This window comes from Quercus robur, chromosome 2, assembly GCF_932294415.1.
Source record: "Quercus robur chromosome 2, dhQueRobu3.1, whole genome shotgun sequence".
Lineage (NCBI taxonomy): Eukaryota > Viridiplantae > Streptophyta > Magnoliopsida > Fagales > Fagaceae > Quercus > Quercus robur.
In genome coordinates this window covers 49,922,510-49,991,916 of record NC_065535.1, presented here as the reverse complement: position 1 = coordinate 49,991,916, position 69,407 = coordinate 49,922,510, and the positions used below count along the sequence as shown (strand labels likewise).

The following is a 69,407-nucleotide window of genomic DNA, read 5'->3' as shown; positions in this document are numbered from 1 at the left end:
AATCAAGCTTCACATGCTTATTCACAAGCTATGCTTATGTATGGATCAACTGTGATTGGTTCATCAAAATATATGTTTATTCACATGCTTATTCACAAGCTATGCTTAACATGTTTCTAGCGCGCGTGGGCGACACTACATGCGTATTTTTTTAGGACACAGCACTTAAAAAAAATTGAAACTTTTTTTTTTTTGCCATCATATTAATTAATCTTTTAAAATTATTAATTCTCTACATCAGTATTTTAAATCTTAAATTTGTAAAGAATACTAAATTATTGTCTGATAACTGAAAGTCTGAAATTAACTAAAATTCATTTATTACAAGTTCTAGTTAGATTTAATATATTTCGTATGAATTGCCTTATTTTGCTTTTCATTTGTTCTTCTGTTTTTATGCATGTTACAATTTTTTAATTAAATGAATATTACAATTTTTTAAGCATTAGATTATATATATATATATTACAATTTTTTCTTATGGGTTGCCCGAGTTATAGTAACTCGCATAACAGTGAAATAAAAGCATTAGACATTTTATAGGATTAAAAGATTTTGAAAGATCTAGCTTTTATTGTCAAAGTGTAGTAATGATTCTAATGAATACTAAAGTGTTACTTCTAGTTGAAACCAACTAATTAAATGTCACCATCACAAATTCTGTTGGTTCAAAGAAACCCAAAACCAAACGAATTAAGTTTGATTAAAATAAATTTGATATTCTTTAAGCAAATTTGATTACTAATTCTTATCTGTAGGCTACTTTGTATTTTAAGTGTTTGTTTTTAACATGTTTCAATTGATTCCGATTCCTTTGATTTTTTAAAATAAAAGTAGGCAATGAGCTTATATATATATATATATATAAATTTTCATTAAACTAGATTTGATATTCTTTTAAAAATTTAATTACTAATTCTTATTGATGGATTTTTGTAGGCTACTTTGTATTTTAAATGTGTAATGTTTTCAATATGTTTAATTTATTTTAAAATTTTAACATGCTTGTTCAATCAAAGTTGCAAGTGATTAAATCTTAAGTGAAGAATACCGAAACTCATCTAATCTAAGAAATGATATCTACCCAAGGTGTACTATACTACTAGGAAAGAAGGATCCGAGTGGAGGAAAAAGTAAAAGGCTGACCCAATCTCCCCACATGCAACCATGGCTCACTTGGTGGCTCACAACCCACAATCATTTGGTCTAAAAAATTATTTTAATTAACTCTTTGTAGATACGAACTGTTATATCAAACTTAATATTTTTGCAAAAAAAAGAAAATATATCAAACTTAATATTTATTTCTTTATGAATAAAATTTAGTTACAAAATTAGTTGTAGTTTAACGCTACAACATTACTCAATAAAATAAATATTACTACATATTTTAAAAATGTAACTATTTAATTACATGTTTTTTACGCTTTTAATATACATGTCAAATTTTGTGTTAATCAAATACTATTTATTATAAGATCTATATATTTATATTTTATGCGTAATTTTAAATTACAAAAACTTACAATTTAAACAATTTATTGATAACATAGCTATTGATTTTTAATTTTCTAGAAATTTTACAAGTATGGAGGATATAAGAAGAAAATGTAATCCAATGATGGATTTGTCAAAATTCACCCAATAAAAAGAGATTAAGGGTTGTAACCATAAGCTATAAACAACTTTGTAACTAAACTTTATTTTTTCTTTATTCTACTTAACACATTTCTCTCTCTCTAATTTATTCCTTCTTTTCCCTTTTTTTGGGCCAAATTTTTCTGGCATCACAACTTTAAAATTTGGCATATTGAATAAACAATACCAATAGATGTATTGAATTACTGTTCATATGTTATTTATGAATGTTAAAATGTTGAGCCTAGTGCATGAAATTTTTACAAGTGTTTAGTTATATTTTTAGCGAAATTCTAGTTTGACTAGACTAATGAGAATGCTCTAACCCAACACAAAAATAAATTGAACCCTAATCCTTTGACTAGCACCACCTGTCGTTTGCCAAACTTTAAATCCACCAAAATCAAAGACCCACCCCAAGACACTGTCGTATCTAGGGAAAAAAAATGATAAGATTTCAAAAAGTTGTACATTAGCTTATGGTAAAACCAAGTTGGCATTTTAAGCTACAACAAACAAACACCTTATTAAAACAATTGTTGCAAAGATTTAGACCTATTTAATGCATTATATTGTAATTTAGTTTTTATTATAAAATAACAAAAGCCTTAGTCACCAAATTTTACTTGTAATTTATTTCTTTGTAATAATGTTATGATTTTAATTCCTTATTTGTAACTTACAATTATCTTAATTCTATATAAAGGAATCCTTGGAATGCTTGATATGGTAGATAGAATATAAAAGAAATAGAAGGAAAAAGACAAAGGCAAGGTGGGTTTTATGTACATTATTTGTGAGTAAAGAATGGTGTTCCTTATGCTTTGATATAACTACCCATGAAGCCTATACAACATATGTGGTTGTCTTATTGTATCTTAACGCTGACTAGAGGTGTGCAGCCAATCTGTCAACCCGCCAAAACCGACCCGATCCAATTCAACCCGCCGGATTGGGTCAGTTTTTAGGGCTTGGTGGATTGGGTTATAATTTTTTTTTTTTTAGAGCGGATCGGGTTGGGTTTGGGTCATAAAATTCATTTGAATGTATATATACATTGATATTATTAACCGTCCATTCCATTATATGTTATTATTCATTTGAATATATATATATATATATATACATTCAGATGATGTGGAAAAAATTAATATTATTTGTTGTAAACATATTTTATTATTATTATGAAGAATAGAATTATTTTATTATTATTTAAAAAACATAACTAACAGAATCCAAAGTCATCACTGTATCTATATATAACTCTAATTAAACTTGTCTTATTGTATGACAATTTAATTTTCTTAATTTGCCGCAACTCTGTAATTATAAATGTGATAAAATTTCTCAATGTTTCTTGCAAACCAAACAAGTCGCCCCCAAATATAGGAATGCTTAAAGCGATTGATAAGGATGGCGAATTGAAGTGAAATGTTTGGGTCTTTTGTTGGGATCAGATCGACAAGCACTTTGGTTTAAACAGCTCACGCGCTTGCAAATTTGATACTCAAATTAATTAAAAGTCCTAACTTCAAAGGACTTGAAACTATAATAATGTAAATTAATGGTGGTGTAGGACCCAGCTCCAATCAGTGATGTTGGACACACATAGTCACAGTGAAGGGACGATAGAAAGTAGAAGATTAGGTAAAAGGGAAATAGATTTTGAAAGAAAAACGAGGCACATGGAGATGTGTTAACCCCTTCATGCATGGAAACACATGTGAGTGCGGAATGAGCCCCCACAACCACAACCACAACCACAATCTCTCTCTTTCTTCATCAACAAGTACTGCTGTTTGTTGAGAATGAGCTCGATCCTTTTGTAATTATGTTTCCCACCTAATATAAAAATAATAACTCCCCTGATAAGAGTCCTTCTTCATGCTTTTTTATGGAGATGATTGAGGTAATGCAGATGTTAACATTTAAAGATTTCCCGAATCTTTGAACATGACCCCACACTAGTTTGTGCTTTCTGAGGAAAATCTAAGACAAGGACCTATATCAAAATACACCTAGTAAATTAGTATATAGTATATACATATTATCAAGCAGTACTACTATATAATTAATATTATCCAATTTCGATTATAATACAACAACAGAACAGTAAACCGACCACTTGCATTGTCTTTTCTTCACTTCTGTATATGGTTGATCAATTCTATGAGACACAATTAGAGTTACAATAGAGAACTCCCTACTAGTCCAAATGCTTCTAACCTACTTCCTTGAATGGGTGAGGTTGGCTGGAATCTAAAATATAAACATCTCTCTCTGTGGTTTACCTAAGCATTATATAGTCTGTGGCCTACCTTCGCAATATCATAGCGGCAACATCTTTGATATTGTATCCCCACGAAATTTGATTGGGACATAGCTACTGATTTGGTTTTTTTTTTTCTTCCCCCAAATTGACGGCAAGAACTGAACTCAATGTCTTTCTTCTATCTAGGTCTTCGTGTTGTAGTTGTACGTTATGCTAAAGTGTCTTTGGAAGCACTCATAATTTTGAAAACTATTTTGGACATGAGAAAGGTTTCACACACAAATAATAGGAATGAATAAGAAAAAATATATAATAACGCACAAAACAAAAAACAAAAAACAAAAAGAACAGCAACGATTTATGTGGTTCTACCTTAGCTTTACATCCGTGGGTGACAATCATTACAGAATTTCATTAACGAATATGAAGATTATAAAAGTAATAAAGAGGCACTCTCTCCTACCCTAAATATACACTACACTCAAAGGATTTACTCTCTCACAAATAAGAAAAATTAGAGAGAAATTTGTTGGATATATTTCAACAATTTACTTTTGTGATTAACAAAAATGAACAATATACAGATCTAAATATAAGCAATAACACAAATAGATGTAATAAGCAAAAGCAATAAATAGATACAGTATATATAAGAAAAAATTTGCAAATAATTAAAAACTTACAGACCAAATGCGTAAAGGATGAATGATTTAGATCAAATCTTGTGTTTAACACAATCTCCTTAAAGCAGATTTCGCCCCTTATATAGTCTGTGGTGCTTTGAGACTCACAGACGTCTGCCTCCCAGGATAAAATGATTTATATCACGGAGAAGAAGCACACAAGGTCCATGTTTTGCAAACTACTTTATGTCTCTTTCTCTCTCTTTGACTCAAATGAATGCACTAAAATTTCCTTTCTTGAAGAGTTTTTCTAAAAAAATTGTTTTCATGAATGAGGGACTATGAAATATACGTTTACACACACTGTTTTAGAAAAAAAAAAAAAAAAGTGATTTTATGTTGTGTGATAGGCTATATCTTTGATATTGTATCCCCACGAAATTTGATTGGGACATAGCTACTGATTTGTTTTTTTTTCTCTTCCCCCAAATTGACGGCAAGAACTGAACTCAATATCTTTCTTCTATCTAGGTCTTCATGTCGTAGTTGTACGTTATGCTAAAGTGTCTTTGGAAGCACTCATAATTTTGAAAACTATTATGGACATGAGAAAGGTTTCACACACAAATAATAGGAATGAATAATAAAAAATATATAATAACACACGCAAACAAAAAAACAAAAAACAAAAAACAAAAAGAACAGCAATAATTTATGTGGTTCTACCTTAGCTTTACCTCCATGGGTGACAATCATTACAGAATTTCATTAACGAATATGAAGATTATTAAAGTAATAAAGAGGCACTCTCTCCTACCCTAAATATACACTACACTCAAAGAATTTACTCTCTCACAGATAAGAAAAATTAGAGAGAAATTTGTTGGATATATTTCAACAAATTACTTTGTGATTAACAAAAATGAACAACATACAGATCTAAATAAAAGCAATAACATAAATAGATATAATAAGCAAAAGCAATAAATAGATACAGTATATATAAGAAGAAATCTGCAAATAATTAAAAACTTACAAATCAAATGCGTGAAAGATGAATGATTCAGATTAAGTCTTGTGTTTGACACAATCTCCTTAAAGCAAATTTCTCTTCTCACATAATCTGTGTTGCTTTGAGACTCACAGACGTTTGTCTCCCAGGATAAAATGATTTACAGCATGGTCTATGTTCTGCGAACTACTCTATGCCTCTTTCTCTCTCTTTGACTCAAATGAATGCACTAAATATTTCCTCTCTTGAAGAGTCTTTCTAAAAAAATTGTTTTTATGAATGAGGGACTATGAAATATACGTTATTGAACATACACACACTGTTTTAGAAAATAACTATTGTATACATACTTACTGACTCAAAAAATAAAATAATAAAATATTATTATTAATTGGATAAGTGAGCCCAGTTCACTCATGCCTAAAGCCCAACTCAATATCCAACCCAAAACTCATATTGTCTATCATTTCCTATGTGGGACTCAAGAATTCTTACCACTCCAAATCATGTTCAAGTAGATCCATTAAGAGTCAATTTCTTATTTACTTCATAATATTTATCTAACAAAATTTCACTTTCTTCGATCGTGGCACTACGTACTCTCACACAAGAAGAAATAACCAACGCCAGATCACATAATTGGAGAACTAGTCCAAGACCAAGCATATCATATACTATATATAATAGCAGAAGCTGAAAGAAAGTTGATTCCTACAATTAAGAAGGTGCTGACTAATAGGATAACTACCTATCTAAAATTCAGACACGTTTAAGTTAAAAAACGATACATTACATTGTTTGATAACGCTACAACACCGTTTAAAAGCGATAAACTATAATGTTTCACTCGTATAATTAATTGGAGAGCTCCAATTTGAAGCTAAACAAAAATCGGCTAAGAAATGTTACCTACTTGAATAAAAGAAGATCATCATTAAGTGGGTTAATTATAAATCCATGTGGCGCTACCTTATGTGTAATCATTCAAGCCAAAATTATGTTTCGTTGGTTGCTTTTGTGTCTATACTCTATAGTGTTTGTAAATGGGACCTGATTTGCATGTTTGGGTTACTTTGAATTCAGATTAAACTTTGCACTGTTCTTTTATTTTATTTTGGTATTCTATATATTTGCTATTGTTGCATTCCATATGTTTGATGAAATCCCTTTAAGAATTAATATGTGATCTTTGGATTCGATTTTTCCCACCCTTGTATATATTGTGATAAATCTAAATGATTTATTCATTTTGATACCATGATTATGAATATATTTTTCAAGGACGAAGTCTACAAGATTTCAGCATGCATGATGGATCCACTCGAAGGAAATCAAATTATTCTGTCAGATCGATAAGCAAATATCACTTTGTTGTGTACTACGAAGAATGTTTAAAGTGGTTTGAGTATACATAACTCAAGCACAAAAATAAGGCAAAATTAAATACCACATGTTATTTGACTTACTAATGCAGTTTTGAAAAATTTTAATTGCTGCAACTTTAATCTATATATAAAATAATAGGTGAAGCAGAGAGAGTGTGAAATTGATTTCAAATTAGAACTCTAATTTTGTGCCATGTGTCTAGAATCTAAAATTGAAGTTGAATTTTGCATCATGTGGCTAAATGTATGTGGGCTCATTCTCATTAAAACCACTTCTATGTATCGGGTCAAGTGAGTTATTGTGCTAATTAAGTTTTTTCTTGATTTTGTAGTCAAACGTGAAAACCAAAGACATTAATATCGGTGATAAGAACTTGGTTTGGGTACATTGCATAATTTCCAAAAAGATAGCAAAGCCAGAGTTTGCATCTTTGTTACAGATTGCTTACAAAGTTTGCATCTTTACATTTGCACTGAGTTTCGGATTAAAGTGCTTTCTTCTTGGTTCTGACACTAAGTTTTGTTTACTATTCACTTACAAAGTTTGCATCTTTACATTTGTTATAAATTTCTAAATGTGATTAGATGCACATTATGCCTAAAATTCACTATCCTTATATTTGGCTTTTTGTTCAGGTTGGACACCTATAACAATGAAGAAAGCACTGTTGTGGACCGATGGATGATACTTTTTGCAGGCTGCAAAGGAACTTAGTGATCAATGGAATCTCATGCGAATTGGAGAGGACCCGGCTGTAGATGTCTAGATGGCAGATGTGAGTCACTATGTTTTTAAAATGTTCAACGAAGGTAAAGATTATGAACAATGTAAATTTTTCGGAGAGAGATTTATTATTCTATATTTACGCAAGTTTGGTCGCCTTCTTGGAGTGGATCACTCCACCCTGTCTTTCTATTGGAATTTTTTATTCAGATTGTTATAATTTAATTCGAAATTTTATTTGAATTTTCCTAATGTTCTTACTATCATATATTATCATTCCAATTGTTCAATTAGAATCTGAAAGTGGAGTCCAATTTTACTATACACGTGTACAATCTAATTATTTTTAATTTTGCTGTCATGTGTAGAAGCCAATGAGATGAAATTAATAACACATTAAACACTCATGCTTTGGGAATCGGTAGTACCAATCTAAATCCATTGGACCTACTTCGTGATAATACAACTATGAAGGATGTATAAAAACACGCACAAACCCATCTCTCTATAAAAAGAGATTGGAGAGAATTTCTTTTATCAGCCATGGAACTTCAGAGGTTTTTTCTTCACACAAATGCCCATCATGTTACAAAATGACCCATCGTAAAACTACAAAATGAGTACAACTCTGAGGGTTTTTTTTTTTTTTTAATTTTAAATTTTTTAAGTTGCGAAAATTTCAATCACCAATAAAGATTGAAGATTCAAAAGCGTGAATGGATCTTTTGGATAAACATTGTCACCAAGGTTCATATTTCTGTGTGAAATATATATACTGCTAAGTTTTGTTAATGAAATTTTTTGGTTAATAATATGAATTTAAACTTAATTGAGCTTTTTAAACATGAATAAACTCATGATTAATAATATATTCATTCTCGTGCGGTAGCACGGGGTTACATACTAGTTGATATAATGGTTCAGTTTTGGGCACCATGCATCAAATGAGTTAATTGTCCATTTTAGACGCGTTGATTATTGAACATTTTTGTTGGGCTCAAATATTTATGTTAATTATTTTATCTGGTGGCATAATTCATCTTGATTCTATTAGAGTTTTTGCAGATATATACCATGATGCTAGGAAAATTATGACCTGATTCAGTTCAATAACAACTAACAAGCTTTTTATTACAAGAATAAGACAATGATGGGTATAATTTGGGGTACATGCTAGGCAAAGATAGATAAATTTTAGTGCAGCCACCCAAAATCGCCATGATTGCTGGAACTGCTATCGGTTTTTTTTTTTTTTTTTTTTTTAAAGGCAATTATATATGATTTATGCTTGGTATTTTCGTAGGATTGGTTCTGATTTAGGTATTTTGAGTATTTTAGTTCATTTGGTTTGTGGTATCTGACCATGGTGTTTGTAAAATAGGGACAAAGAAACCCAATTATTCTTTTCTTTTCCTTTTTCTGCTAATTAAGGCCAAGGAAATATTTCATATATGGTGATTATATTAATTCTATTGTATATTATTATTTTTCTTACCCTCATTGTATTTGTTTAAGTCCATAAAATTATTTTCCTAAAAAAAAGAAGTCCATATTATTATTGTTACAATTAGTGGATATACACGTGTTTTGATCTTATCCACCTTGAGATATATATATATATACACATACTTGATTGCCGTTTTGGTATTTATGGAATGATCCAAAGGCATGCATGGTTGGTAGAGATGTAGAATAGGAATTAGGATGAGAGAAAAGAGGACTTTCACCTTCTTTAGTTTATCAAAAAGAACAGCTTCATGAATAAAAAAATGTTTTTGCTTTCTGAATTTCAAGAAAAATATTGACTTGAATCTTCTTCTTCTTCTTCTTCTTTTTATTTATTTATTTATTTTTATTTTTTATTTTTTTAAGTTCAAGCCTAACAAGATTCAAATACTAACTCAGGTTTGTGTTTTCTTTGATCTTGTTTTCACTTTTTTCCCCCTAAGATCTATTAAAATGTTAAATTTGAGGTCCAATTCAGTTGTGATTTGTGACAAAGGTTATACTTTTTATTCCCCCCCCCCCCCCAATCTCTCTAATTGAATATTATAACTTGGAAAAAAAAAAAAAAAAAAAAAAGCAGAAGTTTCAAACACTCCGGAGAAAGAGCTACCTAAACACAGAAGGCTCATTGACACAAATAAAATTGCATCAAAACCAATACTATAATTAATAATAGCACAATGCATTAGATTTCATGCTTGATCATGTTCATATGTCAGCTTTAGAAGAATTAATACAACCACAAAAATTAATATCCGTGAAGTAGGTCTAGAGTCAAGACAAGTTGGATTAAGTCAGCAAATTAGGGAAAGAGAGAATTTAAATAGGTTGCAAACAAAGTAGATAGGACATTTGGACGGACGGCTACGCATGTGCAATACGACAAGTAATGCAAAGGTGTGTTTGCAAGCGGTTACATGATAATAAAAAGGTTAATGATTTAATCAAGATCTACATTCCTAATTCATGTGAACTAGGCTTTGAGAAAATGAGGGCTATCCATTTTGTCCTTTTCAAGGTATGTTTAATTAGTTTAAGGTATGTTTAATTAGTTTATTTAAAAATTGATAAAATTTCTGATGGTTGTATAAGAGATCTAAGATTTAATCTCCGTCTATACCAAAAATTGATTGATGTCTTAATCTGATGATAAAGAGTTATCATCAGGAGCGGATGTTATAGGTTGAAACTTTCTAAAAAAAAATTACTTTACCTAAAAAGGGTATTTAATTTTGTTTATCTAAAGGTTAGTCAAGTTTAATTATAAAATCTATTTTGATGACTTCATATTACATTGTAAGAGTAATTATTCAGTATTCCAATAATACAGTAACATGATATACTTCCTACTCTCAAATAATAGTAAGTTTCATTAAAAATTAGTACTTAATAATTAAGAAAAAGTTTTCATAGCTAAAAATAAAATAAAATAATATGAGAAATATAAGGAAAGTGATAGGTGGAGGTATTGTATTATCTACCAGTCTCCCAAAAAAAAAAATCCCTCTTGATGAATTATTTTTTAAATTTGTAGAGATTGCCTTTGATGCATTTAGTAGATGCGTTGGGCTTGACAATGCTTGTAGGGTCTTCAGTTTTGCTTCCGTCTTTTTTTATGTGTGAAATTATGGGCTATGATATTAGGCCTACAAAGCCCACTCACTTAATTCCTTGCCTTTTAGTTCTTAGTCCAAAGTTGTTCATCTCTCTACGAACATTTTGAGCCCAAGTCTTAAACAAAAAGACATTAGGTTCCCCTTTTCTTTTTTCGATAAACAAAGGTGTTCAAGCCTCTCTGAATATCTGACTATTTCCTCGAGTGTATACAGTCCTCCTGTCCCACGCACACTATGTTACTATAGGAAGGAATCCCATAAGAGTGACCCTAAGATGTTTTGAACTCAGAATTTCATGAATATCATGAGGCCTTAGAAACAACTAAGCCAACCTTTTGAGGTTAATATTAAGTTCCTTGAAAAAGAAACAATCTCTTCTATTTTATTTCCGCACATGCTAGGTTTCCTAAAACATGATTCCCTTTTATAAAAATTTTAATCTCAAATTTATGTTGTGCAAAATACATAATTGATAGAATAATATGTTAAAATTTGCAGGGTGGTACACCCTCATTGGAATCAAGGGTTTAAAATTATTAACCGACACAAAATGGGATATCTACATTAGCCATAATCTCTTCCATTTTTTTCACTAGTTTTTGGTTAAATGCAATTATGCAATTTCATGAGCTTCTACACTTATTAGAATTTAAGGTATGGAGCTATCAAATGAGGAGCGAAGCCAAATTTTTTTAAAATGAAACATTCTTCGGCACAATAGTTGGTTATCTATAAATAAGATTAAAGTATATTTTTGGCTCTTAAAGTTTATGTTTTTTTTCATTTTGCCTTTTAAGCTTTAAAATTTTCATTTTGACCCTTTATGTTTGATTTCATTTTTATATTTGCCTTACCGTTCATTTCAATTAGTAATCTAACTATCTATAATATCTTTTTTTGCCTATAATTTTGAAAAGGTACTTAACAGTGAGATTACTGACAGAAATGAATAGAAGAGTCAATATGAAAATGTAATCAAATATGAAGAGCCAAATGAGGAATTTAGAAATATAAATGGCCAAGATGTAAATGAACTTTATGACCTAAAAATATACTTTAGTCTATAAAAGATCTATCAAGGTTGATAACAAAACGATCTATAATGATTTCATCGTCAGCTCCCACTCTCAACCCAAAAAAAAAAAAAAAAAAACTCACATTCTAAACATGCCCCAATAATAAAGAGAATGATGCAAAAAAGAATCTGAGGGACTAGCAAAAACAAGCCTCGATGGTCTAGGACCGACTAAATCTATGGAAGGGCCTAATATTATTTGCACACCACAAGGCAGTCAAACTATAAGTCTATAAAAGCATCTGCACCAGTGTGTGTAAAATAGGAAAATATGTGAAATTTACACATTTTGGCCTCAAAACTGCCGACATCAGTCCGTGTATACCACTATAGATTTTCATTTTTGCTAGTAATTGACTAATTGTGTAAACATTAACGGTTACTGTAGCTTTTCATCTTAATATTTTATTAATTTCTCTATCTCTCTTCCTCTTCTCTCTCCTTCGTTTCACTGTAAAACCCAGCCACCAACAACCATCCAACACCACCACCAGTCACAACCCATTAAAAATTTGTTCATCCTATTACAAAACCCAATCAACTGATCAACTAGAAAACCAAAATCAAACCCATCATCGCCCACCCAGCACCGTAAACCAACACACTGCAACCCAACGGAGATTCGAAGAAGAACCCATTGAGATCCAAAAACCCATCACCGCCCACCCACCACCGTAACCCAGTACCGCAACCCAATGAAGAAGGAAGAAGAAGTAGAAGAAAGAGAAGAGGCGGAGAGCTTAGAGCGAACTGAGAGGCGAGAGAGTTTTGATACGGTAGGTTAAAAGAACAAAAAATTAGTATTTAAAGAAAATAAAGTGCATAATAGAAGTCTGAAATACGGGTGTTTTGCAGAGTTGCTGTATAAAATAAAAAAAGTATGATTTTATTCTAAAATAAAAGCGAAATTTTAACCCGACTGATGTGAATTCTCTGAGAAGGATGTCAATGACATGACCACAAGACTATTGCCCCTTGGAAAAGGACAATAACAATCTAGACACGTTAAAACTTCATTTGAAAGAGAAGATGGGCGAAGGAATGGATTAGAAAGGACCTTTAAAGCATATTTCATCTATTTACTTTATGATTACTTATCTTATCTCAAAACCATGTAAAAAATAATACTTTAACTTGGAAAGAAACTTAAACACTCACAAAGTTATTTATAAGTTCCATGATCCCATCTACTCATTTCTTTCCTTCATTTGCCTATAAATAAAGATAAAAAGGAAAAACACATTTTAGGTTCTCATATATGGGCTCTATTTTCAATTTAGTCCTCAAAATTTCATAGTTTTCATTTTAGTTCCTATATTTTTAAACTTCTTGTTATTTTGGTTTTTACTGTTATCTCACTCTCATAAAAAATTATTTTTTAAATTAGTAGTGTAGTTCATTAATCATGTAGACATTTTCTATAGGTGAGATGACGACATGGACCTATATAACAAGTACAAAAATATAAAGACATAAATAAAAGTTGTGAAGACTTAAAGACCAAATTGAATTGTTTCTCCCAAAAAAAAAAAAAAAGACCAAATTGAAAATTAGGCCTAAAATATAGAGACCAAAAAGATATTTGGGCTCCTTGGGCTAAGTCCCACATTGTTAAAAAAGTAAGAATGTGAACTTATAAGTGTCTAAACTATTTGAGGTGGGCTTTGGATATAAACTCCATTCACGTTTTTTCCCTTTATGTTTTGGCCGTCAGTTTATGTATAAATTTTTAAAGCTATTTGTGCTTTGTTTGTTTCGATGTAAAATATTTTTAGGAAAATGTTTTCACATTATATGGTGTTTATTTTGGAGTAAAATATTTCTAGTCAACTAAACTAACCAAGGCAAATTTGTGTAAAATACTTTACACTTGAAATATTAGTAAAATATTTTACATTTGTTGTTGTCTCACACTCCTGATACACCAACTCTCTTTCTCATCTCACGCTTTCTTAGTTCTCTCCACAACCTAGCCGACCATTAGCCCTTCTCTCCCACACATCACCGGCTCCACCCTCTTTGGCACCATCCATCATCTACTCTCCCTTCACTGATGCCACCCATCATTGGCCCCACGTCATTGACGCCAGGGGCGGAGGTATGTATAAGGGTGGGGGGCCAAAATTTTGAAAAATTTTAAAATATATATACAATCATTTTAATGTTTTCAATATTTTGTCTACAAAAATAAAAGTTGACCACCCCAAATATTTGAATTAGTCCAATAATGCTCTTAAAAAAAATAATTGGTCTAATAGTTATAGAGACATATCTTTATTTTTCGCAATTCAATTTTTTATTATAAAATGTGCTCTTATATTGTTAAATATTTGATAAAGTTTGGTATTGCTTGAATCTATCTTTTTCAACCCGTTATGTGGCGATTAACAAGTCATTGACTCATTAAAAAAAAAAATTCACTAAAACTATACATGAAATGTGTCTTTAGTTGTCATATAATGGGTTAGAGCAAGGTAGCTTTAAATATGTTTAGAGCCTAACTTATTCCTCCAAGTTTTGGATCATTCACGTTTTTTAAAATTTCATTAGTTCAATTGAAAGATTTTTTACTTACTTTAGTATAAATTTGATAATTTGTGTTTAAAATGAAACTTTTTAAGAATTTCACTATGAAAATAGTAAAAATGAATTTTATTATATGAAAAATCGCCATTAAAGATAATTTTGATTGAAAATACTAAGCTCTTTTTTTTTTTTGGTTGGGTGTGTGTATATATATATATATATAACTTATCAAATAAAAAAGTGTGTATATATATGTGTGTATATATAATAAAAAAGCATGTGTGTGTGTATATATATGTGTGTGTGTGTGTGTGTGTTTGTGTGTGTGGAGGTTGTCTTGATAAATATATTAGCTTAGCGTCGTAACTTAGCCCCCTAAACAACAATTCCTAGCTCCGCCCCTGATTGACACCACCTTCAATTCTCAAGTTCAATATCTCTTTTTCCTGACTTTTTTTTTCGTTGTTCTCCATCTTTTTCTTTTTTCTTTTTTCTTTTTTCTTTTTTTCAGCGTCACTGTCAATCTTGTTTGGTTGGGTTTCTGGAGATTGAGTTGCGGTGGAGCTTGCTTTTAGTGGGTCAAAGGTGGATCTAGTGATTGAGATTGGATAGTTTTTGGGTTGATGGATTATGGGTCTCAATTGTTTGAAGGGTTTTGGGTATGATTTGGGTTTGTTGATGGTGGCAAGATGCTAGTTGCTTGTTGGACGGCGTGAGTGGGTTGTTTTTCATGGATCTTAATTTTTCATTTTGGTGGTAGATTTCAATTGTTTCTCATGGGTTACATTTATTTTTCAGGATGATTGTGGTAGATCTTGATTATTTTTTCCATGGGTCGATGATCCTCTAGTAGCTCCAAATAGACTGAATTTTGCTCTGATTTGGTTGGATATGCACTAATCCAATGGGTTGTGAGTTAGAAAAATGTTCACATTTTACATAAAACAAAGCTTGAAAATGATTTTCCTTGTCACTGTAAAATGAAAATATTTTCAGTAAAATATTTTACGTATAAAATTTTTTACATTTGAAAATATTTTACTTCGTAACAAACGGAGTGTTAATTACTTAGCTTAAATTAATTATATAATTTCCTTATAGTTGCCAGTTGGCTAGTATGGTTTTAATTTACACCCCTAAAGTTTTTAATTAAAACAACAAACTTTTTAAAAATTATTTTAATTCATACTTCAATTCAATGAATTTATATAAATTAAAAAGTAACTTAAATTTAAAATTTTTTACTAAAATATATCAAAATTCAAAAAAAAAAAAATCATGTAAAACTATAAGATAGCAGGTACAATATACTTCAAGAAAAAAGTTTATCTATAAGGGTAAAATACCCTTGCAAAATGTAAAGTATCATCGGAAAAGTTTGTTACTGAGGGCATATGACCCTCAAAAGTCGTCGTATTTGCTCTTAATGCTAAAAGAGATTTTGCAACCCTACCTTCGCAAATAGTTAATTTATGAGGCAATTCACCATTGTTATTGAACAAATGTACCCTCACAAATATATTACTAAATGACAAGAAAAGTTGATGACTTATTTTTAGTGAGGGGATGCAGTTATTGTTAACAATTATTTGTGAGGGCTTTTATGCCCTTGCAATTAATTATTTGCAAATTTCAAATAGAAGACTTACTTTTTAGAAACAGATAATGGCGTCGTTAAATATTATTTGTGATGGCCTTTATACACTCACAATTAGTTATTTGCAAATCTCAATTGATGACTAATTTTTAGTGAAAAATAATGGCATCACTAAAGTTGTTTGTGAAAAAGCCTTTATGCTTTCACAAGAAATTATTGACAACATATTAGGAAAAATAGTAAAGACATTAAGCTATCACTTAGGCTGTGTTTGGTTCATGTAAAATATTTTCCGGAAAATAAATATTTTCCAGAAATGCTATTTTCGGGAAAGGAAAATGTATTCAGGCTGTTTGGCTGCCTCGGAATTCGTTTTATGGAAAATCAATTCCGGTGTTTGGTTCGTTCAAACATTTTATGGAAAATGCTTTCCGTTTTACGAAAAATCAGTTCCCATGTTTGGTTCGGTCAAACATTTTACGAAAAATGGAATTCGTTTTTTACGGAAAATCATTTCCCATGTTTGGTTTGTGGATCATTTTACAGAAAATATGAAATGCCTTACAAATTCAAGCACCTACATTACCTAGACAAACCTGTAACAATACAAAACTAATCATCCACTTCAACATAAAAAATAATCATCCAAATTCAAGCACCTGCATTGCCTAGACATATCTGTAACAGTACAAAAATAATTATCCACTTCAACATCAAAAATAATCATTTGAATATACCCATAATATTTATATAAAAACAGCCACATCAATCGTTCACCATTAGCATTACACCTCCATGGTGTACAAAAATGATACCTACTCGTGGTATTTGAACAGTACAAATACATAATTTGGGCAATTGTATCGTTCCAATAATACAAAAGACTACATATATAATACAATGGTAGGTCAATACTAGTACTACAACAAAAGTTAATTCTTAAAGCTACCATCACAATCAACATGAAACAGACAAGTCAAAGTTGTGAGAATAAAAAACCATCCAACCATAGCTTTCTCAGCCTAGCATTCTTGGCTAGAAATCCCCATGCTGCCTTCTCATTTTCACAAAGATGATCAAACGCAGTTGCGAGCATGTCTTCGCTATACCCATCCGCCATTATAGCCATGACTTCATTGTAAAAAGCTGTGTAATACACCGGGCCCCGGTTGATTTCTTTTAGAGCCACAACTATTTCCTTCAGCTGATCAGACAGATCAATCAGCACACTATCATTAGCATTAGAAGGTGCATGCCCTCTTTTGCGGGACTTGGAAATTCTCAACCCAATGGTGGATGACTCGACTGCATTCTTCCCTTTCTCGACCACACCTTCCTCCACATTGTCTGCAACAAACTCAACATTGTCCCCATTGTCTGGCTTATTCTCAATATCCACATAGGACTTAGAAAAGCCACCCGTGGCTGTGTCCTTCCCCACAACAATAACTAATTCATCATACATCTCAATTTTTTTGTTTAGATACTCCGCATGCTTTCGATGCGCCTGTAAAGGAGAAAGGAACGTATAATAATAATGCAATAATCACTTCACTCATAAATTCAATATTCAATTCAATATAGATGCCATTAAATGATTTAGGTTAATGATAAACAAAAAAATCTGTTAGGGAACAGGAGACATAACCCATGATTTTGAAGATAAGTACAACAAAAAATACAATGTACAAATGCTAAGACCAGATTTTACAATAGATCCACACATTAAAGTTATATTTGAAAAACCTTATAAAAGCAATGGAATCCTAAAAAGAATGACACTATAAATTTCATATAAAGAGGGTACTTGAGTAGCCTTGTCTTGTTCTCAATTCATAGATTATAAAAGGCAAAAACATATATTATCATTTATATTAAGAAAATATAGTTGGAAGCCATACCATGACTTCTTCTTGGTATGTCTTCGCATCGCATGTTATCATTTTTAGGTTATCATCCCAGCCAAAGCCACTCTTCTTTCTAATAGTCTGAATAGTGGACCACATGGTCCTTAGAGTCCGCATCCGATTTTCAACATCAGAAGGGTGGCACTCAACCCCAAATTGGGCAGTTATCTCCTTCGCTACAAGAGCAAAGGAGCCTGCCTTGAAAGTGCTAGACGGCTTGTTGCTCTTTGCAACCTCCTGCGCAAGTAGCCTAAGCATCGTTGAATGCATAGGCCGCAGCCACCTGAACTGCTTGCTGCTGCTCACCTTCTCTTTGCCCTTTGACATTACTACATATGAAAATTGTATAGTGAGAGTAGCATTTAAAAATGAGAGTAGCATTTAGTAATTACGCTCAAAATATGAACAACAAATCAAACACACATACAACCACGCTTATAGATGTGCACAACAGAATGAAACATGCTAACACTGGAAATAACAATGTAATACCATCAAATAACAATGTAATGCCGAAAATACTTTTTCATTATACCACCAGAAGTCTATAGTAAATACATTGTCTTTACAAAAATAAGAAAGAAAAAACACATATTACAATCATAGAAATCTAAATAAAGTACTACTCTCCACTCTTGGTATAATCAGACCACATAGCTTGGCATATCTCATCTCTCTTAGCATTCCACAATCCACTGTCTTCAATGGACTCCCGACGTGATTGTGTTTCTTGTTGGGGGTCACTAGACTCTACTTGGTTCATTACATCTTCCATAATATGGTCATTTGGTTCAATCCCCATAATGTGATTATGAACCACACAACATGCTAACACTACTTTCACTTGAGTTTCAAAAACCAAAATGGTTTTGCATCCAACACTCGAAAACGTTTCTTCAACACTGCAAACCCTCGCTCAATGGTAGTTCTCAATAAAGAGTGTCGGAGGTTGAACAATTCTTGCTCATTCTCAGGAGGACGATCACTAAACTCTTTCAAGTGATATCGCACACTCTGATAAGGTGACAATATTCCATTTTTATTACCATACCCAGCATCACCAAGATAATATTTACTTACATATATTCAAAAATAAAACCAAATCACTACTATGCTTAGGAAAACGCACAATATTTATTAAACTAATAAACCAAAAAGGTGAAGTAATCGTATAATACCTTCGGGAATTGAAAATCCCCCTGGCCTAGCAAATGCATCATTTAACACACGTGAATCATGTGCACTGCCTTCCCATCCAACCAATACATAAGTGAACTTTAAGTCAAAACTAATGGCAACTAACACATTTTGCGTGGTTCCATCTTTGCGACCACGAAATCTTCCTTGTATTTCAAGTGGCACAGATGCACGAACATGTGTACCATCTATTGCTCCAATACAATCCTAATTTTCGACAGACATAATGGTTTAAAATTACACATATCTTCACAATTTACAAAAATACACAAGTTGCAATATTTACCTTAAAATATGGGTAGAACCTTCTGCTATTCCTTCTCTCTGGGGTGTATCTTCGCTACGCAGTCTTATTAGAGTTCTATATAATTTCAGAATCCCCCTAAGGACGACCTTGAAGTATCTATGAACAGTCTTAGTTAATCTATAGATCCGACTACCCATTACACAGAATCTCACATTATGACCAATAATGTGTAAGAAAATGAGCACTTGCTCTGTAACAGACATGTGAATAGTCGGGTGAACGTGCTCCCCCTTAGTGAGGATGTGACATAAGTGGTGGAAAGCTATAGGCTTCATCCTAATTTGATTCACACAATGTCTATTACTTCCATGTAGAATACTATTTATGTATTCCTCTCTCTTGGCTGCATGATTAACATAAGGCGCCCTAGGCAGTCGTCTACGTCTACGTCGCAATTTCCTTAACAATGCAACCCCCATAAGGAGGACAGATGCAACTGAGGCAAGAATTGCGGCTTTGGTTTTTTTTTTCATCTAAAAAATCACAAACACTGTGGTCTAAGAGATATGTAAACAAGCATGCTATTGATTACACAGTAAATAAAAACAGCCACAAACAGAAAACATCCAAACCACATTGATAACGAGTACCAAATCACATTGCATTCTATTTACAATCAATATTTACACCATCACAGTACCATCACATTGATAACTGCACATTGATACCATCACATTGCATTTTATTTACAATCAATATTTACACCATCACAATACCAACACATTGATAACTGCACATTGATACCATCACAATACCATCACATTGCATTCTATTTACAATCAATATTTACACCATCATAGTACCAACATAAACCACGTTGATAACTGCACATAATACCATCACAATCAATATTTACACCAACAAATCACATTGCATTCTATTTCTGTATAATTGTAACACCAACAACAGTTAAATTCTTAAATCAATAATTACAAAATGGATAATTAAAAAAAGTAAATAAATAAATAAATAATTATATAAATAAATAAATAATTATATGAAGTAAATAATTATATAAATAAATAAATATATATATATATATATATATAGATCGGATCCAAGAGGGTGGGTAGGAGGTTGGGTTGTTTATGGGTTTGAGGGAATGTGGATCGGAGGTCAGGTTTTGGTCGGAGGTGTGTGGATCGGACTGAGAAACTCACTCACCGTGGATTTTGGCTAGATGGGTTTGAGGGAATGTGGATTAGAGGTCAGGTTTTGGTCGGAGGTGTGTGGATCGGAGGTGTGTGGATTGGAAGTGTGTGGATCGGATTGAGAAACTCACTCACCGTGGGTCGGATCAAGATTGAGAAATGGAAAGGAAACTCACCGTGGGTCTGCGTTTGGCGCTCGTCGAACTGTGGGTGGAGCTGTGAGGAGTGCGTGAGGAGTGCGCTGCTGTGAGGAGTGCATGTGAGAGCTTGTGTTACTGTGAGGAGTGCACTGCTGTGAGAGAGCTCAGACCGTGTTATGTGAGGAGTGGAAATGGTTTGAAGTGAAAATATGAACAGAAATGATTTTACGAGTGTTTTGGGTTATTTTACGGTCAAAGGGGAAAAACATTTCAGTTGACTGAATTTATTGGTTCAACCAAATACTCAAGTTTTACGGAAAAGCATTTCCGGAAATAATTTGAAGCCAAAACAAACACAGTTTTAAAAACTTTTTTGCAAGGGATTAAACAATGTCACTTTTATTAAAAAAAAAATACAAAATTTATTACTAAAATCTATTTAAACATTCAAAGAGTAACACTATATTTAACTTGATAGTAATACTATATTTAACTTGATAGTAATGACATCTTTTTGTGATTTTCCATATTTTTTGTTCAAGTCCTACCTTCCCTTCTTCGCTATATACATACAACGGGATTTCAGTTCAGGATGTGGAGCTAGAGCTGCAAGACCTTTCTTTTTATTGGTGTGGGCGCATTTGATTGTCTTTGCAGTTCAAATGTGAGGAGTTTAATCATTGTACGGTGAGAGCCATACAGACAAGGGGGGTTTAAGTCCAAATCTGTGCCTTGTACGATAGAAACAATGTGGCATGCGCAGCAGCGCATGAGCTGAATACAGTCTGCTTGGTTCCTCTCGGTCATTAATCTTATATATATATATATATATATATATGTATGTATGTATAGGCAAATTTTAACAAATAGTTCACCTGTGCTTGTTAAGGTTGTACTAAGGTAGGTCCTATTTAATAAAAAAATGAAATAAATAAAAGAAAAGCACATGAAACTGGACTTATAGGTTATTTTAATATATTTTTTCTCTTTATAAAATTGGCCCACAATGAAAAAAATGACATAAAGCTGAATGAAAAGACAAAAAACTGTATAACGGGCTCTTATAGTGCCCGTTAACACAACTCATATATATATATATATATATATTTATATTTATATAGAAACAAACACACACACATAAAAGGAAGAGAAAAAAAGATTCTAACATAAAAGTTATTGTGGCTTTTGAATAGAGTTATAGTGTGTTTTTGTGTTAGATCATTAATCATTTATGTGGGCAATAAATTGAAAATAACACATCATATCATATCATATGCTATAAAATAAAAATTGGGTTTAGAAGTCATAGTTGCACCAAGTGATTACTCTTACTAATTCGTAAGTTAATTTTATAGAAAAAAAAAAAAAAAAAAAAACAACCCAAATTTTGACTAAGGGATAAGATTTAATAAAAATTTAAGACAAATTTAAATTATATTCAAACTAAAAGTTTATTATAAAAAATTTCTAAATTTAAACCCAACACAACTCACGTTTTTGTTTTTGTTTTTTTCCTAAAGTATAATAAAAATTGAGTTTAGAAGTCATAGTTGGGCCAAATAACTACTCTCACTAATTAGTAATTTAATTTTATATAAAAAAACAAAAAAAACAACAACATTTTGACTAAGGGATAAGATTTAACAATAATTTAAGATAAGATTTAACAATAATTTAAAACAAATTTAAATTCTATTCAAACTAAAAGTCTATTATAAAAAAATTTCTAAAATTAAATCTCACACAACCCACGATCCCCCCCCCTTCAAGTTGCATGATGATTTAATAATAATTTAAAACAAATTTAAATTTTATTCAAACTAAAAGTCTATTGTCAAAAATTTCTAAACTTAAATCCCACACAACCTACGCTTTTTTTTTTCTTCCTCAAGTTGCATCTTATTAAATTATTATTTTATTAAGATATTAAGCTACAAAGCTCTTAACTAAGGATAATATTAAAAATAATTTAATTTAGATAAAACTTTATCATCTAAGTTTTAGAAATTTAAATCCTACTCAACTAAAAGTCTATTATCAAAATTTTCAATATATATTCAGTCATGACTTTTCATGGTTGCACCAAGTGGCTACTCTCACTAATTAGTAAATTAATTATATATTTTTGTTAGGATGTATTTCCTCAATTAAGGAATAATATTTAACAGCTGTTTTTAAATTCTATTCAAATTAAAAGTCTATTATTAAAAATTTATAAACTAAAATCCCACACAAAACCCACATTTTCTTTCTAAAAAAAAAATCACTTTTGACTAAGGGATAAGATTTAACAATTATCACATTTTTGTTTTTGTATTTTTCCCTTAAGTTGCATGATTTAACAATAATTTAAAACAAATTTAAATTCTATTCAAACTAAAAGTATATAAAAAATTTCTAAACTTAAATCACACACAACCCACGCTTTTGTTTTTATTTTTTTTTTCGCAAGTTGTATCTTATTAAATTAATATTTTATTAGGATATTAAGTTACAAAGCTCTTGATTAAGGGATAAGATTTAACAATAATTTAATTTAGATAAGAATTTATTATCTAAGTTTTAGAAATTTAAGTTATACTCTAACTAAAAGTCTATTATCAAAATTTTCAGAATTTATATATATTTAGCCATGGTTTTTCAATATAGTCCCTGTTAACTAATTAATAAGTCATTCCTATAATTAAATCTCGCACAATACACCTCACTTTGTTTTATTCTTTTTTTCAAAATGCAACTTACTCTTAAATTTTAATATAATAAATTCATCTTACTTATTGTTCTCTACTTCTAAATTTGTGTGCAAGATATTATACTAAAGGAAGTTTATTATAAAAAAGCAAAATAATGGACACCCATTTAAGATCTGGGTTCTCTTATGCAAGTTTTTATTTATTTTTTTATATTTTCAAATTTTGAACTCTTTTATGTCTATTTTGATTTTTGGTTTTGATTATTGTATTTAATTTGTGTGTGTTGATTTTTTCGATTAGACTATCACTAGGGAAAAAATTGGTATTAAGGAACTATTTTGTTTATTATTGTTTGTGCTAGCTAAGACATAAATTAAACATAACCCAAATAGAAACGATCAAATTCATTCCATATCTCATATTAAGAAATTAACACAAAGCACAAAGAGAATTTTAAAATATAAAAATAGATAAACACTTATAAAGTCTAAACTCTAAAAAATCAGTACTTAAAGTAATTTTTTTATTAAAATTTTTTACTTATTTTATAATTTATTATTACTATTTATTTAATAATTTAGTTTTAATTATTTTAAATTTTTTGAGTTTGCATTTGAATCTTCATCAAACTGTGCATTTTTTGTATTTTTTTTTTTTTTTTTGAGAAAGAAGACTGTGAATATCATTGAAGTTAGCCATAATCGGCAAATAGTACAGAATGGAGATGTGGAGGAACATCCTCCATCCACACCTTAAAACCTATAACATGTCTTGCATGTTTTGCTAGGTTATGAGCAACAGTATTGCCAATTCTACGAGTATGGGAAAAAGTAATACAATTGACATCTGTTAAGGATTTGGCCGAAGCGAGAATGTGGCCAAATGAAGATAAGGATTCATCATTCCTTTTGAAAGCGTTGATCACCACGTCGGAGTCACCTTCCAAAATGTAGTCGGAGAGGCTGAGTCCATGAGCAAAAGTGATGGCCCGTGCCACTGCTATTGCTTCAACCAGGTCGGAGGAGAAAGGCAATTGGATCTGTTCCGATAGGGAAGCAAGTACCTGCCCATTTTCATTTCGGATAACAACACCCAAACCAGCTTTATTAATATCTCTGAAAAGTGCTCCATCGAAGTTGATCTTGAGAGAGTTTGTTGGTGGTGGGATCCAAGTAACCCGGTTTGTACTTGATACCGTAGCTGGAGATTGTTGGGCTCTGTTTGCACGGTGGAAAACAGAGAGGGCTTGCCGAGCATTTGGAACGACCTGGGATATGGGGTAGTCATGTTGCTGCACTCTAATCTGATTTCTACGGGACTAGATTGTCCACATTGTTGCCACCATCATCTCTATATTTTTTTCCTCTTCGTTGGAAGTTTTTTGCATAAAACCTTTGGAGATTTGTGTCATGGTGAAAGGTTGCCCGCAATTTACCCACTTTATTGACATTTTATTAAAGAATCATTAATCAACATAAGGATGTAATATCCTCGCACACTAATTAAAATTTAATATGAGGTATAACTAAAAGCCTTATATTTTAACTAATAAATCCTGGTGTTTATATATATATATATATATATATATATAAAATAAAGGTAACTTAGCATATTGAATAAGACACCAAGAAATGTGAACAATATGTTAGGGTTTGTTTGGTAAGAGTATTTAAAAATAGTTTATTGTTTTGCAATTCATAAAATAGTGGGTCCCACACTTGAATTCATTGTTTGGTTAATATTTTCTAAATACAATTTTCAAAAAACTATATTCTATTTTCCAACAGCTAAGGGCCTAATTGGTAGTAGGATTTTTGTTTTTGTTTTCAAAATAGTATAAAAACAATTTTCAAAAAATTGAACTTGAAACTAGTTTTCAGATAATAATTTTTATATTTTACATGTGTGGCTCCCACTTTTAAAAATAATTTTTAAAATACTAAAAAAAAAAATTGTTTGAGAGACTATTTCTATTTTTGAGATTTAAAATATATAAAAATATATAAATATAAATATAAATATATATATTTATAAAAAGTAATGTGTAAAATCTGTAGATTACTATTTTTTTTTTTTTTTTTGTGTGGATAATGATAAGGGAATAGAGCTCGTTATGTTTTTTTCTTTTTAATGATAAGTTTCAAATTTGAAGCGTTAGAATTTTTTTTGTGATAAAAAGAAACTCCTAAATTTAAGAGATAAAAGAGTTTAGACAAATATGTGGGGTTTACTATTTTCAATTTATTTATAACTATGTCATTAAAAACATTTTCTATATCTTGAAAACACCCCCTAAACTGTTTTCAACATTTGAAGGTTGTTGTTAGTGGGTATTGGTGTGTTTGGATGGTAGAATTGGGTATATGAATTTGAATTTAGGTGATTAAAATTCAAATATTTTGTTTGGATTGCTTAAAAATGGTCAAACATTTGGATTTGACAAATCCACTAAAGATTTTAACCTTTAAATCCTTCAATTTGAAATAACTTCTAAACCCATAGAATTTTAGAAATTTATAAGATAGACTTTAATATTTATATATTTAGAATTAAGGAATTTCAAATCCATCACTTTAAAATTCAAATATCCAAATGCGACCTTAGGGTATTTATTAATAAACCATTTAAAAAAAATTAATACCACTTTCATGGGAAATATAAAAAACTATCACAAAGTCAATTGCTTTTTTCTTTAGGAAAAGTTAAAGGATGCTCTAAGGGAATTGGTTTAGAAAATATTTTTAGAAACTTTTAATGAGAAAAGAAAAAAAGTAAAGGATTATTTTAAAAGATTTTTATATTTCTCATAAAAGTGGTATCAAAATTTTCCTAAAATTGTCTATTAACAAATGCCTAAAGAGGCACCCGTTAATCGGACATTTTTTCTTTTTTCTTTTTTTTTTTCCATAAAATTTTTAAAAATATATTTCTTAAACCAATGACTTATGGTATTTGTTAACTTTTCCCAATTTCAAAAAATAATAATAACTTTCAATCGACATTTCCTCATTGACTTAAGGAGGTCTCCTCTCCTGTGTAATAATTATATATGCTTCCTCTTGCAAATAAGGATACATCTCACACTTGTGAGCAAATTATCAAGATCGAGATCCTACAAATTAGTGAAATTATTAATAAAAGACAAAGTACTTAATTATAAATACATAAACAAAGTTCAAATTTCAAAGTCCAAAAATTAACACTCACAAATTACAGGTTTTAAGTTAAACAACTCAAAGCATATATAATGTTTCACATAAACGACTCAAAGCAAATAACAATGTCAATACCTAATGTCTTACGTAAACAATACAAAGCAAACAACAATGTTTCAAAAAACACCACAAACACACTCAATCATCAAGACCGAAATTTTGGTTACCTTGGATGGGTTTCTTAAAGTGTGGTTGATTATTATAAACAACATTCTCGACATTGTTAGAAGAATTAAAAAAAAAAAAAAATCACTTTTGTCATCAATGGTTTCTCTCACAGTGGCGTCACTGTCGATTTTCTCAGCTTCTCACACTCGCCTTCTACTCTCTAGTAGTCTAGTTTCTTCTCTTCTCTTTTGCCTTATGTTATTTTGTTTATTAGGTAAGGTGACAACTGACGCGAGCCTTAGGGTTTTATTTTTTGCTTTTCTCTATATATGTTTTAAAAAAAAAATTAATTTGGGCTATGGCTATTGGGCTGATCTGTTTATTACATTTTTTAAATCAGTTCGGGGCCTTTGGGCTCCATTTGAAGGCTCGAAATAAGCTAAAAAATTTGAATTTTCCTTTATAGCCCAAGATCATTAATATTGCCGTGGGATTGAGATTCCACACGAATCTCACTTTAGTAGAAATCCTAGTAAGACTCATAACGTTTTAGGGATGTAAAATCTTAGGATTTTAATATGCAAAGATTTGGGTCAGGATACTGATAACCATGCTTGTGAGGTCATACACACATAAAAAGGGATAAAAAGGGGTGTTATTTGCAATTGTTACCTAAAATGATAAATTCATTGATTTATGCCAGTGTCTAAGTTTTTAAGGAATGGCCAAACCTATATTGTACTTGATAAATGTGCATTGTTAAGTCTATTTATTTAAAATAAGACTCAAATTAAAACTCAATTATCCAGTTTCATGATATTTAAATGGAGTTCTATTATTTATTTTTAAATTATTTTATACTCCATATCTTACAATTACTAATTATGAATTAAAAAAATTGACCTAACGGTGCACATTTATCATGTACAATTAGTTTTGTCATGATAATCAAATACGCTCATAATATTAAAAAGAAAAATGGTATCACTTCAATTCTTGAACTGAAATTCTATTGTAGAAGAAGTTCCCTTCGATCATGTCTTATTATTATTATTATTATTATAGATAGGTAGATAGTGGGCTAGGGAAATAGGAATTGAACCACAAATATGGAACACCACAAAAAATACTATTACTAATGAATATAATGGAGACTAGAATTACTTTTGAATTGTTTGGAGAAATATGATCAAATATTTCCTTTAAGTAGAATCCATTGGAGCAAATAAAATTTCGTATTCATGCAATGAATGCTACGACATGTTTTAGAGATTTTATAAATTGAGTTTGACTTATCTCCAGTATTTTTTTTAACTAGAATCTTATTTTGTTTTAATGAGAAAATGACATATCATCCACTAACTAAATAAAAGGTGGAGATTAAAATCTACTATCATTTATCATTGTATATTTAAAATAAAAAGACATGTCCAGTTAAAAAAGTACTAGAGATAAGCAAAACCCCTTATAGATTTCGCTACTTGTTTTGAATGTTAATCATTAGTGTAAGAGTCTAAACAATTTTAATTTACTAGTCAATATATAGTAAACGAGGTGGTGCTTACCTTAATAATCCTGAAGCCACCTCTTTTTAGAATCCTTACTTAAGTCTTCTATCTAGGGTTATTTGAGTTAGAAAAAAACTAATGGGTCTAAAGGTGGCCAGGGTTTTTACCAATAGTAAATGGGTAAAACATAAGTACAATTATACTAGAGTAAGTTCTCCAATTAAATTAAAAAAATAATTAAATTAAATTTAAACGTCTTTAAAAAAGATAACACTATATGTCTTTTATTGGTCAATGCATCCAAAGACAAAGTTGTTTGTAGACTAAGGTATGCCATGATCCTCCTAGAATTTTAAAAAAAGTTTCTTAGGATATACATTGAAAGTAAGATACAATAAATATATATATAGATGGGTTCAAGTTACACCTGATGTAACTCTTTAGAGTTACACATTTTTTAAATCGTTGGATTTAAGTAGATCTAACGGTTAAAAAAAAATCCTCATTATTACAAATATTCTTATTAGGATCTCATTAATTATTCTCATTTATTACATTTTAAACCTATCTCTAAACCCAAAAACTTTTGACGTCTGACTCTCTCTCTCTCTCCCTGTTTCTCTCTCCCTCTCTCTCTCTACCTACGTTTCTCTCTCTCTCTGTCTCCTCTGCCATTGCTCCTCCACCATTGTTCCACCTCTACAGGTTGCCAATAGAATTTAAAAAAAAAAAAAAAAAAAATCCCATATAAGTCTCTTTCTAAAAGAAAATTAAAGCTTTTAATAAAATATAACCAACAATAATTCCGTATTAGCAGACAGTGAAAATTTTTCTCAATGCATTAGATTTGGTTCCAAAGAATTGTCAGTTCTTTCCATGATTGATTGGCTAGAGTTAAGCATTATGGAAAAACTTGCTGTGGAAATCAAACTAAAAACATACCTAACTTTCATTTAGTCATTTCTTAAAAGATCTTCCAATTCTTAAAAAATTCTGTATTGACAGTAATGTGGAATTTCCATTATTGAAGAAATTTAGCATAAACAATTGCCCTAAATTGAAGACATTTGCATTCAGACATGCTAGTTCAAACATGGAGGTTCATAAAGGACTCGTGGAAATAAATTCAGGGGACAATTGTCATACAACTTCACAATCACACATCAATGACAACGTATATATTTTTTAAACTTTCCCCCTTCTCTTATTTTTGAGTTTTTTTAAGTGTTAAAATTAAAAATCTTTTAGCCTATTTAACTATGTTTGTGAGGATCTGAGTTTGTAAGAGTTGAGAAAGAATTTATTATTGCTGCAGATTGTGCTCGCCAACTTGGAAAGTTTGGAACAGTCCTTAATAGACTTGGAAGAGAAACAACAAAACCAACGTTGGGCAAGGTCCTTTTGCAAAATATCAAACATGCATTGAGAAAAATTCTAACTTTTTGCTATTACGGAATTATTCTTTTAGAAAGAGGCTTATATGGGAATGGGATTTTTTTTTTTTTTTTTTTTTTTGCCTTCTGCTAGTAACCTGTAGAGGTGGAACAATGGTGGAGGAGCAATGGTGGAGGAGACAAAGAGAGAGAGAGAGAAACGTAGAGAGAGAGAGAGTCAAAGGTCAAACATTTTTTGGTTTAGAAATAGGTTTAGAATGTAATAAATGAGGGTAATTAATGATATCCTAATAAGAATATTTGTAATAATAAATGTATTTTTTTAACTGTTAGATCTACTTAAATCCAATGGTTTAAAAAATGTGTAACTCTAAAGAGTTACACCAGGTGTAACTTGAACCCATCTCATATATATATATATATATATATATTTGGCCCCCCAAAATTGAAACTAGTTATTTCAAATTGAAAGCTAATCCAAGGAATTTAAACAAATAAAGATTGATGCTAGGGATGTTAAAAATTTTATTATGTAAAACTTATAAACTAATGTGTCAATAATCATTAAAAAATAAATAAATCAAACCATCATTTACTAGGTGGATGAAACCGACCATTCATATTCATTGTCACTTCAATCTATAAGTTTAATTTTCTAAAATTTGTAATAATTTTAGCATTTTTCAAAAATAAAATGGTCACCTGACCTTTTATTTTATTTTTTTGTTGTAGAAAGTTTCAACTTATAGTGTGCGCTTCTGATGATAATTTTTTATCATCAGACCAAGACACCTATCGGTTTTTAGTATAGACGGAGATTGAACTCTAAATCTCTTATTCAACCATTAAAGATTTTACCAGTTGAGTTAAGTACTGGACCCATTAAATATTCACCTAACATGTATGTGTTTTGCATTAAAGTTTGGGACTTTGAAAGCTTACCCAAAGATTCTAAAAATAAAATGTTCACTTGACTTATATATGCTTGGTATAACAATTTATTTAATAAGCATAATATTGGACATACAATGATATTAAATATGATTTTAACTTTCGGGGTTGATTTACAACGGATCTTTTGATTTTTTGCATTAATAGGGAAATTGTTGCATCATTTAGAATGATTTGCTTTAAAATATTTTTGAGTTACATTGTGATAGATCACAAATGATTGAGTATAAAAGTATTAAGAGATAACTATTTTATATATATCTTTTATTTCTTAAATATTGAATAGATGCTAATTTTATTTTTTCATATATTAACTTATTTTTGAATTTCAATATATTTTTATTTTATTTTTTAATGGTCAATATTTTTATGCTTCACACCACCCCTCCCCCAAGACCCCCAACCCCAAGAAACAATCCTTAACTGTCATTCAATGCAACGATGTGTTTGAATTAAGAAACTATAAGTCTATTACTAAGTTTTGCCTTAGTATATATATTACAAACTCCAATGTCAAAATTACTAAGGTTATGTTTGGTGACAATTTTTATTTTCTATTTTCAAAAATTTATTTTTCGGAATAGAAAGAAAAAACAATTTTCTTGTATTTTTAAAATAAAAAACATGTTTGGTTAGTTAAAATAAAAAATAATTTTCTGAAGAAAAAAAATAAAAAATACTGAAATATGTTGTTCCTAGGATTTGAACTCTAAAACTAACTCTTTAAATGGAATGGATTCATTAAATTAGATGTGTGTTTTCGTTGGCTTTTGAAAACTGAAAACTGAAAATAACCTTTTGCCTGTTTTCAATTTGCTTTACGAACTGAATTTTGAAAATAATTTTTGTTTTCTATCCATTTTAGGTTGTCAAACAAGTTTTTAATCTAAAAAATAAAAAAATTATTTTTGGAAACAGAAAATAAAGGGAAAAAACATTTACCAAATATACCCTAAATTTTCCATTTTGGAAAAAAAAAAAAATCTCTTTTTATTTCTTTCTTTCCTTTTTGTGTGTGTATATATATATATATATATTGTTGTTTTTGTCCATTGGAACTAGGTATCCCACTTTTTTATGAAAAGGAACCTCCATTGACCATAGAAAACGTTTCTTTAGAAAATACTTTCTTAAAAAGAGTACCAAACCATTATTTCTTGAAAAGGATTTCTTCAAGGATGTCTAGTGGAAAGAAATTTCGATAAATCCCATTGTAAAATTATTTATTTGAAAGCTTCAAGTGTTTTGAAAGATCAAGCCATTGCTAATATGTAGGCTAAAGTTACATGACATCATACCATAAACATGCATGGGAAAATAATTTCCACACTTGCAGGGACGGAGCCAGAGCTTTGAGTTAAGGAGGGCGACTTTACTGTTGGCTATGTGCAGTGATTTCAACTTTTGAATTTGCTATTACTTAACTGCTGAGGATTTTTTTTTTTTTTTTTTGGGTGTTGGTAAGAAAAAAATTATTTTTGTTTATAATTTTTTAAATGATAGGGTTGTTTATTTTAAATAAAATTGGTTAATTGAGCTTATTATTATTATTTTTTTAAGTTTTACTATTGGTAATTTTTGTTGTTAAGCTATTTTTTTTTTTTTTTGGGCTTGTATATTTTGTTTTAGATTTTAGATCTATAAATTTTTTTATAGTCACTAAAATGAGGAAATACTAGCATTACAAACTTTTTTTTATTATAAATTATTGATGTAATAAATGGTTACTAGTAAGTAAAAAATGATGTGAGTGGTGAATTCATGTGTGAACCGATAAGAATTTACTACCAAAACAGTTTATAAAAATGTTGTAAAAAAGTTTATGTGTGTAGTACACACACACATATATATAATAATAATAATAATATTTTTTAAAAAAAATTTAGGGGGGCCATTGCCCCCCAATCCAAAGCTAGCTACGTCCCTGCACACTTGCAAGTATACCCATTTAGATATAGTTTAACCATATATGTGGATTCATAATCATAAAAAGTTAACAAGACCATGTTGTCACTCATGGAGCATGGATAAGAGACTTTCTAGTCAAAGAATTGGCAAATCATGACATGGAGTTAACCTTTGAAATCAAGACATTATTCAAGAAGAAATTAAATCCAAACTTACATGATCGTAAATATTTAAACATGTTATTATATATGGAGAATGGAAATTCATAGCATGGAGCTAAACTCTGAAACATATATATGAAGAGGAAATTAAACCCAACACACAAGAGATAATGAGTATTTAAGCATAAAAAAGGTCGTGTATGAAAGAAAAGCTAATAAAATCTCAAGCTAGTAGGAAGAAAACCCATAAATAAAATGAAAGCATGCTTTCAAATAAAATAATTATTCAAGCATCATTCAACTCATATAGCATCAAATTAGAACGCAATTTAGGTAAATAACTAAATATATAATAGAAAAAAAAAGTAGGTAAATACGATGGGAATAGAAAAATACGTAACGGATTAGACTTTAGCCTAATGAAGGCTTATTTTTGGATAATAATGTAGAGAGATTGGGACAGTTTTTTTTTAGGGATTTTTTTCGTTTTTATTTTTTCAAGTTGGTAGGTATGTTCTTTAAATAAAACCAAAAAAGAAGACTAGTAGGTGCATGCAGATGCAGCATGAGCCATTTTTGGGGTCTGCATGCATGCGGTTAAAAGTTTCCTTTCAATAATTTGTTTCCTATTTCAAAAGTTTTCATTTTTTGCGCGCATAGTTAAACATCACTGTTTAAAAAGGAAAAAGATGTACTCAAGAAGTAAAAAAAAAAAAAAAAAAACCCTATTATATGTCCCACGTGCACCCACCCACATCATCTCATCTCCAACCCAACCCCAAATCTAATCCGCAATCCAACGTGTAACTTTGTAATTCATCATATTCATATTCATCCCCCGGCCCCGACAGATAGTAAAATTTACTTTATTTTATTTTTTTTTTACTTTCCATTCTCTAATTTAATTTAACCCCAAATTTATCACTCATACAGAATTTTAACCCCAAATTTGTCTCCCCATCTCACCGTTCAAAAATCATTTCCAATTAACACAAGGACAGAACAAAACAAAAGAAAACATATTTTATACATAGCTAAGTCGGCATAGATAAAACAAAAACTACAAACTGTTGGCTTAGATATATATATTTTTGAAAGAATCTTGGTTAATTAGAAAATAGAAAATTATTAAGTATTCTTGAAATATAATAAAATTGTGTTCATTTTTCTTATATTTATGGTCAATTTTATCGTAAATTTAATGAGTGGATCCCGTTATGAGTGTAAAAGGAGGGAGTATAATTTTCCATACTCTTAAAGTATCTAATTACTCAAAAAACATGAGATAGGTTGAATTTATTGATATAGATTTAAACAAAATATAGTAATTTTCTTTGAAATCAATTTGAAGGAAAATCTTCCCTCTAAGTATTTAAAAAAAAAAAAAAGTTTTTTTACATGCATTAATAATTTGAATTTTTAAATCATTTAAAAAGTAATTTAATTAAAATGTATATGGATTGTCATTTAAATTATTACTATTGTATAATGAATTTTTTTTTCTTTTTAATTTATGTGTTTATATACAATTTTCTAAAATTTTACTTGTTTTCTTTAATGTTATGCACAAATATACTTTAACTACTTCTCGATAAATTAATAAATGTTCATATAAATCTAACTATAATTTTTTTTTACAAAGGGTGATTTTTTTAATTAACATAAGAAAATAATGTTTGACTTGTTTGAAAAAGTATTTTATAAGAAGAATTAAAAAAAAAAAAATACATGATTAAATTGAACAATTAAACATAATCGGTATTATTTTTTTGAAGGATAATATATATGTATGTATATTTTATAAAAGCCAGAAATTGAAAGTTAATTAACCTCAAGCATAATTGCTTTAAACTTAAATATCTTTTTATATAATTATTGTTTGCAAGTTGCAACCTTTTTGTTATAGCCTATAGGAATTATTTATTATTATTTGATAAAATGTTATAGGAATTATTGATAACAATTCTTATTTCCCATTATAAATTAACCTACAAAGTATTTTGAATTCAAAAACTAATGAGTAGAAAAATCGAACTTATCTTATACAGTTGTACTATCTATTTCTATTACAGTGAGCAAACTATAATTTACAAGGGAAAAAGAAAACAAAAGAGAAGGAATCAAAGCATCAAAGAAATGGAATTGAATTCTCCACCAAATTCGTCATCGTAGGTCTCACTCTCACTCATTTCCACTCTGTTTAGCGGACTTTCCGAAGCCTCTATTTCCCACTAAAAAACCCCATAAAAACCAAAACAGAGCAGAGCAATCGGAACAGAGTAAGCTGAGAAAACACAGAGAAACCACCGCAAACTAACAAAAAGCAAGTGAGACTGTCTGACCGCGGTTCTGTTTCTGTCACTGATAGTTGTATTCATTCTCACTTGTTTTGTAATTTTAAATTTGTAGAATGAATTAGATCTTCGAAAATAGTAGCATTGTTTTGCAAATTTTGTACTTAATTTTGATCACTCTGTTTTGACATACCCTTTAATGCCATTGTGTTAAATTCTCCTTCTGAGATAAATATGTTTCTTAATTGATACGTTTTTTATGCTTGATATACTCAAACTTTTAATGGGTTTTTACTTAATTTTGAATTTATGGGTAATTGGATTTTTTTTTTTTTTTTTTAATTTTCAGGTTAAAAGAAAAAAAAATGCAGGCGTCAACTTTTACAGTCAAAGGCGGTATAGGTTTTGGGATCCAAAAGCGTACAAGGATTTTGAATGGTTTTGGGGAATCTAAAAAACCAAGTTTGGGATTGAGAATGACCGATAGGAGTGCTTGCTGTGGTCTACGCACCAGTTCGACGGCTATGGAGACTGAGCTCACTGGTGCAAGAGTGGGTGCTTATGGCATTTTCAGGTCCTCGGCCAAGCCCAGATCAGTCAAGGCTCAGGCTACTGGTTTGTTCATGAAATATCTTGATTGATTGGCTTTCTTTTCATTTTCAAAATTTGTATAGTTTTATTGGGTCATAGTTTTTTTTCCTTTAAATTTAGCAGAGTGATTACAGTTTTTTCTTTGAATTACTTCATTATTTGGTTACATGTTAAGGTTGTTTACTTCCTTTTGTTTTCTTTCCACATTCTCTACTTAGATCTTTGTGTGTGTGTGTGTGTGTGTGAGAGAGAGAGAGAGAGAGAGATCAAACTTCAAAGTACAAACCTTACAAAGTTAAACTTCATATTACCTTGTAATGGTAAGGTTTCGATTTATTTGCCCGAAATTGGGGACTTTAAATGGGAATTGAAGAACCCACTTCGAAGTCCAGTCCATTCCAACATTGCCAGTGGATTTAGTTGGATTTTTTTCTGTGAATTGAAGAATCCATTCAAAGGCCAAGCTTAATAATGCTCTTATTATTAAGTAAATCACTTTTCTCAATGAACTATATTTACCTGACAGCATGTCTTGTTGAAATCCGGATGGTCCTGTGTGGCCGTACATTTTATTATGGCAGTGATTGGCTAATAATTCATTTCTCTGTTTTGAAATTTTTGAAGAACAAATGCACTTCTTCCTTGTACCTTGTTGGTTCTATTTCACCACTTTATCCCCTGGATCTGTCATCCTTTGTGTGCTTTATAAACTTAGCAATCCCGTTCTGGTGCTATCCCAAGGACACACAATCTGAGAACATAATATGCTGGCTTGTACTTGTGTTATGATCAGCTCTGACCATTTCTTTTCATTTTGGTGTTTTAACATGGGATTTATGGGGCATGGTTCTTTGAAACTGTCTATATATGATATATCACAAAAGTGCCTTCCATGCATGTAGAAGTTTAAACATTTAACCATGGACAATGATACTCTTAGAATATTGATTAGTTTCTATTTTCTTACAATTACCATATGAAATTATGTTGCAGATGGTGATCTTGAGAATGTTCCTTTCACTGTGCCTCAGGGCAAATCTTCTGGGACTGTTTTGCCATACGTTGGTGTTGCTTGTTTGGGAGCTATTTTGTTTGGTTACCATCTTGGGTATGGTTTAGTTTACTTTGCAAACTGCATGCCCTATTAGAGCTTGTTTGGATTTTTTTTTAATTCAACATCAATTTCCTACTCTCCCGCCAGTGTGCAAAATAAAATTCTCTAATTCTCCACTCTTGAGGAATAGAGCAGCAGAATATATATGCAAGTCCTGCATCAAATTGGACATTTTTTTCTGTCCTGAAATGTCTTGTTATGTAACATATCCATGTTCTGAGGCTATAATGGTTTTGTACTCTGCTTTGGCTGCTGCAGGGTGGTAAATGGTGCTCTTGAGTACCTTGCCAAGGATCTTGGGATTGCAGAAAACACTGTATTACAAGGCAAGTGCAGTAATTTTTTTTTTTCTTTCTTTTTTCCTGTTTTCCGTAAATTAGTATGTTGTTATATAACAACACATATGTTTAGCAAATTTGATAACATAAGGAATGTTGTCTTATATCATGTTTGCCATCATTTTTTGCAAATGAGATAAAGAAAGTTGCATATTGAAAAGCTTCAGTTGGGATATTAATTGCTTCATATTTTGTTCTTTTTAAAGTTTCATATTATTTTTCTTTTTTCTTCTATGATATTCATGCTGATACTTTTCCATAATGTAACACTTTGAGCAGGATGGGTTGTTAGTGCACTTCTCGCTGGTGCCACTGTTGGTTCATTTACTGGTGGAGCATTGGCAGACAAGTTCGGTAGAACAAGGAGTTTTCAATTAGATGCCATCCCACTGACAATTGGAGCATTTCTTTGGTCTGTCATCTCTTGCTGAAGACAGGTTTGTGATATTGTAAAATATTTGCTGGACACTAATGCTTTGTCTTATATATTTTCAGTGTCACAGCCCAGAGTGTACAGACTATGATAATAGGCCGCTTACTTGCTGGCATAGGAATTGGTGTCACATCTGCTATTGTACCACTTTACATATCTGAGGTAGTATTATGTAGTTATTATAGGCATTGTGTGATCATGTGTATTTTTTTGAGGATAATATCTTTCAACACCCTTTAAAAATGCAGATCTCACCAACTGAAATTCGTGGTACACTTGGATCTGTGAACCAGCTATTTATATGCATTGGGATTCTTGCAGCTTTGGTGGCTGGATTACCTTTGGCAGGAAACCCTCTATGGTATTTTTTTTAATTAAATTTTTCCCTGTTAGTCATTTACTTTCTGTTATTTATAAATAACCGAAAGAAAGCGTATTATCATTTGGCTAAAACTGCTAGATAATAGTTAAATGATTGTTAGTAATATCTATCAAAAGGGTGGCCACTATGGTACCTAACATTAGGAGGGAGAGAGAGGGTATCCTTTTCAACTCCCTTTGGTCTCCTGAGGCCATACATATATTCATCCAAGGATTTCTTAGTTGAGACGTTCAAGACCCATAGCTATGAGCGTATGATGCCTAGGAACCCTACTTTGTTCTCAGTCTGTACATCATTTTTCCTTTTGGCTTTCCTTTTTTACTTTAAACCTTGTATTTTTAGCCTCTATCTTGTGCTTCAGTTCCCAGATACTACCAAAACCATGCCTTCTTTTACTTTTCAAAGTATCCTAAGTTAAATCTAAAGAAGTGATGGGAAAAAAAGTGTTTCTGTTTTCTTATGTGTAATTTTCAATGTTGCAATTTCAAGTTTCATGTGCAAGGCCCATGTGCAGCATCCATTGTAGATTAGTCTTAGATGATTTCACAAGTCACATTGTAAGGACTCTGGGACTAAAGGACATCTTAGTTTAAGAGCAATGGGGTGAAATCATTAATTTCCACAGAACTTCAGCAGATTATTATTATTATTATTTTGGTTAAAAAGATTAAATATTTCTAGGGGCTTTCTACCATACTATGCTTGGTCATAGACTTTTTACCATCTTTGTGAGTCCTGTGTGTTTTCTTAGTTTTCATGTAGGTCTTTTGGGGGATTTTTTGGGTACTTTCTGAGTTTGAAATTTTAATACACCTTATCCTAGTAAAAGGAAGAATGGAATGAATGTGCTATTATATTTATAATTGGATGAATTTAGAATTTAATTTATGGAATATTAAGTGTTTTAATCTTTTAAAGGCCTGTTCTTCTTCTTCTCTTTCTTCCTTCTATACTTGCACCGTTTCTGGGTTATTATTCAACTACCACTTGAACCTGCATTTTCTTGCCTCTTTGCAGCCTAAATGCTTGCTTCTTAAACTTCAACCTTAATGTTCAATTTGTGATGTAAATTATACAATGTCTGCATTAATTAGCTTTATAAATCAAGGTTGTAATAAACTTAAAATTAGATAGTCCTGGTCATTTAAACTAGGCATCACACATATAAACATATGTCCTGATCTGATGTGATAATATATTTGTGAAAGTAGAGTAGGCCACCTGGAGAGTCATGGAACTCTTTTGGTGTGCTGTTTGGGGCGCTCGCCTAATGAGCTTGATACACTTCTCTCCTAATCACTTCATGGCAAGAGAAAGGTTTGGAAACCAAAGACTTAACAAGGCTGCTTGCAACAATGGTTAAGTTTGATAAGAAATTTCTTTCATGTAATGAATCAAGTACCTACTTTTATACAATCACCTTTTGTGGAGGGGTTAAATTGAATGCTTATAAGTTCTCCATTTTTAAATCTTAAGAAGGAAAAGAAAGGGTCAGATCATGTTCAGGACTTTTTATTAGAGGTTAGATTGAATGCTTATTGGGTCATAACTGTTAAATTTTGTAGAGGGAAAAGATATTCAGAATCTTGTTTCTAGACTTATTTTTATGATCATGCATCCATTACACTAATGAAAATGCATGTGTACTTACACAGAACAGAAGAATTTATCAGAAAGGGGGTCTTCAAGACTTCAACCAATAACTTAGAGTTGATTCTGCCCTTGTCTGGTTTGTTTGTCAAATTTGTCCTAGTTAAGCTCATTCTCCATAACTTTGCTCCAGCCTTAATGCACTATTGAAATATTTACTCAACTCAACTAAGCCTTAATCCTAGCCCATTGGAGAATTCACTAAACTGTATCTTTTAAAGTCCCTGTTTTCATAATTCTCATGTTGGCTTTCTGCTTGGAGCACTACTTCTTTGTCATAGATTCTTCACTTGTTCAAACAAATGTTTCTTTGTTATATTCTCTACTGGTGAGACAGAATGGTACAAAGCAGTTGCTAAGAACTTCACCCTTGTTGTCCATATATGGATATATAAGAATTTTACAGTCTGATCTTTTTGATATGAATGTTTCTGTTTTCATGATCTCATTCTGTCGTTATTTTCTTTTTTGATTGTTTTATCAGGTGGAGGACAATGTTTGGTATTGCAATTTTACCTTCTATTTTATTGGCATTAGGAATGGCTGTTTCTCCAGAAAGTCCTCGGTGGCTTTTTCAGGTTTTCTTGCATGACTGTGGATTCACTTATTATTGAAATTTTTATATATACAATCTAACATGTTCTCCTTCAACTGTTAATGTAACATATATTCTTGGGTTATTTGTTTAATAATAAAGATGCTTAGTTAAACATATATATTTGCAGCAAGGAAAAATTGCTGAAGCTGAAAAGTCTATAAGAACTCTATTTGGAAAGGAAAGAGTTGCTGAGGTTATGCATGATTTAACAACAGCAACTCAAGGTTCTACAGAACCTGAAGCAGGATGGTTTGATCTGTTTAGTAGCCGCTATCGGAAAGGTATACCAGAGGCAACTTTGTTACTTAGTTTCTTTCTGGCTAACTACTTCACTGATAATATATCTTTGGGTTTATATATTCAAATGATACATTTTTCTTTGTTTATGGCCAGTTATTTTGTTCATAAGCAAGTTTGATAAGAGAGATTAAAACAATACCGTTAAAGTCCGTGCCTTAGTGTTGCCACTCATCTTCTTACTACTTTTTGTAGTTGATGTAATAATTCTCTCTGATGCAGCATGGTAAAGCATGTATATCCCTGACATATATGTCTTGCTGCAGTTGTTAGTGTAGGTGCAGCACTTTTCTTGTTCCAACAATTGGCTGGGATAAATGCTGTGGTATATTATTCTACCTCTGTGTTTCGGAGTGCTGGGATTGCCTCTGATGTTGCAGCAAGTGCTCTTGTTGGGACGGCAAATGTCTTTGGTTAGTTTTCTGTTAACTTTCTCTATGGAGCCAGTAAAATTTAATCTCACATTGTGCATATTATGTTCTATTTGACTGATGCTTGATATTCTTGCAGGCACAGCTGTTGCATCCTCCTTGATGGATAGGCAGGGAAGGAAAAGTCTTCTCATCACAAGCTTTTGTGGAATGGTAGTGTTATTTATGTCAAGTAGATAAAATGTGAATCTTCTGATACCTTATTACCTTCCTATCATAATCAAGCACAGAGTTTGTGATCTTGGAATCTGCCCTCTGCAGTTGCTTTCTAGTTCTTACTGCACATAATTATTGTTTTTGTATCAACGATTGCTTTCTACCATAAACCAATTATCTTTATATCACTAAGTGCTCCTATTTATGCAAATAGTTCATTCAAAGTTTTAGATGATTTTATAATTGATAACTCTCTCTTTCTATCTGCTTGTCAAGGCTGCTTCGATGTTGTTGCTTTCTCTGTCCTTTACTTGGAAGGTCCTGGCACCATATTCTGGCACTCTTGCTGTTCTTGGGACTGTTCTGTAAGTCATAACTTTTTGGGTATTTCCTTAGCTACTAAAGCTTTACGATCTGGTGTCATTTCCATTTCTGTTTAACATTGGCCTATGAAATCTGAACTTGACTTCCGTTCTCCTTACACAGCTATGTATTGTCCTTTTCACTTGGTGCTGGTCCTGTGCCTGCTCTTCTTCTACCAGAGATATTTGCCTCTAGAATCAGAGCAAAGGCAGTTGCTTTATCATTAGGCATGCATTGGGTAAGTCAAATGCATGTTTACATATTCAATTTGTGCACTTAATTACTGCCTGTGGGCTGTAGCATGCTTCAATTTCTATTATATATACCGACTGAAAGAACAACAGACATTTGTTAGATGAACAATCTATCAGAAATCAGAAGATGCTAACTGCAAACAAGATCATCATTTATCTTGTCTAATAGCATTTCAAAGTTAATAATTGTGTTCATATGTCTTTGCCTACACATGATATGAGTGTGCTAGAACAGAATGGCCTTTTCTGTCATATGGCCTTCTAAATGAAGAAAAAGATAGTATGCTATGCTAAGTTATGTAGTTATTAGATTGGCTAACTTTGTTGCCTATATTGTAGTCTTTTGTATATTTACCTCTCCTTTGATTATGAATTCTAAGGTTTTTCAATCACATCAGATTTCCAATTTCGTCATTGGCCTTTATTTCCTGAGTGTTGTGACCAAGTTTGGAATCAGCTCAGTGTATTTGGGATTTGCAACTGTCTGTCTTCTTGCTGTCCTGTACATAGCTGCTAATGTTGTGGAAACAAAGGGGAGATCTTTGGAGGAAATAGAGCGTGCTCTTAACCCTGCAATTTGATGAGGATATCTTTCTAAAGTGCATGTTATCACAATCTCACTGCAACTCTTGGATTTTGACCTTGGGGCGGGTGCTCTGGTTCTCCTTTTCCAGGACATTATTGCATTATCTGCTGGGACTCAAAACCAACTTGTATATTGCCCCAAATTTCACAATCTTATGTTTATTGCTCCACATTTCGCTATATTGAGTTCCTTAATTGTGACGACATTTTAGAATCAGGTTACTGAGGCTATGTGATATAAAATAAGAATGTATTTTGTCACTTGATTTTTGAATTTTCAGATTAAGGGTGTGTTTGGATATTGCATATTTTGTTAAAACTGAAAATTTATTGTTGAAAATACTATAAATAAAGGTAAAAGTTAGTTGAAATAGTACAGTGGGGTTCATAAATAGTCGTAAAAAATAAACTGAATGATAAAATAAAATTAATTATCCATCCCAATCCAAACTCACACTAAATAACATGAATGCAGGACAGTACTTTGAAAAGTGGCATTTTATTGATCTGTTTGTCGAAAGCTTCCAGCTAGCCCTTGCAATATGACAAATACCTAATGCTAATGTTTTGTTTGATGTTGATCATCACCATAGTAGGCGAAAAGCAAAGAAAGGGGGAAAAAAAAACTTTGCACCAATTTTAATATAAGGTGTGGAGTGTGAGTAGGATATGTGCATGGAGGAAAGAAGGGAGCATATGTTTTATTATCTGTCGCAAGTTTCTTTTCAGGAACTTGACCCCAAAGCTGAAATGGTCTTGAGCCTAATGTTAGACTTAGACCTGGTGGCAGTTAATTAATAAACTTTGGTAGTTGTGACAATTATTATTTGTATTCTAAAACTCTACAAGCCACATGCAAGAGTGAGATCTTCGTCAAAGGTGAAGAGTATTTAAAATCTTCCCATGTGATTGTTCATGAAACAAGCATATGAAACTTTTATGACTATCAATATATTTTTTGGATGTTTCCATGCGGCTAATTGAATAACTTCATGAATTATCATATAAGCTGTCAAAAAGCGAAAAAGGGTACTGCTTCCCAATTCGGAATCTTGATTTTTGGAGAATGGAACTATGGAAGTAAGATGCCATCGGTGTCTCATAAAGGTCACACATCAAGTCAGAATAATTTTTTTTTGATAATCAAGTCAGAATAATTTACTTGCACTAGATGTGAAAGAAATAAACTAATACGTTAGACATGAAGCACAAGCGTACCACACATCATATTTTCATTCTTGTACCTTTAGTGCTTGACTGTTTTCTTTTTGTTCGTGCACTTCCATAAGTTTGTGCCTTCAGAAGATTAACAAGAATGCAAACAAAATTGGAGTCGTGTGTTGAATTTTAGGTGGGGAGTTGGCAAACCATTGAACCTTGCTTCAAGATTGGCTTAATTATATAGTTGGGAAAAGTAGATTTGAACCACAACCTACAAGGTTTTTGGCTAAAATTGGCTTAATATAGGCAGGAAAGAAGTCAGGATTTCAATTAAAAAGGCCAAAATATAAACCTAAAAAAATTTCACAAAAATTTAAACTAGCATCTATTGAATGGTGTGTAGTGTGTCATATGAGTGTGACATTTTTAATTTTATAATCTAATTACTAAATATGTCACTAACTATGCCACTAACTAAATCTACTTAAGAGAGTATATTATGTACTGTCATTATGATATTCTAAACTAAAAGACAAAAACATCACGGCTTTATTGATGGTACAGCAAGAGTAAACTTACTACACACTATACTCAACTTTAATACAAAAACTATTAAAAAAAACTTGAGAGGGAGAGAGAGAGAGAATACCACTAAGCAGATTGGGTGTCTAAACAAAGACTATGATATAGAATCGCAGATGAATACCTCTAAGCAAATTGGGTGTCTAACAAAGACTATGATGTAGAATCGCAGATGAGTATACTACAAGCTACAGTTTTCTAATTGGCCTCTCTAACATATAGTGAAGTTATGGTCAGGGCAATTCAATGTGATGATGATGATGGCAACGTCACTTGGTTTGTGTAATTGAGACCAAATGGGGAAGTGATTGTTTCTTTATACAATTGGATCTCATATAATTCAGGGATATATTTAAATTAATAGAAGTAAGATCTATTATCCATATGATAAAAAGGATTTTTCTAAAGGCTTTTTTGTTGTTATTTGGGCTAATTTTTGGTTTTAAAGGGTCTAAGATTAATGTTTTTTAATAGATATAAATTTTAAAAAATCCACCAATTAGATTATATAGATATTTTTTTTGATACAATTATATTTTCTTGTATACTCTACATGTTTGCAAATTTTCTTGATGATTAAAGACTAATAACTATGTCATCTATCAAATATTTCAATTTCAAGTTTTTGTATTTTAAAATTATACATAAAAAAGAATGAGTTTCTAAATCGAATGAAGAATCCAATTAACATAAAATTTGACATGTATATTAAGAATATAATAAACATATAGCTTACAGCATACTCAAATACGCATATTTAGGAGAGAATAACATGCTGTTCAATTTGATGCCTTTATTGCATATGAAGAGGTGACGTCGACTTTATCAAATTTGCACTGCAGAAAAAAGTTTACATGGAAATATATATATTTCTTGGAATTATACCACAAAATTTGTTATCCTTGTAGACCATAATCTATGGCAAAACATGAATTTCTCACTCCTCAACAAACAAGAACTAAATGGATCTCATTGAAGCTTCTGAAAAGAGAGGAAGAGGGGGGCGGGGGATTGGAACAGAAAATATACGAAAAAGTTGAATGAAATCAAGACGTATAACAAAATGATAAAAATAAAACTTGTGAAATTGCAATCTCTATTCTTTCTGGTACCTACTATATATACAAGAGTTACTTAGATACAGCAGCCATCAGAGAGGGTGATACTCCTGATGATAAAAGTAGTAATATCAGCCAGGTTGGTGTTCTCTCAACATGCAAGCATAGAGCAGCACTCCCACCCCCCACCCCCCACCCTCCACCCCCAAAACAAATCATCTGCAGTAAGATCAGAGGAAGGCTTCTTTAACTCAAGAGACCAACTAGAGAGTCCTGGAAACAACTAAGAGAGCTCCATTTCACTTCCATGGCAATGTCTACATGTTAGCTTTCCTTTCCCACCTTTCCTTTGTGTCAAGCCTGCCAACAAAATAGCACAGAAGAAGATTTTAAGGGAAAGGGAAAAAAAAAAGAACAGAAACAGAATACCTTATGGTGCAACATTAACATCACAGACGAAGGGTCCATTTGGGAACAACTTATTTAATTGAAACTGAAAACTTTTTATTGTAAGTATGCTAAAGTATGCTTGTACCTTGAAAAAAATTTGAAAATGTGAAAAAGGCAAGAAAAAATGAGATTTTAAAAAGCTGTACATAAATGCTAAAAGCTACCAAACACACTCTAAATAGTATCACGCAGGAAAACATTTGGCTATAAAGCTGCAATCTTCCAATCAAGTTATTAGTGCCTGAGAAAGACAATCAAGCATGATTACCCACAAACACACTATGTGCTAAGGGTTAACATACCCCCAATGTAGCTTCTGGTGCTTCTTTGATGCAAAAGGAGCAGCTACATTGCTCTGCCTTACGAAGGAACTGTTTTTGTTAATGTGGCTTTCAGAGTTGGAAATACTTGACTCCTCAATTGCTATAGTTGAATCTTCAACCACAGAGTCATGGACATTGAGGTCTTTGCTATGTGATCTGTCACTTCCAACTGCAGTCCCTGCAGCAATTTTGGACAAGATTACAGAGAACTCCCTTGTGGAGAAAACAATAATAGAAATAATAATTGACTGAAACCGACAAGTAACCTCTTGATTTCTTCTTAATCTTTGATTTTGACTTTATTTGCAAACGCCTCATGTGCAATTCCTGTCATATACAAGAAATTATGTTTTCGTAAGTAATTATTGGGGTAGAAAATTGACCATAAATCTTATAAGAAAATGCCCAAACATCCCCGCAGACATCATGTTCCACAATACACATTTAAAAACTCATATGAATGTTGTTCTCATTCTGGCCATATATTTGCTGGACTTTTCTCCTTTATATAAGAAATAAATTTTATAAAAATATAAATAAATAAATAAATTCAAAGCTATGCATCTTCTTCAACCAATCAAAGTGCGATTATCCCTCTCCAAGCATATTGTCCACATCAGAACCAAAGGGGCAGTTTTCCAGGGAATGCATCTCTTTCTTGTCTCCAAAACTCCATTACATCCTTTTTAGTAAATCTAACATATGATGATTTGAACCCAAAACAGGGCAAAAGGTAGAACCAATGTTGTATAGCAACTGAACAAAAGACCAAAACCTAGGAGGAGCCCTTATGTGCCATTGCCCTCCACAGGAAATTCTACCTGCACTCACTTGTCAAGACTCAGATTCTGAATGAACACCAAGCCAGGGAAGCAACCATCTTGGGTTACTTATTATCACACACATAGAGAGACCATTTTATATCAGTAAATATAATATATGTCTCCAAGTAACCATTTGTATGAAATCTTACTTCTCTAATTTAAATTTATTATTTGCCTATATATTATAAAATTTCCCCATGATGTCACCAAGGATTTCTTCTGCAGACAAAACCACAAAATCGTAAAGAACTCAGCAAGGAAAAGAATGATATTTTATGTGCTGTAGTTTTTTTTCCAACTAATAATTATTATTATTATTTTATATCTATATATATATATATATATTTGGTAGTTAACACAACCTTTCCTATGATCCATTTGACCATGCAATTTCTTTGTCACTCGCTAATTTCACAGTGTCATTTGCATTTAATTACAGTAGCTCATCACTAGACAAGAAACCTATCAAATTTTAATTAAATGACCCTAACTCTGAAGAAATGCATTGGCATATAAGTGTTTAATTGTCATCTTGAAGATACTCTAGAACACTAAGCCCACCATTTAAGACCTAGTTTCTCATAATTCCCATTGGTTAATACTCATCACAACATCAACAATTAAATCAACTCGGGCAAATAGTACAACAATCGTTGCCAAATATGATCAAAGAGTTACCCAACAACCAAAATCAGTGAATTAAAAAGGAATGTCTGAATGCACATTAGTAATACAAAGCATTAGAATGCTAATTACTCATAATTTACAATACTGCTCTGAGCTAATGAGCTATAGCTCAAATGACACCCCTCCCCTTGTAAGTGCAGGGTGGAGGATAAGTTCTTGGGTTCATAGCCCACCAGGTGATTGTGTAAGTTACTAACATTAATAAATAAATAAATGTTACAATATTTCTGAGTAAAACAAATGTGAAGTCATATTTCACCTAACATGCTCAAATAAAACAGCAAAAAAAAGTTGAATACTATTTTGGTCTCTACATTTTGGGTCAGTGATAATTTGATCTCTACATTTTGGGGGCAGTTAATTTGGTCATTATTTTTTTCAACTTACAGTCAACTTGCAATCAATTTCTGTCAGTGAGTTGATGGAAGGGACCAAATTGATTGTAAGTTGAAAATAACATGGACCAAATGATAGTGACCCCGAAATAGAATTTTCACCCAAAAAAAAAAAAAAAGCCTGCACCTCATAAACACATACAACAAATGAACCCATGAAATGTTGTGTCATCTAACCTCAATCACCATCAAATTCATCAAGGACACAAGCAGTGCAGTTAGCGTAACTCCTAAACTCACAGACCCCCATTACAACAATTGACAATCTCAAAGCATTAAAATACATTGTTACACAAAATCGCTATTATTTGTTTAACATATTGCCTATAATTTTCACATACCGAAAGGTAGGTATCTGATCATATAAAAAAGTACCCACATGATAAAAATTGAAGAAGATCACAAAATGGGTTCCTATATATCTCCATTAACGTTAAATTTTGGCTATGAAAATTTGTAAAAAATATAAACCTTTTTTAAGAGATATAAAATGGGATTGATAGAGAGGTAGTGGAAAAAGTACTTGGAACTTGGAAAGCTGGGCTTGAGTTATGCCTCGTTTGGGCTTGAAATTGGGTTGAAGAGATGGGGTTGAAGCTATTGCTGCTTCCCTTCTCTCGTCTTCTAATTCCTGCTGCTCTTCTTTCTTCTCCATCACACCACCGCCTGTTTCTTCGTGTTTCCTTCTTTCTGTGGAAAGAAAAAGATCGTGTCCTGGAAAACGGGTATGTGTGGATCGGATTCGAGTTCGACCCAGTCGGATTGAGAGATATATTAATATTAGGCTAAAATGGCACCATCTAAATTTGACATTCTATCCAATTTCATTAAATATTTGTCATTAAAAAATTATTTTTCTCACATGAAATTTTTTTAATAAAATCAATAAAAATATTTTATGAGAGAATTTGTGTTCAATTTTTAATTGCATACAGAAAATTTTTTAATAGAATCATATGAAAATCCTAAATTGAATAAATTTTATAATACAATTAGGTTGGAAAAATCTCTGACCCCTTATGTAGCAATTTATAAAATTATTCATGTGTATTATAGATGTAAAGAAGTCTATTGAGTCATTGACACGTTGATAGGCTATTTGGTCAAGTGATTAAAAGTACACATGGATGGTTATTTGAGATGTCAAGTAATTAATGAGTTGAAGAAATTTGTCTTCAAACCGGTTTGGATGTAAACTATGTCTAAGGCTGTCCACCGAAACTTGGAACTAGACCCACCTAACATAACTATCTAGACCGACTCGAAAATTGGCCGACTCAATGCTAGTGACGATTGGCGGTGGGTCTTTGCCTCTAGCAATCAAGACCTGCAAGTCAGTTGGCGGGTCTTCTTATGAAAACCAGATTCCAATCGACCCGACAGATCTATACACTAGAATTTTGCATTTTTCCATTGGTATATGCGATTCTCTAGTAATTTTTTGTCAGATCTATTGAGATCTGGCCATATCTCGTAGAGATCTCACCAGATTTGGGCATATTGCGGCCAATTTTGGTGACTTTCGACCAAATCCTTCTTCCCCAACTCCTCTTACCAGTCAACGATGGGTCCTGTTCTTGGAGACTTGAAGTGGTTAGGTCGGTTGTGAGTTGGGCACAAATTTGACCTGAACCAACCATGTACAGCCCTAACTACGTCTAGATGAGAATCGCTCGATATGTTGGACAGAGTTTGGCTTCAAATATGGTTGGAGCTATCTTTTTCAACTCATTACGTGGCAAATTATAAGACTATTCATATGCTTTATTCAAACAAGTCATATTATTCATTAAAAAAGTCACGTGACTAAAACTACACATGGATGACCTCTTCAATTGTCAAATATTAGATTGGACTAAGATAACTTCAATTATGTTTGGAGCAAAACTTTTTCCCATTAAGTTAATGGATAATATCACCATTATTATTTTAATCTATATTTGACAAATAATGTAAATAGAATTTACATCAACAATATAGAAAAATTAATATAAATTTTGTATACACATAACTTAATATAGAAAATGAGCCAATAAAAAAATTAAGTTTATAATTTTATTATAAAGAAGGCTGATTCGGGTATTGGTTCAAGTCGGAAACCTATCAAACTATAATAGGGTGCTATTTATATTACACATAACTTATATTTTCATTTGACACACCCAATTCAATGTTCTAATTTTCTTTTCCTTAATTAATATTTTGACCTAAGAAATAAATAAAACCAAATAAATAGGTTTGAGCTTCATTGGACATATTATTTTTAAGACAAAAAATATGTAAAGGACTAACAAAAGTTGAATATATCAAACATCTTGTGACAGTGAATTTTTGGTTCATCACCCACTAAGTATCTTCTTCTTCCATAGCTTCTTGGGTACCAACATCTCCACCTTGCTCATCCAAGCTTTTGTTCCCTTTGGTCATTCACTTATATAGATAAGAAATTTCTAGTTCAAGATTGATGATGAACAAAATCGTTAGTGATTCCATCGTCCACAATTGTAGTGAATGGAGGTACCCAAAGACCAAAAAGTGAAAAACCTACAGAGACCATCGGTGGGGTGCCGGCCAAATACCCTCTGAAGATTAAGTTAGTGATTGAATGAATTCCAATAACTCCAAAAAGTGTGAAAGTTAGGAAATTATACGTACCTTGGAGAAGATAAGGCTTAGTGTTTATATATTGATATAGAGTTGACAAAGATCCCGTATATATAGGCTCTTCCCTTATAGGAAGTATATGGAGTTAATACTCCGAGATCTTCGAACTTAGCTTTCCATTTTTGGAGGATACGAATATGTGAAAGGATCTTTGGGTGTGGTGTGCAAGTTCTTTCCATGTGGAGATACTTGAGTGGATAACATGCAAGAGTTTGGTAGCCAAGTGTAAAGGACCATTCGTCAGGTCCTACTCGTTCATTACCACTTCATGACGAAAGTGTAGATGCTGAGAAGGTGTGAGAGACCGCGCCCCCGACCCGTTCTTATAGGATGTTGGACCAAACCCACGTGAATGGGTGAAGTCGTGTTATTGCCTCTCAAAATGGAGGTTCGACTAGTTATATTTTCTCCTTTAAATTAAGGGTTTTACAATGGAGTCGCCATTTATTTAATTATTGGAATAAATAAGAAAACCAAAATTGAAAAATTCCTTATTTTATTAATTTGTAATTGAATTTACATTGATCATAGGAAATTACATGGCTTTGGTTCTAGATACAATCTAAAATAAAGTACATGGCTTTGTGTCCTAATTACAATCTAAAAATTGAGAATTACATGGATAAGCATTCGATCTACTAACCCTTGATCTAAACTCGGAGGCTATGTTACAAGGTGGGAAGGTGTTAGGCACCCACCTTGCCCGGTGAAACCAGTCTTCTAGACTATGGTGGCCAACATTCATATCACATCATCCAATATGTTATCCATCAATTTGCATGTTGAATTTAAAGTGTGTGCATGTGATGACCCAAATTCAATTTATTAAGCATTACATTTAGATTGAAAAATAAATTCTAGTGAATGTGTGTGTATAGTGATATCTTAGATTCAAAGATTTGAAAGAATTATGAAACAAACATGTTTTTCATATTTTTGATATGGATTTAGGATCAAAACTAGTGTTTATGCATGAACATGTGATGAATAACCAAGAACATGTGAAGAACACATAAGAACATTCAAATATATTCAAGATAATTTAAATAATTACTATCATACTCTGATCCTAAATTCTCATCATGGCAACATAAAAAACCAATTAGGAAAATGGATTATACCTTCATGCAAGATCCATATGGTGGAGGAGGAGACTCTTGATAGAGGTCTTAAGGGTGGAGGAAAAGAAGAGCTAGGAGAGGGAGAGTGAGTCTCATTCAATACCTTGAGTCTCAAGAAGGCCAAGATATGACAAGACTACTCAACTTCATTAGAACTCAAGAAAAGAGAAGAGAGGGTTTTTTTTTTTGTGTGTGTGTCTTGGAATAAAGGAGAGGGGGGTTTATATAGTAGTGGTGGAGAAAATATGAATGGAAGGCCATTTAATGAGGGTTGAAAAAGAATCACGAACCTAGACCTCATTTTAGCCTTTGGGGAAATTTGGTGCATCAAATGTGGAGATTGATGAGAGTGAGGAGCAAGCAAAGTTTAGTTTTCCCGTAGCTGCTGTAACAGCCTGTAGAGCCAATTTTGAAAAATCATATCTGACTCAATTCTGATCAAAATTGTCTCATTCTTGTGCTCAAATTGAAGCCCCAAATGCCTAGTTTCTAGGAAAATTAACCTCATTCACAGATTAAAAATATTATGAGAGATATCGATGAAATGGTTAGCAGAGGTCATTTGTTAGAAAATGGTTTCAGCACAATTAACATTAATATGTTTCAAATTAGCTCCAAATTAACATTAAATGACTCCAATCACTCCCATTTCAAACTTAATTGGTTTCAAATTTACTCTAATTAAAAGATAATTGTACAAATTACTCATTGAATAATTAATATTTAACTATCTAGTTAATTAGGTGTGTGCAACCCTACCATAAAATGTAGTCCTAACCAATCAAATTATGACACATTATCGATCTCAAATTGATTATACTTATAACTAATTGAAATCCATTGTTCATAATCACATATAGTCGGACTCAATTTGTGATAGTGCATCTCAGCTCTTAAAACTTGATTTGATGATAGCTTTTAATCTGATGGTCCGATTAGGGTTCATGACCAGTCAATTTGATTGTTACAACATTAAGATCATTTTGGTGAAATGAGATTAAGGATCTAATTACCATAATCAAGATGCATATTTCCAAGGTGAAATTACCCTTTTACTCTCTTTGTAAAGTTAAATGCGGGTTGCAAAATAGGGTGTCAACAGAATGCCCCTTATTGGCAAAGCTTGAAAAGCGAATGTCAATGTATGAAAGAGACACCTAACTTTGCAATCAGTATTTAACTGTGGTGAATGTATGATGCATGTAGATAAAAATGCAGACGATCATGTTCTAGATCAAAATGTGGACTAAATTTCAAGGGAGATTGCTTACGTACCTCTTAATGGGAGGATCAGGTTTAAACGTAGTTCATGCATGCAGCCCTTTTTTTTTTTTTTTTGGAAAAAAAATGAGTACAAGACACGCTTACCAGTGGTTTGATGGATTTGAAGTTTTGGACATGCTTCCCAAAAGTACGATGAATTTGAAATTTGGACGTGCTTCCCAAAGGTCCAATGAATTTGAAATTCGGATGTGTTTCCTAGAGGTCTAATGGTTTGATTTTGGACGGGCTTCCCAGAGGTCCATTGAAATTGAATTTGGACGTGCTTCCTAAAGGTCCATGGATTTGAAGTTTGGACGTGCTTCCCAAAGGTCCGATGGAATTGGATTTTGGACGTGCTTCCCAGAGGTCTGATGGATTTGAATTTGGACGTGCTTCCCAGAGGTCCGAAGGATTTGAAATTTAGACGTGCTTCCCAAAAGTCCGATGGGTTGAAGTTTGGACGTGCTTCCCAGAGGTCCGATAGTTTGAAGTTTGGACGTGCTTCCTAGAGGTCCGATGGATTTGAATTTGGACATGCTTCCCAGAAGTCTAATGGTTTGAAGTTTGGATGTTCTTCCCAGAGGTCCAATGGTTTGAATTCGGACATGCTTCCCAGAGGTCCGAAGGATTTGAAATTTGGATGTGCTTCCCAGAGGTCCGATGGATTGAAGTTTAGATGTGCTTCCCAGAGGTCCAATGGATTTGAATTTGGACGTGCTTCCCAGAGGTCCGATGGGTTTAAATTTTGGACGTGCTTCCCAGAGGTCCAATGGATTTGAAATTTGGACCTGCTTCCCAAAGGTCCATTGAAATTGAATTTATGTGCTTCCCAGAGGTCCGATGGTTTGATGTTTTGGACGTGCTTCCTAGAGGTCTGATGGATTTGAAATTTGGACGTACTTCCTAGAGGTCCAATGGAATTGGAAGGTATTATTCATACCGATGTGTGTGGGCCTTTTACCCTAATACCTGCAAAATAAATACTTTCAATTAGTAACAGAGTTATTCATTGAAAAGACTTTGGCATACCTGACGAATGCCCCTAGTTTGGGACATATTCCATGCTTCGATGAATGTTGTGGGTGGGCAATTGACTTGATATTGCACCACTGGAGAATATGGAAGAGGATGATAGCTTTCTGTTCCTGAAGAAGAATTTAATGAAGATTTTTTTTTTTTTTTTTTTTTTTTTTTTTTGGAAGAAGAAGAATTTGGAAATTTTGAATTTTTTGAAGGAATTGAAAATTTTGATTGACGATTTTTTTTTATTGAAAAATTTGGAAATTTTTAATTTTTTCAAGGAATTGAAAATTTTGATTGATGTTTTTTTTTTTTTTTTTGAAAGCAACCTAAGAAGTACGAGCCCAATGCCCTAGTCTTAAGGCCTTTTTTGAAAATTTCCTTCTTCTTCTTTTTTTTTTGGAAAGATTTAGAAAGAATTTATTTATTTATTTATTTTTGAAATATGAAGATTTGTTCATTATCAAAAAGTGAAGAAGATGAAGATGAAGATGAAGATGGAGTAAAAGTGATGAAGATTTATTCATGATGATTTTTTATTTTTTATTTATTGAAAAACCTATCCTTTGAATGAGAATAACTTTGGCTGGAAGTTGATGCGGATTGCTGGATAAGTCCTTGCTCAATTCCTGCAAAAAGATAATTACAATTAGCAATGGATTTATTCATTGAAATGAATTGGAAGTACTTACCCAATGCCCCTAGTTTGGGGCATAATTCATGCTTAGATTGAAGCTGAATTCATTTGATGTTGTGACCATTGGAGAACATGAAAAAAGATAATGGTCCATCATCCTTGGTTCCTACAAAAAAGCTTTCTTTCTCTAGCTTGTTAGAAACCAATTATCATGAAAACTTGCACACAATATAAATAGGCTAATGCACCAAGTTTAAACATGCTTAATGCAAACAAATGGGCTTAACCTAACATGCACCCAAACAATTTTGTTACATTGTTTTGACTTTGTTCTCCAAGGTTGTTTGGGTGAATGGCACCGGGCCTCTGCAAGGCTGCCTACGTACCTCTGTCATAGAGGGTCAGGTTAAGACGTAGTTCAAGAGAACTGGATTTTGAAAAAGAATGATTTTTTTTTTTGGTGGAAATGAGATTTCTCTTTCTTCCTTCTTCTTTTTATTTTTATTTTTATAAACAAGAGGTAATCCTTTGAACAACTATTTTAGCAAATCAAAGTGTTTAAGAATTAAACAAATCTCTTTGATTAAGAAGGATCAAGATCATTAAACTTATGTAATCAAATTTGCTTCATCCTTTTGAACATCGTCAAATTAAGTCTCCAAAGGCAATCAAGAAATGAAATGTGATAATATTTATGAATCACATTGTTGGGTGCAAACGAGGAGAGTGCTTCAGGTTTGGAAGTTTTTTTGAGTCATTTTGAGGATTTGAGAATTTGAGAAAATTTGTCCTTAGATATATCATCCCGTGGGGTTTAACAATTTTAAGCATTTTTCCTTTTTAATTCAAGAGAAAAATATTATTAGAGTTTAAGATGCGCCTACAATTAGCAAGACTTCAAGGAGGTCTTATTCATGGGTTGCAATGTAGGCCAGGTTTAGGTTATGAAATGAACGATATAAAAGGCTCAAAATTCCCTATGATGTTTCCCCAAGTATGCATTACTCAAAAATCAAGTATTGGAGGAGTTTCCTTGTTTCTTTGTTGTCATCTTCTTACTAGTCTTCATTGGTCACTTGTATCAACATTTGTTTTTATGCTCATTCATCTTGAATCATACTTCTAGACTTTCATCTTGTAAAATTCTTCTCTTTTTAGGTTGCATCCTCAAGTTTCCAACTTGGTAGAGCTTATGCACTCTCTATACATCTTTCTTGCCTTGATGCACTTGTACCTTTCTATGCTTGATGAAACTTTCCTTTTTTGATGAAATCTCTTTTAGATGAATCATGTATTCCTCTTGGCATGATGAATTTTAGGCTCTTCAAACTTGATGCACACTTTTTTTTTTCTCTCACATTGATGGAATTTCATTTCTCTTTCCAAGATTGAGTGAAACCTCATTTTTCTTTGATGGTCTTTTATCTTTAGCTTAATGAATTCTCCACTTGTCTTTCATGTCTTCTAGGAGAGTTTTATCAATTAGCTTCAAAGCTACAAGATCGACTCCTCCTCAACATGAGATTTAAGCATGCATACTTTGAATTTTCCCACCCTAGGTTTAGATTTTAGTGGGTTCATGTGAAAAAGAGGCTAAGTGTTTAAAGGCTCAAATGGGCTAGCAATGGATAATGAATATTCTTGGTAATAGGAAATAATTTGGTTTAACCAAAGTTGGCCTCCTATCCCTAGTAATGCTTGCTTGTAGGCACAGTGACTCGAGCTCTTTTAATAAATTCATCTTAAAAGAAAAAGAACGAATGCTCTAATGTTGTGAAACAAAAGACTTTTGAAAATTGGATCAAGTGCATGGATTCTCGGGATTTTCCAATGGATGGATTCTTTTTGATTGCCTTTCAACCATTTCTTCTTATATTCTAAGTCAAGTAGCAAAATTCTTTACATGGATCAAATGAAATTAATCATTCCTTGGTACAAGTTGATTGCTCAAGCCTTTAAACATCAAGATTTAGAAAATGTTTTGTCTAAGGGATCCTCATGTACCATTTTGAAAAGGAGACTTTTAAGAATCTTGAAATTGAAAGAAAAAAAATGGGCCTTTTTGAAAAAGTCACTAGGAAGTCCAATGGCCCTAGTTCAAAGATTTTTTTTTTTTTAAATGACTTAAGGGCTTAATGCCCCTAGTCCAAACACTTTCTCATTTGAATTTTTTTTTAACAAAGTACATCAAATGCTACATGGATTTTTAGAATTTAGAGAAACATAAAAACATGGAATAAACAAACAAACTTTAGGCTTAACCATGATGTTGCAACCAAATGTGGAGTGAGACAAAGTTGGGCCACTTGCTTCTTCTTGGTCCATTTAGGATGCTTGAGACTGGGTATTCTTGAACCTTGATTATGATGAAATGGCTTGGGCTTGCACTTGGAAGGCTGCTTGAACCTTGATTATGATCTTTTGGTATTTGCTTGAAATGGCTTGGGCTTACACTTGGAAGGCACGCATCTTGTGAGCTTTTGGCCTTTGATGTTGACCATGTCTATACACCTTCAATGGGCTCAAGTGTTGGGCTTAGACTCATTCAAGAAACAATTTTGGCCTTCCATGCCAAATAGAGTTCAATCATAGGCTTTTAGGTTTGAGTTCATTCATAACATACAAGGTTCAAACAATCATGATGGGCTTAAGCGTTGGACTTGAGCCATCATGGTTCAAACAACAGCCAAACAAATGCGTAATGAAATGCAATTTACATGGACTGACCTAAAGGTAGGTTCTATAGGTCATTACAACATGGGTAGAAGGTAGGTTAAAAGTCCCCACAAGTTAGGATGTCGTACCTCCCAACTTGTGACGCCAGGAGTGCCGCGTTTGTCCGAACGGTATAGTTTGTCCCTATGAACCACCATGGCATAACCATGATAATCTTTGTCGTGGTGGGTGGTAGGTTCACCGCTGGGTATGTGAGTCTCAGGAAGACCACAATCCATGGCTAATACCACCAGGCTAGCACACAAATAAAATAAATTTCATTCAAGCAAATGATACATGAGATGCAATATAATGACATATTAGACATATTATATACAATAAACAATAAACAAACAATGACATGGTTGGCCACCATAAACTAATTGAAGTCTAGCCCTCAATATCCCCAGTGGAGTCGCCACTATGAGAGACCGCGCCTCCGGCCTGTTCTTATAGGATGTTGGACCAAACCCACGTGAATGGGTGGAGTCATGTTATTACTTCTCAAAATGGAGGTTCGACTAGTTATATTTTCTCCTTTAGATTAAGGGTTTTACAATGGAGTCGTCACTTATTTAATTATTGGAATAAATAAGAAAACCAAAATTGAAAAATTCCTTATTTTATTAATTTGTAATTGAATTTACATTGATCATAGGAAATTACATGGCTATGGTCCTAGATACAATCTAAGATAAAGTACATGGCTTTGTTTCCTAGTTACAATCTAAAAATTGAGAATTACATGGATAAGCATTCGATCTACTAACCCTTAATCTAAGCTCGGAGGCTATGTTACAAGGTGGGAAGGTGTTAAGCACCCACCTTGCCTGGTGAAATCGGTCTTCTAGACTATGGTGGCCAACATTCATATCACATCATCCAATATGTTATCCATCAATTTGCATGTTGAATTTAAAGTGTGTGCATGTGATGACCCTAATTCAATTTATTAAGCATTGCATTTGGATAGAAAAATAAATTCTAGTGAATGTGTGTGTATGGTGATATCTTAGATTTAAAGATTTGAAAGAATTATGAAACAAACATGTTTTTCATATTTTTGATATGAATTTAGGATCAAAACTAGTGTTTATGCATGAACATGTGATGGACAACCAAGAACATGTGAAGAACACATAAGAACATTCAAATATATTCAAGAGAATTTAAATAATTACTATCATGCTTTGATCCTAAATTCTCATCATGGCAAGATAAAAAACCAATTAGGGAAATGGATTATACCTTCATGCAAGATCCATATGGTGGAGAAGGAGACTCTTGATGGAGGTCCTAAGGGTGGAGGAAAAGAAGAGCTAGGAGAGGGAGAGTGAGTCTCACTCAATACCTTGAGTTTCAGGAAGACCAAGATATGACAAGACTACTCAACTTCACTAGAACTCAAGAAAAGAGAAGAGAGGGGTTTTTTTTTGTGTATTGGAATGAAGGAGGGGAGGGTTTATATAGTAGTGGTGGAGGAAATATGAATGGAAGACCATTTAATGAGGGTTGAAAAAGAATCATGAATCTAGACCTCATTTTAGCCTTTGGGGAAATCTGGAGCATTAAATATGGAGATTGATGAGAGTGAGGAGCAAGCAAAATTCGGTTTTCCCGTAACTGTTGTAACAGATTGTAGAGCCAACTTCGAAAAATCATATCTGATTCAATTCTGATTGGAATTGTCTCATTCTTATACTCAAATTGAAGCCCCGAATGTTTAGTTTTTGGGAAAATTAACCTCATTCACAGATTCAAAATATTCTGAGAGATATCAATGAAATGGTGAGCAGAGGTCATTTGTTAGAAAATGGTTTCAACACAATTAACATTAATAGGTTCCAAATTAGCTTCCAATTAACATTAAATGGCTCCAATCACTCCCATTTCAGACTTAATTGGTTCCAAATTTACTCTAATTAAAAGATAATTGCACAAATTACTCATTGAATAATTAATGTTTAATTATCTAGTTAATTAGGTGTGTGCAATCCTACCATAAAATGCAGTCCTAACCAATCAAATTATGACACATTATCGATCTCAAATTGATTATATTTATAACCAATTGAAATCAATTGTTCATAATCACATATAGTCGGACTCAATTTGTGATAGTGCATCTCAGCCCTTAAAATTTGATTTGATGATAACTTTCAATCTGATGGTTCGATTAGGGCTCATGACCAGTCAATTTGATCGTTACAACATCAAGATCATTTTGGTGAAATGAGATTAAGGATCTAATGACCAGAATCAAGATGCATATTTCCAAGGTGAAATTACCCTTTTACCCTCTATATAAGGTTAAATGCGGGTTGCAAAATAGGGTGTCAACAGAAGGTTGTATTGCAAATCGTTAGGAATGGTACCTGACAATCAAGGCGTACATGTCGACTCCCTAGTTATGTGGTGACTCTCACGTGTTAGGTGTCACGGAGGGTACCTGACGACCCCTAGGTACGTGACAACTGTTAAGATGGATTGTATCATATGGTGTCAAGAAAGGGACATGACGACCCCTTGTGTTGAGAGCTTTATTTGTTATTGATGATGACATGAGGAATGAGGGGGCTTGGGTAGCATTAGGCCAGTCATTTTGCTTCATGTTTTCTCAACACATTGATGGTTCCTTATGCCAAATTAGTAATGCTCCTAAGGACTCTTTGAGGGGGACATGTCCAGTCTCCTTACTCAAGTTGGATTGATAAGCAGTGTAAGGGGGCAGCATTTGGAGGCATTTTGCTACACATGATGCCCCAAGGCCATGGCAAAGTAGGGCCATGGTGGGTAGAGTTAGTTTTAATGATGAGTGGCAATAGGTGGTGTCGACCCTATGTGATGGCGCATGGCATTGGTGACTTGTTGGCTAATTGCTTGTGTGCGGGCTTGGTGGCTTGTGTGCAAGGCAGGGCTGGACTGTCATGATGATGTGCAATCAGATGCTATGTGCAAGACATTAGGCTGGTGGTTGCTGGCTAAATGCATGGACAAATGCTAGTGGATTGATAACAGTTACTTGGTGTGTGCTGCATGTGGGCATGCTGTGTGGGTTGTGTTATCTAATGGGGGAGGGCTTGGGTATGGACCAAACCTCCTAAAACATGCAGACACATGTGGTGTGGGCTGCTAGAGGATAGACGGAAGCCCCATGATCTGTTGAGACATGGGTTGTGCATGTGCAGTATATGCAGTGGTAGCTACAAGCAGTTATTAAGCAATTCTTGGTTTTCTTGATGTTCAAACCTACTATGTATGGGCTAAAAATGTGGAGAATGAACCAAGACAGTATCAATTAAAGGTGTCCTAAATTAGAACACAAGTAGCAGACTGTCCAAGACCCAAATAGTTACTAGGCAGTAACTGCCATAGCAATTATTTCTATGTCTATGACCCTAATACTATTGGAGGTATCAACAGTAGTGTATTTTGCTTTAGGGAGAATTCTGTGTGTTTCTCCAAGCTTGTAAAGGGTTGTGAGAGTGCTTTTTTTTCTTTAGCACACAGGCCCAAGAGTTGTGAGAGTGCTTTTTTTTCTTACGAACCAAGTTGTGCGCAAGTCACATAAATCTCCTCAAGGAAAAAATGCGATTCCTCCTAAGTAATAAAATACCATTATAAGTGTTTTAGCATCATAAAATGATCCTTTACTCTTACAAAATAAGTAAAATAGATATTCATAATATTCACAATGAGAAAGAAATTGAAATAGAATATTTAAGACTTATCTTTTATCGTATAAACATTTTAAAGAATTCCTTCACTTGGTACCCCGGGCGTACTGTCGTGAGATCCCGGGGCGTATTAGGCTTGTAAGAACCCAGAATACTGATTCTCTACACTATACAATCTTTCTCCATGCTTGTTATGCAATGGAGTTTTATCCTTTCCTTTTACCTCTATAGGTCCTACACAAGAACAACTATACAATGCACATATCTTCAAATAATTGTTAGTTTCTTAGATTAGGATATATATATTAATATATATACATATATGTAAATGAATTTCATGATAATGATTTAGCCACAAGGATCCTAGCCCCAATTCTCACAGACTTAGTACTTTTGCACAAGACTTGTGGGATTTGGAACTCAAGTTTGAGTGGCTTTGCTTGGGCAAAGGACTCAGCTTTTGGCTGAGTAAAAGGAAAAATTAACAAGCAAGAATATATGTATTGAGCAGCAAGAAGCAGTAAAGGAAGATAATATAATAAAGAAATATGCAAAGTAATTGTTAGAAATCCTCAAATCAATATGAGATATTTCATTATTTTTCTTAATTGTGGATTACAAATGTGCTCACTAAGACGTGATACAAGGTTCAAATAAATTCAAAAATTACAGACTTCGATGGCTATCCAAGCCTCTAAGACTTGCAAAGTTTGAATCCTTTTGAATCCAAGTATGTGCTATAGTGGCTGTTTCTGGGATACCGAGAGACGTTTCTCTGTTTTTCTTAAATTTTACAGAGTTCTAATGGCTCTGTTATGATCTTCTTCCTACTGAAAATCCCCTCTTTCAACATGGGTTTTCTCTTCCTTTTATAGTGTGTTTTCTAGGGCTCCGAGATACTAGTTCTCTTTTGCCCTTCAGAGCTCGTGCTGTGACAGTTGCATAGGGGCTGGTCTCTTCTCTTTTTTCTCATAGTTTTCATTTTTTAGTGCCGTTTCTCTAAAAGTCACTTGCTGACTTTCCATTCCGGAGCATTCTTGGGCAGCTGACCTTCAATCTTTTTTTTTTCAAGGTTTCTTACTTTTCAGACTCAGCTTTTGGTTGTCTTTCCTTACTGTCATTATTCCCAAATAGTTGGAATCTTTTACTGCTGGGTTGAAAGTTCTCTTCCAGTCGCTTCTACTTATGGTTTTCTCATTCTTGGTTCCTTGTGGTACAGCTCATTTGTTCATGAATGTTTGCTTTATACTTTTTGATTCTTTACTGCACCATTGGGTACTTGAGAATGACATATCTGTTCTTCATTTCTTGTATTTCGTGGTACCTCTCTTGAGCTGTCTCAATCCCACATTAGCTATGCTGCATTACCTAAGGATCTCGGGCCTCTAGCAGCTTCTGGGTATCCCGGCCCAGTTCTTTCACTGGATTTTGCTGGATTTTTTAATGGCCTTTTTTGCTGGAAATCTAAACATAAATAGGGCCTTAATGTTGATTCTTCTTGCTGCTTGAATTGAGCCTTCTTTAGTTTTCATGGAATGGACTTTCTTGTGAAATTTTGGTCTTCAACATTAGCCCCCCGAGCTTGTGGGTTACCTGTAGCCCACGCACGAGAAAATAAACTGTTTTTTGGACACTTTCCTGGTTTGTAGAACCAATGTGTAGATCAAATAATTCTTGAGGGAAACTCCAAAGGAATTGCTACACTTCCTTCATGGGATGAACTAACATGTTGCGAAAGATTAGAATTCACCTTCATATTAGTATTAGGTTGTAGATTGGTATTCAATAAATCAACTTTGTCAAACTAATAATAATATATGTAGATATATTTGTATAACCAAATTATATTGGTATCGCATTTGATGCTAAGAGTATATTTCTAGCACTAACGTTTTTTGCTAGCAATTCTAGGATATGCTTTTTTTTTTTTTAAAAAAAAATAGCATACAAAAATCATGTTGAATGCATATTAAATCTTAATATAAGATAGCATAGCTTTGTCAACAAGATTTTGTTTGTTTTAGAAAATAGGTTGAATGAGGGGAGCCCCCATGAACTTTGCCAAAGATATTCTATGCATTGTAGTACATGCTTGCTATGGCTAAGGTGAATAACACCAAGATGTTTGCCCCATGAGATTTTTAGTCCATGAATAGTGACTTACCAATGGGACCATGATATCATAAATCATTGAATCATAAAAACATATTGATTTAGAGTCTAATCAAGGTTAGCTATTCTTCTCAAAATGTATTAAGAGATAGAAACTTCCCTGAGGACATGACTTAGAAGGCTTAAGAACATCTCCACGCCTTGCTTTAGCTAAAGACCTTGCTCTTCTGGTGGATGCTCTTGATCTTTGCCTCATTCTTTTTCCAAATTGTGAGAGATTGTATAATATTTCAGATTGCAGCAAATTATTCACATACCATGCCACCAATTATATTGTTGTTTGAATTGCTATATACCATATAGTTCATAAGCCAAAGAAAATAACAGTGGCTGAACTTATGTACAGTAAAGTTTGCACTAGACTTCTTAATTTTCATCAAGTGAAAGATATATCTAAGGAAAGTTTTTAATCTTGTCTTAGCCCCCAGTGTATGCACTAGAAAATCCAATTGCCAAATAAGATATAGCAATAAAAATTACTTCATGTATATGAAACCATGTGAGGATTTCAACCACACAAGAATTCCAAATTTTGATTTTCGATAATTGGTCAAGTAAGGAGACCAAAATATTAGAATTTTCGTTTTAATCTATATGAATAAAATATTTGTGCATGGGTGATACCTCTTGCACAACATTTTGCAGTGTTTTGATATATTCAAACATGGTATTAATGAGTGGGCTTACCGAAAAGGTACCTTTCTTTTGTTGAGTCGAAGTACCTCCAAGCCTTTGGTGAGTTTGCACCTTGTAGGAGGAGGGAAATGTCGCTAGCTGGTTTGCAATGTCATTGACTAATCTCTTTGTATAGAGACTTGCAAAAGTATCCATGCTTGTGCGGCTTCGAGTGATGTACTCTTAGAATTTCTTTTTAAGTTACGCCTTCCTTGCTTCCTTAGGCTCCCTTGAACCAATTCCTTTCAAGGAGGTCAATCTTGTGCACTTTACACACCCACTTTTGGGTTTTCATACCCACTCGAAGCTCTTTCTCTTTGTACCCCTTGTTGGGCTTTGCTTACAATTTGCATCCTTTGTTAGGACGTGCTACGGCTTGTACCTATTGCTGGTACGTACTACAGTTTGTACCCAGTGCTAGTACGTGCTACAAGTTGTAGCCATGACTGGGATATGCTTACAATCTGCACTTTTACCTATTGCTGGTATGTGCTATAGCTTGTACCCATAAACTTTTGCTTTTGACCATTTTCTTGGTCGTACTTGGAAACTTTTGCTCTTGGCCAATTTCTGGGCCATGTATTTAGAAAAATTATTCTAGGCCAAGTCTTAGGCCAGGTACATGAAAAGTTTGCTCTTACCAAGTCCTAGGCCATGTCACTTGGAAAAATCTGTTTTGGTCAAGTCTTGGGCTAGGTACATGAAAATTTTCCCTTTCCCAAGTCCTAGGCCATGCCACTTGGAATTTTTTTTTTTTTTTTGATCAAGTCCTAGGCTAGGTACATGGAAAATTTGCCCTTTCCCAAGTCCTAGGCCATGCCACTTGGAAAAATCTGTTTTGGTCAAGTCCTGGGCTAGGTACATGGAAAATTTTCCCTTTCCCAAGTCCTAGGCCATGTCACTTGGAAAATTTCTTTTTTTTGATCAAGTCTTGGGCTAGGTATATGGAAAATTTGCCCTTTCCCAAGTCCTAGGCCATGCCACTTGGAAAATTTCTATTTTGATCAAGTCCTAGGCTAGGTACATGGAAAATTTGCCCTTTCCCAAGTCCTAGGCCATGCCACTTGGAAAATTTCTTTTTTTGATCAAGTCCTGGGCTAGGTACATGGAAAATTTGCCATTTCCCAAATCCTAGGCCATGCCACTTGGAAAATTTCTGTTTTGATCAAGTCCTGAGCTAGGTACATGGAAAATTTTCCCTTTCCCAAGTCCTAGGCCATGCCACTTGGAAAATTTATTCATGACCATTGAATTTTTCGATCTTCAGAAAAAGTTCCTTCATAGCCCCTCGTTTTCAAGTGGGCTCACTGAACTGATTTCTTTTCTTTTCTTTAAAGGGTTGAGGATTTGTTTTCTTCTCCGAGGATCTTCTAAAATATCCTCTCTTAGCTGTGAACAAATCCTTTATGGAAATAATCTTCTTTTATGAGTCATCTAAGGTTACTCTCACTGGTGGACTGATGGGCAGGAGCTCCACCAAGATGATTCTGTCATGGTGTTTTCTTCAAGTGGGGGATCTTCTTACGGGGATCTTGGAAGAGGATGGCTTCCTCTAGGCATGCTCGTTGAAGGCTGTCTTCACAAACCTCATAGTCTGTTTCTTTACAAGGATCTCTACCGCTACTACTTTTTTAGAGATCTTCTCACTCAATAGGTATTTCTCTTCTTCGAGGAACTGGGTCAGTGAGTTTGTTACAACGCTCTTGATAGTTCTGGGGATCCTTCAGACCTATGTTGTATTGGGAAATTAATATTAACCACCAGGCTACTCTTCAAGATTGCAAGGGCTGATTGAGAAGGGCTTTTATTGGATGAGAGCTTGTCACCAATAGGATTTGGTGGGATGAAAAGTAATGATTCAGTTGTTGAGATGCATGACAGCCATACACGCCCTTTCTATGTTGGGATACCTCATTTCAGTGTCCTTCAATGCTTTGTATGCTTGGGATCAAGATCCCAGGTATAACAATAGTGATTTTGCCATGGACTAGTACCCATATGGTAGGCAAATGACTTATGATCTGTTGAAGTTTTATGAAAGACATTTGGTTGCTCAACTCCCCATATGAAAACATTCCTCTTTTTCAACAGTTTGGATAGTCCACTAATGACCAAGGTTGGTCTTGGTGTGAACTTCCTAAAGTAAGAAACTCTTTCTAAGAAGCTCTTGAGTTCCCTGATCGTGGTATGCCTCTTCATGGTTGATATTGTTGTTGCCTTAGTTGGATCTATGAGGAGATCGATGTTAGGCAAAGGAAATTTATCCTTTCGACACGCCTTATTTAGTTTGAAGGAGTTCACGCCAATAAATCTTCATATATTTTTCTTTTTAATAGCTCCACCAGTTGTTTTTTTTTTTTTTTTTTTTTTTTTTTTTTTTTTTTTTTGTACTGATAACTGACTGCTGATTAGGATGGGCCCCGGGTTCCTTGGGTCAGCCCCCAAGTTCACCTCTTCTAGTTTTTCCTTTGGTAGGATTTATGCCTTCCTATCCATATCCGTAAGTTTCTCCAGGACCTTCATAAGCAGTATATTAACCTTCCTCCTTCTGTCTTTTTCTGTCCAAGTGATCCCTCAAACCATGGGTATTGCTTCTTTCTTCTGGGATGGGAGCCCCCCGGGATCCTAACAATGGGATATTCTCCAGTTGGAGCTGATTCACCATAAAGTATATTTTCCACAAAGTTTACTTTGTGCTGGATGAAAGGACTAAGATTGGCAGCGACTTTTGTGGGCTTCCCATTCAATCCCTATTTCACGTACTAGTGGTACATTGAGAGGATTAGGCAATAGTTGTGATGTCATGGTTGGCCTTTAGAGCTAGTTGTAAATGTCCTCCAGTGGTCTTTGTATCTCCTCCAAATCCTGTTATTTTCATAGGTGAGCCCAATTATTGAGCTGTAAGAAATGATAGATGCACTATATAGTTGTTGAGCTTTCAATAATGTTGATTTTGCTGCTGACTTGCAATATAGTGTTTCTATTGATTTTCTTCAAAATATATTTAAGGTCCACTGCATAATATGCTTTAGCCCCTAAGACATGAGGCGGTTGTTGAATCATGCTTGATCCACCTTCTCTTGATGCTATTATGGAACTTCTATCCATTTTCCGGATGCCTCCATTTTTTTTTATAACCATTTTACTTTGCTGGATTCGTGGAAATACTTCGCCTTTGCTGGAATCAACGATATTTTAGGCTTTGCTGAAATTGAGGGTGTACTTAACCTTGCTGGAATTAAGGATCTCCTCAGCTTTGTTGGGATCAAGGATCTCCCAGGCTTTACTTTCCTGGAGTCAAGGATCTCTTCGACTTTCCTGGAGTCAAGGATCTCTTAGACTTTGCTGGAATTAAGGATGTACTCAGCTTTGCTGGAATAAAGGATCTCCTCAGCTTTGTTGGGATCAAGGATCTCCTTAGCTTTGTTGGGATCAAGGATCTCCCAGGCTTTACTTTCCTGGAGTCAAGGATCTCCTAGACTTTGCTGGAATTAAGGATGTACTCAGCCTTGCTAGAATAATGGATCTCCTCAGCTTGTTGGGATCAAGGATCTCTTCAGCCTTGTTGGGATCAAGGATCTCCTCAGCTTTGTTGGGATCAAGGATCTCCCAGGCTTTGCTTTCCTGGAGTCAAGGATCTCCTAGACTTTGCTGGAATTAAGGATGTACTCAGCCTTGCTGGAATAAAGGATCTCCTTACTTTGTTGGGACCAAGGATTTCTTAGCTTTGTTGGGATCAAGGATCTCTAAGGCTTTGCTGGGATCATGGAACTACTCCATTTTGCTAAATCCGTGGGTGGAGCCAAGGAACTTGTCCATTTTGTTAACCTGTGCCATATGATATTATTATCAAGTTGCTGCAAAATTATTTAGCCCCACAACGTGAGGAAATTGTTTTGCTATGTAATTTACATTTCATCAAATCTCTTTGATTCACTTACTTCTCTTTCTTCTTTTTCTTTTTAAGCAAATGAAACAATATCATGAATTTTTTTTTTTAGAGAAAAAATACATTAGCCCCCAAATGTGGGGCCATTTCTTTATTATGTAGCTCATACAATCTTCATTTCATCAATCTCTATTTTTTTTTTTTGGCACACTAATCCATTTTTTTTTTTTATAATAATGAGACAATGTTTTGATTGTTAAAATATTATTACATGACCCCTTTTACCCCCTTTTTGTAAAGAGTAGAATCCTCATGAGAAAAAAGATTTCGCTTCTTCTAGCTGAGTTCAATATTTATTTTTCAACCTTTTGGTTGTACTCTATAGGTTGACTGTACTCTCAAAACACCTTTAGTATTAGTTAAGTTTTTATGAAACCAGTGAGTTGCCTTTGGAGACCAATGGTACAAAGTAGTTTCACACCACCAATACCTCATTTAACAAGCATCTTCAAGTTTTGGACTTCAAAGTTTAGGACTAAACTAACTGCATAAATGCTAATCAAACTGACCAGCTTTCTTCTCATCACTCCCTCCTACCCTTTCTATTGCTCAGGGTGTGGAGTCATCAACAGCCAATCCCATGCCATGTTCAAAACATTGTAATCTTTTGATCAATGTCAAAACCATTTAGCAACATGGTCTCAACCACCAATAAGCTGAAATAAAACAATATTGCAGTACCCCACCTCCAACACAAGGTCGAAGAAGAAGTTAAGCTGAGCTAAGGACTTGGCTACTAAAGATTCCAAGTCCATGTGGAGCAAAGGAATTATCCAAGCCAAAATAATTTTTAAAACATAAAAAATTATTTATTTATTTATTTATTATTTTTCAAAACTAATTAATTTAGCTGGGCAGTTATCTTTTATGAATATCTTTAAAATGAGGTCCATTTAGTTGGAGGATGAGTATGACAACCAAACTTATCTATGATTCTATATTGTGTAGAACAAGTGTCTACTTCTATTACTAAACAATACAATGCTTTTGCTTTCATTAAACATAGTGAAAGCTATCCATTTGAAAACCATAGATTTCAATCCATTATGTTCAAAATATAAAATGGAGAAAATAATGATGCATAAAACTTATCTTGTGTTGGGAAATTCCCCAAAATTCCATATAGAGTCCCTCGGTAGAACGTTCGTTGGAGGAACCCGCACTTTTGGGATCTTGATGTTGAATGCACTAAGAGGAACTTTTCTTCCTCTAGGTGTTTCCTAGCTTTGGAGCCATGCTTGCGAAGGGACTACTTTTTCCCTCTCCTTTTTCCCAGTCCCCAGCGGAGTCGCAAAAATGTGAGAGTGCTTTTTTTCTTTAGCACACAGGCCCAAGGATCTTGGGCCAAATAGTTGTAGTTTGGTAGACTGGGCTTGGTTTACCGCAGCTAAATGGGGGCTGATTACGAACCAAGTTGTGCGTAAGTCACATAAATCTCCTCAAGGCAAAAATGCGATTCCTCCTAAGCAATAAAATACCATTATAAGTGTTTTAGTATCATAAAATGACCCTTTACTCTTACAAAATAAGTAAAATAAATATTCATAATATTCACAATGAGAAAGAAATTGAAATAGAATATTTAAGACTTATCTTTTATCGTATAAACATTTTAAAGAATTCCTTCACTTGGTACCACGGGCGTACTGTCGTGGGATCCCGGGGCGTATTAGGCTTGTAAGAACCCAGAATACTGATTCTCTGCACTATACAATCTTTCTTCATGCTTGTTATGCAATGGAGTTTTGTCCTTTCCTTTTACCTCTATAGGTCCTACACAAGAACAACTATACAATGCACATATCTTCAAATAATTGTTAGTTTCTTAGATTAGGATATATATATTAATACATATACATATATGTAAATGAATTTCATGAGAATGATTCAGCCACGAGGATCCTGGCCCCAATTCTCATAGACTTAGTGCTTTT

General features: G+C 33.0%; 4 protein-coding genes across 10 annotated transcripts; 1 reads left to right on the top strand and 3 right to left on the bottom strand.

Moving 5' to 3' along the window:
* Window positions 1-16,687: 16,687 nt before the first annotated feature.
* LOC126713871 (uncharacterized) lies at window positions 16,688-21,437 on the bottom strand. Of its 2 annotated transcripts, XM_050413797.1 has the most exons (3): window positions 21,225-21,437; window positions 17,876-18,210; window positions 16,688-17,481 (listed from the first exon to the last, which is right to left on the bottom strand). In XM_050413797.1, exons 2-3 carry the CDS (start codon window positions 18,206-18,208, stop codon window positions 16,951-16,953), a joined length of 864 nt encoding a protein of 287 aa, XP_050269754.1. In that variant the 5' UTR covers window positions 18,209-18,210; window positions 21,225-21,437; the 3' UTR covers window positions 16,688-16,950. The 2 variants fall into 2 exon arrangements, with proteins under 2 accessions (XP_050269754.1, XP_050269753.1); XM_050413796.1 differs by lacking the exon at window positions 21,225-21,437 and having other exon boundaries at window positions 17,876-18,395.
* A 2,623-nt stretch (window positions 21,438-24,060) lies between these two features.
* Window positions 24,061-24,819, bottom strand: LOC126700045 (uncharacterized). The gene is made up of 2 exons (XM_050398028.1): window positions 24,805-24,819; window positions 24,061-24,687 (listed from the first exon to the last, which is right to left on the bottom strand). The coding sequence occupies exons 1-2, from the start codon at window positions 24,817-24,819 to the stop codon at window positions 24,061-24,063; spliced, it is 642 nt and encodes a 213-aa protein (XP_050253985.1).
* A 9,808-nt stretch (window positions 24,820-34,627) lies between these two features.
* LOC126713870 (plastidic glucose transporter 4) lies at window positions 34,628-42,361 on the top strand. Of its 5 annotated transcripts, none has more exons than XM_050413795.1 (14): window positions 34,628-34,786; window positions 35,258-35,523; window positions 36,493-36,607; window positions 36,872-36,939; window positions 37,231-37,363; window positions 37,447-37,546; window positions 37,633-37,745; window positions 39,901-39,994; window positions 40,142-40,295; window positions 40,578-40,724; window positions 40,822-40,895; window positions 41,175-41,263; window positions 41,385-41,499; window positions 41,914-42,361. In XM_050413795.1, the coding sequence occupies exons 2-14, from the start codon at window positions 35,274-35,276 to the stop codon at window positions 42,094-42,096; spliced, it is 1,635 nt and encodes a 544-aa protein (XP_050269752.1). In that variant the 5' UTR covers window positions 34,628-34,786; window positions 35,258-35,273; the 3' UTR covers window positions 42,097-42,361. The 5 variants fall into 5 exon arrangements, with proteins under 5 accessions (XP_050269752.1, XP_050269751.1, XP_050269750.1 ...); XM_050413794.1 differs by having other exon boundaries at window positions 34,629-34,960; XM_050413793.1 differs by having other exon boundaries at window positions 34,629-34,984.
* Window positions 42,362-44,869: 2,508 nt separating this feature from the next.
* On the bottom strand, window positions 44,870-48,372 carry LOC126713869 (uncharacterized). Of its 2 annotated transcripts, none has more exons than XM_050413790.1 (4): window positions 48,104-48,372; window positions 45,941-46,001; window positions 45,654-45,843; window positions 44,870-45,261 (listed from the first exon to the last, which is right to left on the bottom strand). In XM_050413790.1, exons 1-4 carry the CDS (start codon window positions 48,233-48,235, stop codon window positions 45,219-45,221), a joined length of 426 nt encoding a protein of 141 aa, XP_050269747.1. In that variant the 5' UTR covers window positions 48,236-48,372; the 3' UTR covers window positions 44,870-45,218. The 2 variants fall into 2 exon arrangements, with proteins under 2 accessions (XP_050269747.1, XP_050269746.1); XM_050413789.1 differs by having other exon boundaries at window positions 45,654-45,852; window positions 48,104-48,368.
* Window positions 48,373-69,407: the final 21,035 nt, after the last annotated feature.

Bases quoted from the DNA above. Each gene is read 5' to 3' on its own strand.
- LOC126713871 (XM_050413796.1), bottom strand. From the start codon at position 18,262: ATGCTACTCTCATTTTTAAATGCTACTCTCACTATACAATTTTCATAT. The intron at 17,482-17,875 runs GTATGGCTTCCA...TCTCCTTTACAG, and splicing joins CATACCAAGAAGAAGTCATG to GCGCATCGAAAGCATGCGGA.
- LOC126713870 (XM_050413795.1), top strand. From the start codon at position 35,274: ATGCAGGCGTCAACTTTTACAGTCAAAGGCGGTATAGGTTTTGGGATC. The intron at 36,608-36,871 runs GTATGGTTTAGT...TGGCTGCTGCAG, and splicing joins TTGTTTGGTTACCATCTTGG to GGTGGTAAATGGTGCTCTTG. The intron at 40,896-41,174 runs GTAGTGTTATTT...CTGCTTGTCAAG, and splicing joins TCACAAGCTTTTGTGGAATG to GCTGCTTCGATGTTGTTGCT.
- LOC126713869 (XM_050413789.1), bottom strand. From the start codon at position 48,235: ATGGAGAAGAAAGAAGAGCAGCAGGAATTAGAAGACGAGAGAAGGGAA. The intron at 46,002-48,103 runs GTACTTTTTCCA...TGTATATGACAG, and splicing joins CCCAGCTTTCCAAGTTCCAA to GAATTGCACATGAGGCGTTT. The intron at 45,262-45,653 runs GTATGTTAACCC...TTTTGTTGGCAG, and splicing joins CACCAGAAGCTACATTGGGG to GCTTGACACAAAGGAAAGGT.